We start from the raw sequence: 71,530 nt of genomic DNA on the forward strand, positions 1-71,530 counted from the left end.
TTCTTGGAGCACAAAGGGACACAGTCCACAGTGGGACAGAGACCCAAGTCCTGTGGGAAAATCTTGTGGAGAACCAAGCTCCCATGTGTGGGGCTGCATTTGTGAGTGTGTCCTATTTAGATCAGAAAGCACGAGGAGATGGCTCAGCAGGGTTTCCTGAGGAGAAATGGCTTTGGACATCTCAGAGGACTGCTGGTAATGAAAACACTTTGCCAGTCCCCCTCTGATCCATGGAATGGACGAAAGAGCAGAGCCAAGGGGAAATAAACCCTCAGCATCACCAGCTGGGGGACAAGGAATGTGAGCTGCTCGCTCTCCCAGCATCACATTCTTGCCCATTGCATCTGGCTCCATCTGAGCACAGGGAGAGGCAGCAGATAGGACTGGGGATTGGAGAAGTGTGGGATGGGTGCTGGTGGAGCTGGCACTTTGCAAAGCTTCTGTTGGGAGAACTTGGCATGAGAACTGCTTCCAACACGTGGAAACTATGATGGGATACAGTCAACCTGGCTCCACAGGATGGCTGAAGTGGTCAGAAGTTGATGGTGGCAGGGATATCCTGAGGTGGGTATTGGACCAGTCTAAAGGAAGGTGGGAATGGAAACCCCAATGCCAAGCTCTCCCAAACCTTGGAGAGGTCCCGTTGCCTCCAGACTCCAAGTTCATGGCTCAGAGCCATCACTCGTTTAGTCCCAGTGAATTACTGAACCCCAGGAAGCCAACCTTACTGAGGCTTTTGTAGAAGTCAAAGGCTCAAATTGAGCAGGAGCTTGGGGAAACCATTTCCCTTGTTAAAATAAATGTATTAGTTTAATATGTACCAGGAGAGGATAGGGAGTTCTCCTTGTTAAATATTTACCAGTCAAACCCTGCTGAGGACTTACTTGGAGCAATTCAGCTTTAGTGATTTCCTTCTATTGTGGTCTAAGTCTCCAGCATTGCTGGGAAATCGCCCAGCAGGGCAAGGATGGCTGGTGATAGACCCGAGCCCCAGGCAGAGAAATTGCAGCTGGGATGGCCACCCCCCTCTCTGGGGACACTGCGGCACCTTTGTCGGGTCCAGCCTTGTTCCCAAAGGGGAGCAGAGCACAGGACAGATGCCCAACAATTAGACAAAAGAAAATAAACCTTAAAAAATGTGAGTAGAGACACAAAAAGACACTCAGTGCCTTACCTGTCTGTCATTCCTGAGAGCATCTCGACATCCCAGGCTCATTACAGTCCATTTTAACAAGGAGCATTATTTCTTTGGGGACTTATCATCTCAGGAATGGGAATAACTAAACAACACAAACTGTGAATTGTCTTAATTTCCCTAAAATGCCCCTTCTGCTACCTGGTGGTAGAGTTAAGCCGTGATAGCTCAAGATTTCCTGACACAGTTTTTTGATTTATTGTACCAATTTTATATTTATGTGATTTACATGTATATATACTAACCTGACACACATTTACATAAGCAATTTGTCATTTACAAGATTATATTCCAGCAATTTCTACTGTTCTGAAAACTGGAAACATATTTTTTTTTTGTAATCAAGTTAAATTTGGATAATTTCTATTGTTGGTGACTCCACATTGTTTTGTAACACTGTTTCTTTCCCTAAACTCCTTAGAATAAAATGTAAAAATAAAGGGCATGAGGCATCTCTATGGAAATGCTCCTGCCTTGTTGGTTCCCTGCTCTCCTGAAGGCAGCAATTGCAGATTGTCAAGGATTGCATCGTAGTGTGTTTTTTAAAGAATGACTCTATTAATAATCTTAAGAGAAAACAGATGAGTGAGATTTGCAACTAGAACTGTGGATATTCCAGGAGACATCAATTGTTGGAAGTAAACAACAGTCCTGATTCAACAAAGCTCTTAAGCAGACGCTTAACTTTGAGCATGCACTTAGCCCAGGCTTCAGCGAGGTGTTAACATATGTTCTGCTATATAAGGAGGGACTTAAGTACGTACTTACAGTTAAGCTTGTGCTTAAGTGCCTTGTTGAATTGGGGCCAACAATTCAGCTCTCCCTCTGTCTCCCTGACACTAACTGTGCCTGACATCCAGGAAATTCAAACAGGGGCTGCTGTAGTCACCTACCAGCAGAACTTTTCCCTTCAGACTGGGGCTGCATCTATTTTGCAGCACAGCCAAAGTGCTCTGGGTGGCAGGGTCAGGTCAATCCAAGGACCTCTGTGCCCCTATCACTCCCCATCCCTTGGGATCCCCATGGCACTATCTGTAGAGACAAAAAAAACCCATTATATTTGTAAGTCTCTATGAAGACCCAACCTCGAAATCTATTGTCTTTTTTATTGCTTTTTAAAAATCCATAAATTTTCCCATAATGTTCTGCTGCATGTTCATTAAAGATGTCTGCTTTCTTTGTGCTTATTTTCAAGTGGTTCGGGATTTTTAAAGTCCTGAGTAGCAAGAATTACACTGTGCAATGATTTAGCCTCCATTGTCAACCTTTATGAATGAGAAGTTAATTTTTGCAATTTTTTGCCTTTGTAGTTTTTTTCTCCTGTTGCATCTCCCATGAGTTGTACATAGCAGGTGAATATGGATGAAAAAGGCCTCAGTATCTTCACAGCTTACTGATGACCTCCTGGACCAGCCTGGATGCTCTGGATACCCTTCCAATTACCTTGAGAACCTACTCTTGGCTGTAGGGTCATCATTTCAGACCCAAATCACTGAAGATGAAGGTCTCTGCTCACTGCAATGGCACTTTGAATCAGCATCACCAAAAAATTCAAAACCCAGCTCACAGCTGTGCCTTGGGATCAATTCATCATCACTTGCTGGATTTTATTTGCAGTAAACCATATTTCTCTGAAACTGAACAGATATTGTTTCATGAGCCAGGGAGAACTCACTGAAAGCAGCTAACAGAGTTGATACGTCCAGCTTCAAATCCCACAAGGCAAATCCTGAACCAAACATCTCCAGAGGTTTCCTGATCTCCTGATCTGAAGTTCTGCCCTTCTTGTAATCAAAGGTAACTTTTAAACTTGTTTCAGTGGTGCCAGAGCTGCTTTCTCCCCAGGATTTTATTTATGCAAAATTTTTAAACTGTGGGTATAGCAGCTGCCTTTCCAGCCCCATGCTCACTGCCAAAAAAGGAGTTTGCTTTACCTGCCAAAGCCAGATGTGATGGACATGTAGCCCTCAGTTAAAAGTGTCTCAGGGAACGTCATCCAGATACAACACCAAACTTTCTTGAATAAAAAAATATAATAAAGACCTCAAGGACCAGCTCTTCCCTGCTTATTTCCTTTGCAGATGGCAACATCCAAGTTCCAGTTATTTCTGTCCTGGAAGATAAAAAAATCTACTGGAGGAAAAGGAATGTGGGTTTGCAGCAGAGTTTGATACCTGGAAGACTCCAGGCTGGAGTGCACACTCCTGATTTATGGTGTACTTGTTTAAACCACTTGTTCTTGTCATAACAAAACAGATTGAAGTGAAGCTGGGTAGAAGGTCCCCTTCTAGCTGGCACTTCATCATGGCTTCTTACTCTGTCTTAGGTTCTGGGGGTTTACAGTTATATAAAACTTAATGAATCAGTATACTTTAGATTTCCTTCCTAATGCATATGGGTTCAATTAACTGCACTGTTTGCTTATTTAAGTGTTTTCATTAAATTGCTTTACTATATTTTCCCGCAATTGAAAGGGAACATGGTGGGGCTGATGCCATCTGCCTCCATCAGTTTAGCAGAACCTTTTTCTTTGTTCAGGTCCATTCTTTTTTTATTAGAAGAGACCCTCCTACCCCCAGTTCCCTGTGTGCCACACACTTATTGAATTCTCCTCTTCTGACTGCAGACTGATAAATAAAAAGCTTGGGCAAGGACCTTCATGTATGGTACTTTTTAAGGGTCTCTTTTACAAGATCAGTTGTGTTTTGCCCCCCACCCCCTTCTCTCCCCCTGCTTGCAGATCCCTTTTCTGGTCTAGCTTGTGAATAAGGAATTGTTGCTATTACAATGGCTCTCAGCTCTTGCTGCCTGGCTCTGCGGGATGGAGAATTGCTGTGGCCCAAAACACCCAGCCAGGCTGCAGGCTCAGCCCAGGACATCAAGAAGGCAGGAGAGGCTTTTTCCTCATTTTTAAGGAATAGTTGATCATGGGCATCTCACCAAACCTTCTCATGGCAGGGGATGGTGTCCCTGCCTTCACCAACAGCTTATTTTCTGGATTGGGTACTCTTAGGGCTTCACACCCTGCACAGAGCAGGTGTTCTATTACATTCCTCCTTGGTGTTTTGATCCATCCTTTTGAGCTGCATCTTGCAATGTAAGTGCTCAGTGTGAGTGGCCCTGTGTGTCCCAAAGAGCTGGTGGTCAAAAGAGGGCTCCTGCCCATGTCCCTCCAAAACACCCCATACTGCCCAGGGATGGGCAGGGATGGACAGTGCCTACCCCTGTTTTACATACTAAACTGAATAAACTCACCCATCTGATTTGGACTGCAGTCTGTACCCTGTTACACAAAGCAATTACTTTATATGCATCACTAATAGAAAAAACCTCCTAGAGAATATAACAGAAGTAGGAAAAATATTCATCCTGAAGGACTCTTGTCCAAAGGTTGCATTTTTTGATTTGGAAATGCAGCATTTGATATTGCATTGTTTATCTGCAGTCTCTGGGTTAGGCAACAGAAAAGGCACTTGTGCTCCTGGACCAAAGTGAGATTTTGCAATACAGTGTGAAGTGGAAAGTGCCCCAGCATTTATCATTTTCTGTTCTCTGCTACAAGCATTTTATGTAAGAGAAGGTGCCAAGACAATAAATAACTTGCCCTCAAGGCATACAATTTATCTATGGCAAGGCCAGCAAGAGACAGGTTTTTAACCATTGATTGCAAAAGCTCTTGTCCTCCCCAAAGTCTAAGGGAGCTGCTGTGTTTGTGGAGGGCCAGAGGGTGCTGTGAGACCCTCACCCAGCCTGTACCCCCTTCTGTAGAAGGGTTTCAGTTTGTGAAGCAATGTACCAGACCAAAGAACTACAAGAATGGGAAGGAGGGAAGGAAGGAGGGAAGGAAGGAGGGAAGGAAGGAGGGAAGGAAGGAGGGAAGGAAGGAGGGAAGGAAGGAAGGAAGGAAGGAAGGAAGGAAGGAAGGAAGGAAGGAAGGAAGGAAGGAAGGAAGGAAGGAAGGAAGGAAGGAAGGAAGGAAGGAAGGAAACACCCTTCAAACTCTTTTGTTTACAGTAAAGTGAAATTAAGAAAAAATACAAAATGTGGAAAAATGCATTTAAACTGAAAGGAAAAGTCTAACTCCCAGGTGGTAAGACCTTTTCTTCCTTTTATTTTCAAGATAGTTTTTTTCAATGAAAAATGAAACCAAGGCACCAAAGAGGTTGCAAAACACCTCTGAGTTGTCAAATTAACCTTGGAGGGGTAGTGGGGGGTGGGGATTACCTGGAGAAAGATCAGTTTGTACCCTCGAATGTATCCCGGTCCCACCCCCCACTCAAATCTCCTGGGCACAGGAGCGCACCCCAACCTCTGCTAAGATCCCTAGAGGCTGCAGGGACCCACATGCAACTGCTGAGATCTGCCAAAATCATAAGAAATCGCCCAAAAAACACCCAAACTTATGCAGAGTCTGGGAGACTTTTTGAGAGAGTGGTTTGACAGCCCTGCCAGCCCCAACCTCTCTCTCTGGTGCCCTTTCTTCTGTAAGTGATGAATAAAATAAATTTAAGCTGCTGGCTGTGGTAAACATTCCCTCCAAACATGCCTGTTCTTGATGCCCCAAAAGCAGATATTCAATTGTGGAAGAAAGTGGAGAAAGAAAAAAAAAATAAATGAAAAGGATAGAGAGAAAACCTCCAACGCTTCCAAGACACTAAAAATAGACTCTGATCACTTACCAAATGGTAAAATGAAAATGATTTGCTTTGAATAGTCTCCAGAAAGGCTCAGATACAATGTCTTGTGGAGCAAAATTGAATCAGTTGAAAGTGCAGACGCCAGCTCAGCCTAATCCCTCCCAGCTGCTTTGCTTTCCTTTTTTTCCAACAAGCAGCCCCTAAAAGTCATCTCCCTAATCCTGCAAACTGAAATTCAATCTTGTATTTTTTTTTTTTTAAATAAAGTTTCAAGCCTGGGGCTTGCAGGGTGGGGGAAGAGGAGGAGGGAGGGCTTTGGGGTTGCCTCCTTCGCCTCGCCCTGACTGCAGTAAACACAGCCTTGAATTCAAGGAAAAGCTTTAGACTACAATTCACTTGGCTTCAGCCAAACACACAAATCTGATGCCTTTAAAGCCCCTCCAGCAGACGGTAGATAGCTTTGAGATGTTCACTAAATGGCTGTCTGGTTGCTGTCTTTTTTGTTGCTGATTGGGGGCCCAAGGAGACCTTGTCTCTAGGTTGGTTGTTGTTGTTGTTGTTTTGGTTTCTTTTCTTTTCTTTTCTTTTCTTTTCTTTTCTTTTCTTTTCTTTTCTTTTCTTTTCTTTTCTTTTCTTTTCTTTTCTTTTCTTTTCTTTTCTTTTCTTTTCTTTTCTTTTCTTTTCTTTTCTTTTCTTTTCGTCTGCTGTTATCAGTGATTTCGGGTTGGGCATTTACCTAATGCAAAGACCAAGACAAACAATTTCTCACGGAGGCTGGTGATTGCAACCAGCAGTGCATGTACCGGCTCTGCTATCTCAGGGAATACCGAGAGGTATTTATGACACTTTCCCAAGAGTTTTCTGACTCCTGCCTTCCACTCCTCCAGTTCCTGCCACGTGTGTGGCTTGCAGGGACTCAGGGAACCCTCCTGGGGCATCCCAGTCCTCAGCTCCCTCCATAGCACTTGGAAGCATAACTCCATGTGCTTCCAAATCTGGTTTGTCAGTTGTTGACACCTGATGGTTCACTGATCCCAAATAATTTCAGCAGCAAATTGTACTGGTTTGGTTTTGGAGAGTAATTGAGAATAGAGAAAACAACAACAAAATATTCAAAACCAAATCCTATAGCTCAGCATCCTGATAATTCTAATTCCTGGGTCTGAGCTCTTCCAAACTTCAGAGGTTTTCCCTGATTCAGCCATGCAGATTGGTCCTATGAGGCTTTTGTTTGAACTGAGGTCAGGGTCCAGAATCTGAGCAGGGGAAAAAAAAAGATATCTAAGAGTAAGAAGAGGACACCAATTTTACTGGATAGAAGCTCCTCCACAACAGCTGCAGGCAGGTTTAGATTCACCTCATCAGGGAAAGATTCTGAATGCCAAAGGAAAACAGGAAACAAGACTTGAAGAAAGAGTGGAGAGCTGAGGTGGGAGCCTTTGATACGACTTCTCTTACACTGGTAGGATGATGACAAAATCCCACACTGTGAAAATCACACTTTTCACTGATGCAGAGATGATTATTTTGTCTGTTCCCTACATGCACTTTTTTTCCTTTTGTTAGCATAATATTCTCGACCCCCCCCCCCCCCCCCCCCAACACATCAGAAGCAAACTTGTACTTGTTCATAACTGATTGTTATTTCTACTCTGACATTCGTGGGGTTATATGACATTTACTCAGACAATATCCATTCTTTCTTTCTGTATCCCTGTGCCCATCTGTCTGATACAAGGCTGGATCACTGAGAGTGCTGACATTATGTGGAACTGAATTACCTCTTGTCTAGTGAGGGAGAGTGCATTGGGCACCCAGATCAAATGGTCCCATGCACTGGATTTTATGGTGTATACTGATGGACAGTTGAAATAAACATGCATAATTAAATGGGTAGAGATGTACAGGTACATGGCAGATGGATAAATTAGAATAATTGGCATAATTAGCTAGATATACAGGGTCTGTGCAGAGGGAAGATAATATGGTATTAATGCAGAAGATGTGATGGTGGAGGGAAAGCCTGGGCACGTGACATGGACTAGGTGGTCTAGCCAGGGGTAAAGGCAGTCTTGATGTGTCAGGAATTGAAGTGGGATGTGTTGTGTTAGAGCAAGTCCTGCCTGGGCGAGCAGAAAGTTTATCCACCAGTTGGATGGATGGCTGAGTAGTGGAGCTGGGAATGAGGGGGCTCCATGGTGAACCCATGGAATGAATATGGGGACAGAAGAAGGGCTGGCTGGATTTACTATAAAACAGAAATATTTTAAAATTTAGAGCTAGGTAAGGCAGAAGGGAGGGAGGGAGGGAGGGAGGGAGGAAGGAAGGAAGGAAGGAAGGAAGGAAGGAAGGAAGGAAGGAAGGAAGGAAGGAAGGAAGGAAGGAAGGAAGGAAGGGAGGAAGGGAGGAAGGGAGGAAGGGAGGAAGGGAGGAAGGGAGGAAGGGAGGAAGGGAGGAAGGGAGGAAGGGAGGGAAGGAGGAAGGGAGGAAGGAAGGAAGGAAGGAAGGAAGGAAGGAAGGAAGGAAGGAAGGAAGGAAGTTTGACAGAGAAAAATGCATACCTGAGCCTGATGGCCATGCTAAAATGAGCAAATAGTTGTCTGTGTATCCGGTATTGGTTTGTTGTATGGGTGTGGAATACATAAATATGGAAGCAAGAAAGCTGGACTGGGTAGGTGAAGTAACTGCTGGATGGCTGGGAATTTAGGTGGAGTAAATGTAATATGGATAGATTGAAATATGGAAAGCAGGTATTGTCTGTAGCTGTAATAGGTAGCAAGGAGATAAGTACAGAAAGAGTAGAAAACAATGGAATGTAGGGAACAAATAAACACATGAACTGTGCTGTGCTGACCTGTTTAGGTATGTAAAAGAGATGTTTGGCAACATAAATTCAAGTGACATGAGCAGCAGTGGCACTAACACATCTAACAGAGGAAAACTGATGCAGCAAGGAAAAGGTGATCCACTGAAAATACTGGGAATATTCTGAAGCATGTTCAGCTGAGTGGAAATCTGATAGATGCATGGATGAAGAGATAGCATATATAGCAGCTGAATTATCAGATGAGCTCATATTAGCTAGACATATTGACTAGATAAAACTGTAAAAAACAAATTAATAAATTAAAGACCAAGAAAAAAAGAGATTAGATTGAGAGGGATAAATTCACAGCAGACAGAATACGTGTTGTCTGGGTAAAGGAATGGCAAGATAGCTGGAAGAATTGAATAAACATATGACAATAAAATGTTCTGTTAGGGTGAATGGGGCATTGATTATGGGGAATATAGATAGAGGGAGGAACAGATAAAAGAACAATAGTGGAGATGAGCAGTGAATAGAGTAATAGATGACTAGCACCCATAGAGGGGTATCTGGTGATAGAGACTCCCTGCAAACACACAGACAGAGAACTGTGAAAAAGGGGATGTACAAGACACAGGGGAATGGAGAAAGCATGCCGCCAATGCTCACAAAAAAAAAAAAAATAAAAAAGATAAAGTGCACAGACAGGAGAGGGAGTAGATACGGGAAAAGCAGAAAAGCACTTTAGTAGGAGTGAGGTAAAGTAGTAATGGACTAAATATATTACATACAAAATTCATGCAGAATAAAGGGATTATGCTGGAAAAAGCAAGCTTTGAACAATTAGCAAGCTAACAGGTTGGGTGAGGTATTGGGTAGATAAGGAGACAGAGGAGTATTCATGAGCTGGGAGTGTTGAGAAATTAGCTTGGTGGTACAAATTAGAAAGATGCTTAATGGAAGAGTAAATCCTGGACAGGATGATTGATGAAGGAGGATGTGGGTGCACATACAGATGAGTGGGTACCAGGAAGTTCATCAGAGTGGGTATGAGTGAGCAGAGAAATGAATATGGATGGAACAAGGAGGGAGATGAAAATATATAGTTTGGGATGTACTATGGAAATACAGAGGGATTAATTGAAATTTGCATCAGATTAATTAAGTAGGTAAGTAGTCACAAATGCTACCTTAATGAGTAAGAATAAAAGAAACTGAAAAAATATCATTAATTGTGGCAGTAGTTGCATTGATGTCTTGGGCATGACAGGCAAAGGGTGTCAGAAGGGGTGAACACATTAGTGCTGTAAGAAAGGATGAGATTGATTAGTACATGTGAGATTAGATACGTGAGACATGAATGTAGGCAAAATAGGCTAAGAGGTCAGGTAAATGAGAAAAGATGGGGGAAATGGATTATTAAATGTTATGAAACTCACCTATGAACACCTACAGGGGTATGTAGGAGGGAAAATTAGATGGACAGAAAGAGAACAGATCTGTTTGCATAAGAAAGGTAGAGAGATTACATGATCGAGGCTGACACGTGACTCTCAAATCAATCCTAAAACTAATACTAATTCTAAGTTCTGACACAAACACAACTCTTAGCTTAATGCTTATTCTAACATAACATTAAGGCAAATATAAACCAAAAGTATCTGACCACAGCACTAATCCAAATCCCTGGCCTCACCTAAAATTGCATCCACCACCTAATCCTAACACAAACTGAGATTTCCCACTGATCCTGATACCAATCCTATCCTACACCTCACCCATGCCTCACCCAAACCCAGCCATAAACCAAACATAATCCTAAATGCTGAACCAACCATATCCCAGCTCTAAACCAATCTCTACCCAATTCCAACAAACCTTGACCCTAACTCTAAGCCATAAGTCTTAACCCTGTCTCTGGCTTAATCTTAACTTTGCATCTTAGAGGAATGAACAGAAATATGTGATACATTTCTATTTAGCTGATACTAAAATGTATTAAACCATAAGAAAGAAGATTAGGTAAGTATATCAGAGCTGGAGTTGTCAGGTTTATGTATTCTAGAGTAATATGATTTTGTTGGCAATGGGAGAGCAGGGTTGGCTAAATGGGTGGATTCAAGGTAGAGATGAACAAGTGAAATATATCCATCTAGAGAAGTTATAGCAGAGAGCTCAAAGGGTCCATGGAGATAAGTAATTCATAGTTATGATTTCAGATTAGAGATCAGATAAATGAAGATATATAGAACAGAGTGAGGTGTGTAATCAATGGTTAAATCACCTCTCTGGGAAGACTTAAGGTAGACAGGTATTGGTATGCAATAGACAGGTGAAGAATGAGGTATATGGGGGAAAAATGTAAAACTGATCTGTAGACACAGCAGAGGGGAGCCTTGGAATGAATAGGTGTCAGTGATGGCAGAGCTTGCAAGTGTGTGAGGGTAGGACAAATAATGGGGTGGGTCCAGGTCGGAAACGTAGACAGGACCATGGATTGGCAGTTTCTGACTTTTTCAAATTATGATCCCTGCAAATGTGACCAGCAGAGGTGGCAGCCCCTGCCTGGTGAGGTTTAGTTCATGGTGTGTAGGTGGGTGGAGAGAGATTTTTGCAGGACATTCCAGCCCCAGGCTCCACTTCTGTACCCACTTCTGGAATGCTCCCAAAGCTGCTGCCTTCTACAGAGCAGGGAGGGGAGGCTGATGCCTGTGTTCCCCAGACCCTGGGAGGGGGAAGCAGGCTGGCCCCCATTCTTCTCCTCTGCCTTTCCAGGTTTTCCGTCAAAGGTTCAAAACCTGCCCCTGGTAAATGTTTAGAGTGGGGTCTTGCTTTGCGAGACCATTAGATTAAATTTGGGATCTGATTTAAAACGGAGAGAGTGAGAGCACAATTTTCCAAAATGCTTTCTGCACCTTGCCTAACTTTATGCTTAAATTTAAGCAGCTTTAATTTGCTGGCTTTAATAGCAGAGGAGCAGGGTGCTGTGGTTACCCATGGACCACAGCCCCACTGCTCTGCAGCCAGTGACAGATGTCCAGCTGGCCTCCATGAGATTCACCTCACGCCTAGAAGCATTTCACTGAGTAATTTCCTTGTGTGCTGAAGTACTTTCCTGAATTAGCTCTTAAAAGAGTGAACTCTCCTTCTAAACTTTCTGGGGGGGGGTAGGGGGGGGGAAGGAAGGGAGTGGAGGGAGAATGGGAATTTTTGAGGGCGCCCAAATGCCAAGAGCCAGACTTTGGAAGGGGTTTGGGTTCTCACGGTTTCACCCAGGCAGTTAGAGGAGCCTCAGAAGGAGCCAGAGCAGAAACCTCTGGTAGGCACTGGTACCCGGGTGCTTTCCCAGATCCCACTATGTACTTAGCTGTATCTTCAGACATCTAAATCCCTCTAAAAGTCTCACTCTTAGTGTCTAAATCCCAGGTGCCTAACTCGCTTCTAGGAAAATCTCACACCAGGACTGATTCAGTGAATCTTTTATTTCTTTTTTTTTTTAATCTGGTCCTTACTCACATAGGGCTTTTGAAAATCCCACTGCTAATCTCCTATACCCAGGTATGTACCATCACTTTGAACCCTGTAATATAAATTACTTTGTGCTTCTGGGGGACAGCCACTACTTTGTCCCTGCTCATGCTAGGTCAGATTTTTGGTTTTTGCATATTAACACTTAGGTTTTCTTGCGGGGGGAGGGTGGGGAAGGGGGTGTGATGGTGGAGGTCTGAAGCTGCTCTGCGGGGCTTGAATTAGCAACCCGGAGCGAGTGCTGTTTTACGTGTTATTCCAGGGAGGAATCGCAGGCTGCCGTGGATTGTAGGACTGCATCAGCAGAGGTGTTGGGAGGAGCTGGTTCTGGGCTCCTCATTTACATCGTTGGGGTTTGCCCCTGGGCACAAGCCTTCGCTCAGCTCCACTGATCTCCTGGGAAGATTTGTGAGCAAATTTGCTTGTCTCTAGCAGAGACTGAACATTGTTACCTGGCTTTCTGCAAGAAATTACTTGAGTGAAGAAGGGGAAAAATCAAATACATATGTTCTTTCATTTTTCTTCTTTTATTTCCTATGATAATTTTTTATTTGTTGGGAAGATATTTGGTAAATAAATTTTTGTGCATATGCTTTCTTTATTAACGAAATTGGAGATGGGGATAAACAAATTATTTTTTCCTGTAAAAAAGCCCATCATTCTACAAAAGAACAGGCTGGCTGCCACTGAAACATTTTTGATAGAAAATCTGCCTGCAGCCCTACTGCTTAATCAGTTTGGAACAGAGTGTAGCCTGTAGCTTGTTAATAAGAGCAGCTTGTCCAAGCACTTCACACAATGGTGAGCCGCAGAGGAGGCTTGCTGCATAGCTGTGGATTTTATTTTGGTGCTCTGTTAATTAAAATATATTTTACTTTGAAGGAGATTTTTACTGTTTTCTATGAAGCTGAGCAGAGAACTGTTCCCTTGGATAGATTAAGGGAGGGATATGAAGTATTTTCTTAGAAGTAACAGCTCAGCATTGTTTGAAGGGCAAGCTGAGGGAAAACAATGTGTAATTTTGTATTTTTGTTTGTTCTCAGTCTTTGTATATGAGCTGGTTTATAAGTTGGTATATTTTGGCTATTTTGATAGCATAAAACTAAATATTTCACATAGAAGTTGCCAGACAAACAGAAAAGTCACAGATTCTCATTTAATTGATAAAGCAATTTTTACTTATACAAGCATATACTAAAATAATAAGGCCTGAAACTGTGCCACTGAAGTTAATGACAAACCCTTCATAGGTTTCATATAAAACCTGTATTTTTATTATCCCAGTTCCACTGACTTTTGTTGCAAGATTGCGGCAAAATGTTAGGGCATTTCTAGGTGTTATTTTTATTATACAAAACCCCATTAAAATCGGTACTGAAGCATCCCATTAATTTAAATGGGACTTTGCATAGTTTGCTGAGTTCCAGGCCACAGATAAAGAGAAGTATGCGATTTAGAATTAAACTGACCACAGCTTTTTATTAGAAGGCATTTAATCTTGAATGAACTGCACAGTCTGAGGCATAAAGTATTTGTGAACTTCATCTGGGCTGGTGCAACCAGAGCCTCCACTGTGCAGCAACTCCTGAGTTGATCTGGGACCTCTCAGGGCCATACACTACTCCCAAGCAAACCCAAGCAAAGCTCTCCCCAGGCAGCTTTGCTTTGGAAATGCTAATAGGTAAGCCAGCACACCCAGAACAAATGGAAAACTTTTTTTCCTGGTATTTCTTTGGCTCCAAGGATCTGCTTGCCTTGACAAAGCCTGCAATCAGTAGGCAGGACTCTGCGGACTCTGTGCAGCACCCGCTGGAAGGTAGGGTCCCTTCGGGACGGAGCCACTCGAGACGGAAGCTTCAGGAATTCCAGCTTGAGCTTCACACACACTGGAAACCACCGGGAGGAATGTGCAGGGCGAGGGATGGGATGGAAAACCATCACCTCCGGCGTGTGGAAACACCCACCAGCCAGACTCCGGCAAGGGGAGTTCAAAACCCAAAGTGAAAAGGGTGGTGGTGGTGAGAGGTATTTTATACTGCTCCCCCCTCCCCCCCACCCGTGGGGATTTTGGGGACTAATGAACTATTAAATGACAGCCTTCTTCAGCTGCCCCCAGTGTGGGCGCACACCTGGGCTCCTCCAAAGACACATCGCTAAGGAAATTGTGCTTAGGCAAGGCAGTCCAAAGCCGTGCCTCAAACACTCCAAACCCCCAAATTATTCAAACTCGAACCATTGTGGGGGAAACCAAAAGGCTTCTGGAAGCAGGGCATCCGTAAAAGTGCACAAGGAAGGTGAGGGAACTGTTTTCTGCTCAGTGTCTCCTTTGAATTTTTCTTTCCCTGAGCCATAAGTGCATCAGGATGCCCAAACGTCGCCCAGCAGCAGCAGCAGAGCTTCCCGTGATGCAGTCACAGGGCGGGGGGACACTTGCGAGGGACACCAGCAGAGAAGGCTGTGTCTCCTGTCCCCCAGCTCTTTCCCGCAGACGGTTTCGGGAGGGGCTGGGTGGTTCAGGGCTACGACAACAACTGAAACCTGGGGCAGGTTTTGGCAAAAAGTGAACGCCGCTGCTCTGATTTAGGGCTGATGGTGCTACTTCCAGGAACGGGAAAAAAACGAGCACCTAAAATCCTGGCCAAAATCCCAGCGGAGGGCTGGCAGATCCCCTCCCGCCGGGAAACCGAGGGAAAATCAAGTCCTTGTGCTGCTCTGGTGACACTCCCGTGGCTGTAGCGAGGAATGGAGCAGCCGGGGAGGCTCGGATCTGCTCTGCTGAGCCCCCGTGTTGAGAACAAAGCCCTTGCGAAGATCCGCAGCGGCGGGACGGGCGCGGGAGCCCCCGGGGCACAGAGAACTGCGATCCTCGGGGAACGGGGCCATCCGCGGCCGCGCAAGCAGCGCGTTTGGGCCGGGGAAAGGGCCCCGGCGATGGCTGTTCCTGCCGCCGGCTCCGCGCATTTCTCTGATTCGTTTTATCAGTTACGGCATTTGGGGCAAAACATTAGTAGTAATCGCAACAGTTAATAAATAGTCATCAAATAGTAAATATGCAGCAATGAAGTCAGAGGGGTTTGTGCTTGCAAAAACTTAATGGAGAGGGAGAATTAATCGAACAATCTTTAAAATTCAGTGTTTGTAGAAGCAAGATAAAAACGCACCTTAGCCAAACGGGACGAGCGGCTGCGGGGGAAGGAGCAGTGTCAGGACTGAGACCCACCGGGGCTGCTCCAGGATGCGGGGATTAACTCTTTGGGGAGGAAAAAACCCGGTCCACGGCCAGAGCGTCGGGATTTGGTGGGATGCAGCAATGCAGCGGCAAGGAGGGCTGGATCCCCAGCTCCGGCAAAGAGCGCTAACAGTCTGCCATAAAACTGGACCTGGGGAGGGTTTCCAGTGCCAGGGCTGCCCCCGGGAGCGGGGGCAGGGAACGGGGCTCCTTCCCTGTCGGGATGTTTTGGGGGGGAAGCGGGGAGACGGCGCGACTACCGGGGAAAGCGGAGAGGGGCTCCCCAAAATGCCACCACGGGGAGGGGGAAAGAAAGTAGCTTTTCTTCTTGTTTAGTCGCTCTCTTAAATACAGCTAGAAAAGAACATTAAAGGCATTTCTAGATTTCGTTTCGGTTTAGTTTTTTTTTAAATTTTCTTTTTTATTCCCATGCTCTTAATTTCGAAAAAAAAATCACAAAACATAACTTATAAAACAATATATATACTGCATCCTTTTTCACAACAGCATAATTGAAACATCCAGCGTAACGTTTACCACAGGTGTGAAATACACTGGGAAAGAAGTACCGTGTGCATTTTATGTCTCTTTTTTCATCTACAGGTAATAAGTATCGACAAAAATAAGCAACAAATATGCCTGCAATTAAACTTCATATGCCTTTTGTATGCGTATTAATAAAAATCATATTTATAATTTCCATATTTTGTTTGTTTTTTTTTCTCAACAAGCACTTGTAAAAGTATCTATATTTACATAATAACACCTTAAGATAATAATACCTTAAGAATTTTTTTGGTTCCTTGTTTTTCCTTCACATTTAGAAAAGCATGGAACGCTTTCAGCTTTGCTAAGAGCCTTTCTGGACGCCGAAGCTTGCTGTTTCTCTAGCAGAGATGCAGTATGTGAAATCACTTCATAACAAACAATTTTTCGTCTTTTTTTGCTAGACTTTATAAACTGGGGTTGGTTTTCGGTTTTACTTTTCAAAGAGAAAAAACACCCCCTTACATTTAAATAAAGATGAACGATAATTTCATTATCAGGATAAGACTTTGGGTGGGGGAAAAGATTAACAGTTTTAGCACTGCTGAAGGGTTTCTGTGCCCTCTCACAACCGGAGATAGTGCAGTTTTTTGGAAAGGATGAAGAGGTAGGAACCTTGAGCTGCTTACTATCAGGAATGACTGGATTAGAGCTTCCAACTAAAGAAAAAACATCAAGAATCATGCATTTTAAAAACAGTTTATTCAACGGCCAAGGACAATGATCCGGCACAATGCAATAGTAGATATAAATATAACCTTATATAAGTGGTTGACCCTTGTCATTATTGTTTTAATAGTTTCATACCTAATATTTCAACCATTTTTCTTCCGCAGATTCTACTCTGCGATTTGGTTTTTGTACCACTTCCCTCTACCCCCAACCTTTTTTTTTTTTTTTTCCGAGTGTGATTCTGTTTCTCAGTGGTAAACATTAACCAAACTCTTCCCGTGCGACAAGCGGCCAAGAACCGTCCCACCAGCTCTTACCACCGAGGCGTCCCCTCCTGCCGCCCTCGCCGCGGGGCAGCGGCCGCCTTACCGACTCCTGTGCAAGTTCAAGTAAACACATACAACCCGCATAATCCAGAGAAAAAAAATTGCAACTCATCCATGTACCAGATTTCGGTGTCTCTTGCAAAAGTTTTCTGGTCCGTTTACGGTTTTAGATCTTTGTTGTTGTTGTTTTAATATTTTTAAAGCGCTGTTCTGTTGGTTGCATCCTTGTTTCGCTTTTTTTTTTTTCTTTTCCTTTTTTTTTCCTAGACAGTCGAAGTCCGCGAAGTTTTTTGGGGCTTTTTTTTTTTTTTGGGGGGGGGGTGCTTTATTTGTTTTATTTTATTTTATTTTATTTTTTTTCCCCACTCTCACTTGCTTGGGTTTTGCTTTTAATCATCATGGGGTTTAATTTTTTTTTTCTTTTCCATTAAACGTCGCTTTGCTTCTGCTTCACTTTGTCGGCGGTGTTTTGTCGGAGGTGGTTTGTGTCAAGTCCGTCAACTGTTGTACTGACAGGCGTTTAAACTAGAGCCGGGGCTTTGCAAACTGCTGTAGCCGAAACTGGAGTGCTGCTTTGATTTCAGTCTGAGGCTGGCTAAGCTGGAGTTGCAAGTGTCCCGGTAGACGCTGTAGGGCGAGCCCGGTGGCCCGTAGGGACAGGCCGGCGAGGACATGGCCGAGTTGAGCGAGGAGCCGCTGATGTTGTTGATGTTGTTGAGGCCGGAGTTGGCCATGCCCGGCACGCCCGAGTGGCCCATACTGGAGGGCATGTTCATGGAGGGGATGCTGCTGGGCGCCGAGAACATGGACTGCGAGGACAGGGGGCTCATGGAGTTGAAGAAGGTGAAGCTCTTGGTGGAGAGCGGCGCCGGGGTGAGGCTTTTGGTGGCCCAGTTGTTGTAGGGGTAGCCGGCGTACATGTCGTCGTAGGGCTGCATCAGCCCGCTGAACTGGGGCACGTAGCCGTTCTTGCACAGGTCCATCTGCTGGTTCCGCTCCCGCTTTCTCCACTTGGCTCGGCGGTTCTTGAACCAAACCTGCGTGGGGAGGGGGGAGCGACACATCTCGGTGAGCGCGGGGCCGCGGCAGGCCCCCACCTCACCGACGGTGCTCAGATGCGTGCAGGGGAGCGCAGGTATCCTCGGCTCAGCGCCTGCTGCCCCGGCCCGGCCTGCTCCTCCGGGACGCCAGAGCAGGCTCCGGGGCCCCGCACCGCCTGTCCCCACCGCCCCCCGCCCCTCGGGAAGGGGTCCCGCTCCGCGGGGCTCTGAGCGCATCCCTCTCTGTTCAGCGGGAAGCGCTCTCTGCCAAGGGTGCCTGCGCGGGTGTCCGCGTCCTCCCGGCCCCCGCCGCCCCTCTCCCGGAGCCAGACGGGGGGCGAAGAGACGGCCCGCTCTGATTAGGGCCGGCTCGCCCCGGCTCTGCCGCCTTTCTCAACGCTAATGCTACGTAATAAAAGTCCCTTGTTACAGATCATAAAAAAAGGGAATTGGATTAGTATGTTTAGGTTTAAAAAAAAAAAAAAAGGAAAGAAAAAATCAGTTCCCGCATCGCCCTTGGATAGATGCAACCTCTGCGTTCATATCTAATGAGAATTTACAGCCCTAACTAGGAAACGGAGAAGAGGGGCTGCTCTTGATTTCTGATGCAAAAAAACCTGTTCCAATCTCACTCTTATTCTCTTATATACATATATATATCCATTCATCTCTCGGAAAACATTTGAGTCCCCCGTGATGGAAGATGGACAGCTTCAAAAATCTTTGAAATTGGTTTAAAATCTGCATCGTGCTGTCTGCTGCCTGCGCCCAACCTGCGAACCTCCCTTGCAGCATCCTCCCCACTGCAGCCCGGCTTTCTCACACCAAGCCAGGGCCCCGAGCTCCCTGCGGACATCGGGGCCCCGGTCCCGCGCAGGCTGCGTTCCCTCCGGTGCCGGAGCGGGGGTGAGGGGGCGGCTCTTGGGGCCTCCCCTCCCGGCGCAGAAATGGCATAACTATTACTAAATACCGGGCTCAAGGATGGAAACTCCGTGGGGGAACGGATGGCAGAGTCTATTTTAAAAAATAACAGTAATAAAAAGAATCCCGTATAAATAGGAAACGAAGGCAAACATGTTCAAAACCTGTAATATACTCCTCGGAAGGTGCTTCCAGACAGGAATTTCCTGAAAATGAGGGTAATAGTTTTAATTATGGCTCCTAGACATTTTAAAGGAAGGCCCTTGTAGCAAATTAAGGTTAGATTTGCAATCTGCCATCTCAAAACATTAAACCCAAACATCTCCACACAGAAAGAGAACAAAATTGCGTTAATTGCAACTCATATTTTAGTTATATTTGCTCCCTGAAATATTTAACCAGTACTAATGCTCAGGCTTTGTTTTGTTTTAAACTCAATTAAGACAATGCTTTCAGACGCATTTATTTCAGATGGGTGTTTACTTTTTAAATGTTTAAAGCAGAATCTCTGTAATCCGATTTGGTCACTCAAGGTTTAATTGCCAAATTAAAAACAAAAAACGAAAAGGAAAAAAGAAAAAGTGGATTTTCTGTGCGGTGGGGCTTCGCTGTGCAGTTCCCGTTTCCTCCCGTGCTTAGCCCCTTAGCCCACGGTCCCGTGGTGTGTGACCACAGTCGAAACCACACGGGGAAAAGTCTCGGGTGGAAAAAAAGCACTTGGGAGGTGGACAAACAGAAGTACAGCGATAGATCGATAGAGACCGAGCCACTTCGGCCCGGTCGTTCTTTGCAAGATCTTTCACTCATAAATCTCTCTAAGGAGCTGCCGAAGCACACACACGCAGACATACACATATATATATATATACATGTATATATCTGTGTGTGTGTGTATGTGTGTGTGTATTTCTCACCATGAGCACCAACATTATCGAACCCCTCGAGTTTGGCTGAGGGGGCATATATATATATACACACACATATATATATACACACGCATATACATATGCATACTATACATATATATATATATATACACATATATATACTATACACATACTATATACATACTATATATATATATACACACTACATGCGTACATATACACTATATGCGTATATATACACCAGATATATATCTATATGGTGGCATAGGCTCCGAGGTGTGTAAAAATCGAGCGCCCTCGCGGTACAAGTTTGTGTCTTCAGCGCATATTGACTTTGCGACCGCTCCCCAGCCCCTGCCCTTCGCTTTCGCCCTCCACAAACAGCCCGCGGCCGGGAGGGGCCGGCACCGAGACCCGCGCCGTGGGAGTGGATCTCGCCATCCCACTGCCGCAATAGCGAGGGGCAGTGGTTTGTTGGGAGGTGGCCGTTGCGATTACTGGGAATAACCAGAGCAAGAGGAAATTGCTAGGATGGGATCTTGCTCCATTCCCGCGCCGCGTTTCGTCCAGTCCAGAGGGTTCTTCCCCCCGCAGCCAGACCCTTCCCCACCCCGGCCTTTAGCTGGTCCCTGCACCGCTCGCCGCCCGCTTTTCGAACCGGTCCCCAGTGCGAGTCCGACGGTCGGGACTCGCTCCGGGCGGCATCTCTCCGTGGCCGAGAGCTGAATTTCTCCTCTCCGGCCTTGAGATTTGGTCATTAAAATCCAGCCCAGAGCAAACCGTCGCAGCGCTCCCAGAAGGGGCAGCTTCCCCCAGCCCCCCACGCTCCGGCTGCCCCAGAGCAGAGTTCGTACTCGGCGGGGCTGCAGCCCCTCTTACCCGGACTCGGGGCTCGGTGAGGTTGGTCCAGACGGCGATTTCCTCCCGCATGCTCATGTCGGGGTAGCGGTTCCTCTGGAAGGTGGCCTCCAGCTCCTGCAGCTGCTGGCTGGTGAAGTGGGTCCGCTGCCGCCGCTGCTTCTTCTTCTTCGCCGGGTCGTCGGCGGCCGCGTCCTCGTTTTTCTGCTCGCCGCTACGCTCTTTTTCTGCGAGAGGTTCGGGTTGGGGATAGTTGGTTTATTTGTATTCCCTTTTTTTTTTTGTTTTGTTTTGTGGGGCTTTTTTTGCCTTCGTTTTTTTTCCCCAGTACGGGCACACAAAGGCAGATACCCCTGCCCCGCACCCAGTGCTGCCCACCCCACCGGGGGCACGCGTGGGGCACACGCTCGTGTCCCGCTGGGCCCTGCACCCAGCGCCCGGCAGCCCAACCCGGCCTTTCCCGGGGAGGCTGTGGAAGGAGCACGGAGCCCTGCCGGGCCCAGGGCACCCAGGGACGCAGCGAGGGGACCCTCAAAGCCCTCGAAGCGGGTCCGCATTCGTGGGGAGCGGGGTCCGGTATCACCGGCCGCTCCGCCTTTCTACGGCACCTCCTCGCTCCCTCCAAACCAAGGCGTGATCTTTGCTCCATTGTCTTTGTTGTGCTCGGCCGCGACAGGAAACTTTGAAGGGGCAAGGGTGGAAAACCCAGAGGCAATTAATTGCAAAAGGCCCCTCTCCGCTTGCCCACTTCATATCTTTCCATAATTATTTTATTATTCATCTTTTAGGATTTTGGTGTCTATTTTAACACAGGTCTGAGCGAAACCTCCCGCAAAAAAAATCATATGGGAAGAAGGAAAGGAAAAAAACCGCCCAGGAGGGTTTTCTCGGCCGAGATTTGCGCGGGCTGGGAGCAGGAATTGAACACCGGCCCTGCGAGACCCCTTTCCCCTTTCGTAGCGGGCTCTGCGGCTCTCCAAGCCCGGGTTCGGCCCTGTTTGTGCCGGCTGAAGCTCTCGGAGAGGGACTGGAGGCCCTGAACCAAAGTGCTCTGGGGCTGGGCCCGGCGGTGCGGGGAAGGTGCGGCAGGGCCGTGCAGGGCCGGGGGCCGCGGCCAACCCCCGGCCTCGGTCCTGCTGCTGCAGAAGGGAAAAACCGCGGCTAGTTTTCTCCTTTAGAGTTTTTTTTTTCCTCCTTCTTTAAAGAGGGTTTTGGGGTTTTTTGTTGTTGTTTTTTGTTTTTTTTAAACCCACTTTCAGGGGGTTTTCTCCAGCCGCCGTCGGCATTTATAGAGCCCCGACCTCTGCGAGGTAAACGGGGGTCTAAAAATAATCGCGTGCTGAATCCAGAGGCCGGGAGGACTCGTCCTTGGAAAGTCACCCTTGAATCGCACCTTGCTGGGAACCCCCTATAGGAAAAAGGGTGAGCCAACCTCAGGTGCTCAGTGGACCCCCAAAAGGGTCCGATGGCTCTGTGGGATCTGCAGTGCAACCAAGGCCTCTCAGCACAGACCCCATGGCCCCAGGCCCCCTGGTCCCCGGACAGGCAGAGCTGCGTGGCCCGGCGGCGGCGGCGAAACAGAAACAAAAATAACCCCCGCCAAAACAAATCCTCGCGCTTTCGGCTGCGAAGAGCTCGGATAAACCGGGCCGAGCGGGAGCGGGGGGCAACAGAGCAGCGGCAGTGGTCCCGATGGGACCCCTCGCCCAGCGCTGACTTCACCTCTCCCAGTCTTCCCTAAAAATCCCGCCTCAGAGCAGGGCTGTGATACAATTCCAAATCTTAAGGCAAGGCAAATCATCTTTTGTAACTATTTTTCCCATTTAAAAAATACTAAAATCTAGAGGTATTGTGCAGCTCCTCGGAGAAGAAAAACAGGCAGCTCCTCAGCCCTCCGGCAGCACCGAGGGGTCACACACAGGGGTAGGGCAAAATGGAGCAAATCTCCCTCTCTAATCTCCAATAATCCCCTCTAATCTCAGAGTCCCTTCCAGACGCCGGTCTCTAACTTTGTTTGCGAATCAGGCCGGGAGGCACAACCCCAATCCTCTTTATCACCGAGTGCCACTTCGGGACCGACTCTTACCCCAGCTTCTCTCTAGGTTAAAACTCCGAAGAGCAACAATAGCTAGTAGAAAATTAAAATTATATAAAGCATAAACTCCCTCTGAAACAGTCTTGCTGGAGAAGGAATATCTCGCTCCTTCCTGAAGCTTTTGTTTCTCTCTTCTACCTTTCCCTTGTCATTCTGAAAATGTCGTTCTTTTGATTAAATGCAATCTGAGAGAGCACAGAGTTCCCTGTAGCCCTCGCACGCCAAACCTCTCCGCGGCCGCGCACATCCCCTCCACAGCGGCCCGCTCTGCCTGCCTTGGCCCCACGCTGCCTCTCGGGCTCTGCCTGCCCTTTCCTTCTTTTTAATTTTTTTTTTTTTTTTCGCTGACAGAGAGATCTTTTTCCACCTCTGCACCACTCGAGCTGGAAAATAAACCCGGGCAAAAGCTGACATTATTTCAGAAACATTCGGTAAAACCGCACTCCCCGAAGAGCCCCCCCTTCCTCCCGACCCCATCAATTAATAACTACAGTTTTTTTATTTAAAAATAAATAAAATAAATAAAAGCGAGCAGCTCCTGGGACGGGACCATGGAGCCATGTGTCCGTCCCGGAGGGCTGTCAGAGCAGGGCACGGTGGGGGAGGCAGCTCCAGGCGGGCCCCTGCCCCCCGCTCCGATTCCCGGGCCTCGGTCGGGATGGAGCCGCCGCGATCACCGGCAGCTCTTGTTCTCCCTTGTCCCTCCATCGCCTCCTCTTGCGCGGGGGGTGCAGGCACAGCACCCCCGGGCGCCCCGCGGAGAGAAGGCGCGGTGGGGAGGGGGAGGCAGCGCGGGGGGAGCGGGACGGGTCCGCGGGGGGAGCGGGGAGGGGGAGGGTTACCTGGCACCTCCGTGTCGGAGGATTCACTGGCTGAGTTGTCGATCGGGTCTCTGGGTTCCGAGGATCTTTGCAAATGGAAGCTGGAAGCCATGTCATGGGAGGGTTGGGGTCTCAAGCTCTCAGGCAGTCTCTCCAAATTCATTCCACCTTTAAAGGAATCCATGGCAGGGGCGCCGGGCTGCCTGGGGGAGTTTGCAGGTGTTTATTCCACACAGAAGGGAACAAGGAGCTTTTTTTTTTTTTTAAGAAGAAAAAAAAATCAACAAAACCCAAAAGCAAATCCACTTATTACTAACAGTATTATTTTAAGGGTGTCGGAAGCAATCTGAGCAGTGCCTGAAAGGCGGTTGTCTCTGCTGGGGAGAGGCACAGCGCTCCGGCCGCATAGGCAGGGAAGTAGTAAAGATCCCTTATAGAGAAACGCGAGTTGCGAGTTGGACAGTTTAAAGCTAAGGAGATTAAAGTGACCTGCCCTAGAACAAATGCCTGTAGTTAAACGGGGCTCCTCCCCCTGAAGGTTAAAACCTCCCCGTCTCGCTCATGCATCACTCCATCTAGCGCTGGCCCAGCCCGGCCGCTCGGGACCTGCCTCCGCACTCCCCGCCATCCGCGCCCCTTGCGCACCCGCGGCCCCCGCAGCCCCTGCTCGGCCCCCGCCGCCTGGCCGCGGCTCCTTCGCGGGTGCCTTCCCTCCTCCTCCTCTTCACCCGCCTCCTCCCCCAAACTCGGTGATGTATTAAAAATATTTCACAAACGAATGGAAAGGGGAGCAATACTCTGGGGACGCCAGCCCGCCGCTAGCACCCCGTCAGTTCTCCCCCCTCCGTAATCTCCTACCAGCCGGCAGCGCGCAGGTTGCGCCCCCGCGCAGCACGGAATCCCCACGGGAATCCCCGCACGCTTCGAGGCTGGGCCTCACGATCCGAGGAACCTCTGCATCCAGCAGTGGATACGCACCCGCGCACTCTTGGGCGTCTATGCGAGGGGCTGAACGACCCCACCGCGTGTTTCAGTCCCACGGGGAATATGTTCCTGGAGGGGTGCTTGGGCTGTGGGCTCTGTCTGAACTGGTTTAAACCTTTTTTAAACATTATTTTCCAGGCTGCGGGGTTATAGCAACGCTGCCCGGGCCCTGCCTGGAAGCCGGGGGAGTACAGCCCAGGGAGCAGCGGCAGTGCCATCTCTCCCATCACATCATCTTTCAACACATGATTAATAACAAATAATTTTCCTGCTGCAGCCGAACTCGCGGTGACCCTCGGTGGAGAGGGCCTCTACGACTGTGCCAGTCCAGGGCAGTCGGCGAGGAGGAGGTGGGAGCCCCTCACCCCTCTTTGGCAGAACCCCTCTCCTGCATCGGTCCCCGGTGCACCCTGTCCCGAGGCAGGGGCGTGTGGAGCAGGGCCGGTGCTGCCCACGTAGGCCGGGATACGGCTTTAGCCCTCCTGGATAACACCTCGGTGTTTTGGCGAAGTGGAAAAGCCCACGGGGGAAGGAAGGTGGCAACAGTGCGCACTGAGGGTGAGGGGAAAGGGGAGAAGGGAAACGGGAGGAAGGCCCTGGATGTGGCTGCCGAGGGAAAAGGACCCTCTCTTCTCTCTAATTTCTAGGCTCGCTTTAACTGATCTATCCTGACACTCTATTTTGCTTTCAAATCAAGTAAAGATGTGGGAGAGAACTTTCGAACTGTTTTATCGAAAAGTGGACTGAAGCAGTGTTCCAGCTGCGCAGGCTTTTTCCGACCCCACAGGGGTGATGGAATCTGGCCAGCCCTGCACTCCCGGCAGCACCCCACAAGGCCCGGGGACCCCAAGGCGTGGGGAGCCCAAAGCTCCGAACCTGTGGTCTTAAGCACCGTTCAGGGGATGTACATGTAGATGCTGTCAGGGTCAGCTTTCCCGAGCTCTCTTTCTTTTTCTGTTGATTTTTTAAATTTTAGTGACATTTTGAAGTCCTTCTGCCTGTTCACTGCTCCCGACTGAACTTCGCTCGGGAGTCTGTAAACGACTGGGAATTTCCAGCACCCGAGGTGCACCAGACAACTTCGGGGCTGTTTAAATGGACGTGGTTTAAAATGCAAATATTTACCAGGGTCTCTGAACCTCGAGGGGCTCAGCTGATGCAGGAGGCACGGGAAGGATGGAGGAGACCTCCATCCATGTGAGAAGCAAGAGGTGGGAGCGGCCTTTCTCCCAGGGAGGGAGGTGCAAACGTGCACCGGGTCTGAGACCCTTCACCGTCCCCTTTTTTCCCTTTATTTCCGTGGGCGGCACCCCGGGGTCGGCCTGCGGGGGCTCCCCCGCCCTCGGCGGAAGGGGGACGGAGCCCAGCGGCCGTGCTGGAGGGAGGCGTTGACCTCAGGGGTCTTTTTCAACCTTGATAGTTCTACGGTTCCACTAGTCTGCCAACAGCCTGGGTCCTCCGAACCGGAGGAGGCACTTTTTCGTTCCTTTAATTTTTTTAAAAATAATGCACCTAATTACAGTTTTTATTCTGTTCTATAAAATCCAGTTTTAAAATATGCGTTCTAGGTTCAGTTCCTCCCGCCTGGGCGCAAATAGAGGCTCTGCCCGGGCACCGGAGTGATTCTGCCGAGGCGGCGACTGCGGTAATGCCGAGTCCGGTTGTCTTCCCGGGCGATCGCAGCCCTCGGTTCCTCCTGGGGTGTCCCGGGGCAGACGTCCCCCGATACCCCCCTTAAACAGAGAGTAAGGGGCTGGCCCTCGGGAGCCGGAGCAGCTCCTGGTTCTCTCCTGACAGTCTCCATGACTGTCCGTGCCCGGGCCGTGGTGTGGACGGGCATTTACTGCACACTTGCGCACGGGTAGGGAGCTGTAAAATGTATTTGTATCATAGATCTATCTAATCTGTATCTTATATCTACCTAATCCATACCATGTATCTGTCTTCTGTGTGTGTTTCATACGTCTTTCGTGGTTTTAAGGGCACCCTCTCACTCCGCTCTCTGTGGAGCGGGCGCAGTCCTACAGCACAGAGCCGAATCCTCCCGGTTATTCCCGTTGCTGCTCGCGACACTTATGTCACGACAACAGAGCGCACCTCCAGGGCGGTCACCCCCAGATCTGCTTCCTCCTTTTTCCGCCCATCCAAGCGCGCTCTGATTCGAGATGGCGAGGACACCCCTCCGCGGCAGCTCCTTCCACTAGGCACTACGTCACCGGTCCATTCGCGTGACGTCATTTGTTGCCTCCCTGACTTCACATCTCACCTTTCAGCCAGGCAAGGTGACCCAAAGCAAGCCTTGATGTCCCACTCGGAGCTGGCTGCTCTTTCCGAGACTTGAAAGCGGCCCAGCGGCCCCACTGGTTGGGTAGGACGGGGACACCGGGCTCGGGTTCTCCTTTCTCCCACCACCTCGCGGGGGGCTCAGGAGCTGCGGGAAGCAGTGGGGGCCGCAACCGCCCGCCAGCACGTCCCTGGGGAGCCGCGACCTGCGTGGAGAGGGCAGAGGCGGAGAGAGGGTGGGGCCGGACCGAGAGGGACCCGCGGAGCTCCGGCGGGGACCCGGGGTGGTTGGACAACTTTCCGTGGGAGCGCTCCGCGTGGAGCGGGCGGAGAGCACCGCTGCACCGCTCCCGCGCAGCCACCGCGCTCCCGGCACCCCCGGCTGGGGCTGCGTCAGGGATCTGTAAAAGGCTGGAAACCTGCAAATAAAACCGCACCACTTCCTCCTGCTATAAATAACCCCAGAACTAAGGATGGCGCTTAGAAATAAATCAGCGCTGGCCACGCCAGTGATAGCCCCATGAAGAAGAGACGCGTCTGTCCGAGAGTGGGACTCTCACTGCCTCCGAAGGGACAGGGCCGTTTGACCCCCAGGTGTCTGGAGGGGGTTCCTACTTCCAGAGAGGGGCTCCCATCCCCGGCTGGTTGTGGTGGTTTCAACCAATGCCAAGACACCTGAGCCGTATATCAGGTGGTGAAGTTCAGTCTCTGCCAGCTTTTCCTTTTGAGATTTATTACCGTTGTATAGACTCAGATTCAGTCTATAAATTATAGGGAATTGTTACAAAAAATGAAGATACCTCCTCCCAAGCGCACGTCTATCCGAGAAGAGAGGGAAGTCTTCTGAAAAACAGAGCTGCAGTGAGTCAAGAGGAGGGAGAAGCCCTCCGAGGCAAACCCAACCAAATTCAGCTCAACTAAACTCAGCAAAAAACAGTCCAAACAACTCCAAATCAAACAATCTCAGGCCAACCAAAACCAATCCAGCTCAACCAAACTCAAGTCCACTCAGTCAAACCACACTAAAGCAAAACACACTAAAGTAAACCACACTAAAGGAAAGCAAAGTAACCAAACCAAACCAAACCAAACCAAACCAAACCAAACCAAACCAAACCAAAATCAGACCATGCCAAGCTAAACCCAAACAATGCAGTCCCGACCAAACCAAGCCCAAACCAAGAGCGCCAACCTCCCCCGGCTCCCCCTTCGCTGAAACCGGTAGACCGGACCTGCTGCAGGAAAACAACTTTTAATAATGGAACCATCCAAAAAGTGCCTCGCGGGCACTCTTTGCTGATGCGTAGTTCTGACCCACGGGATGACCACGAATGTCGGAAGAAGCAGAGTCCGGCGATGCACGCTCCAGTGTGCGCAGGACTGCGCGATGCCCCGCGGAGCACGGAGCCCTGCGGGGAGGGGGTGTTGCTGTTGCACTGTACCGTGGGGGTGGTGTCCATCGTGGAAGTGTTCCGGGGGTGTCCTGCCCCAAAACAGCATCACCCCAAATGAAAAGCATGACCTTACGCCCAAGGTGGAGATCCGCGCTTATGCGCCCACGCAACGCAAAGCTCTGCTCTCCCCGCGCGACCGTGGCCCCGACCTGAAGGGAAAAGGAAACAAAACCCCAAAAGGCCGAAAGGAGCCTCAGAATCCCCCGACCTCCGCCGGAGCTAGAGCCGGGTCCCCCACGGGTGGGGTGAAGAGGGAAGCAGAGAGAGGGAAGAAATCCAGCCCGAAGTGCGTGTTAAATCGCTCAGGAGGGGAAGGTGGAAAATTACGCTGGCTCCCGGCCGGCCTGTCGTCCTCTGCGCAGCCAGGACAGCAATTTTCCTAAGATGTAGAGCAAAACGAAATCAGCCCCTTTTGGACCCGTAGCCTTCGTCCCTCCGTATGTCGGCCAAGCCTCCGCCTTCTGCGGGAGCTCAGGGCCCCTCCGCACCGCGGATGCTCTGCGGGAGGGTTTCCAGCGGCCGGTCTCGGTCCCGCTGGCCTCCGACTGCCTCCCTGCCCCATTCTGCTCCCCTCGGTCCGGCCGACCCTGCCCCACCACCTCGGCTCTCCCCGCCGCTTAAAGACGATGGGGGAAACACACGAGGAGATGTCTGGTCCGGGACACTTCCCGGGGCACCTGGGATACCTGGGGCTGCCTCCCCTCCCCGCTATCCGCATCTCGCTCCGGGGCTCTCCCGGGCGCGGCGGCCAGCGGCAGCGCTTGAAAAAACTCGGGATGAAAAAGTTAAAGGCTTAATGTTTTCTGACAGATACAAATGATACCCCAAGGCTTTCTTGAAATGCAGCGACTGACGGCTGGAGAAACGGTTTTCTTATTCGGGTTTCTGCAGCTGGAAGCAGCCGGGGGTGGAGTGGGATGGTGCTTGGCTCACTTCGGCCGTCATTCTATCAGAACCCCGAAAATAAAACTATTTCGTAGTTGTCTGACCTGGGACAACTTCTTTTGCCCCTAACCCCCTCGGCACAGTCTCACCTTTGCCAGGAGCTGCCTTCCAGCCTTTCTTACATCTGTCAGACCGCCGGCACTGAACTCTGCTCCAAGAAAATATGAATTTGCTGCTAGCAGCGGTTTGGATTTATCTCTGATAAACCTGATGTAAGTGGGAGAGTGTCAGTGCACTGCAATGACAGCGTCGGAGGGTGGACAGCTCTGGAATATGTTTTTTTTTTCCCTAGGTGGGGGAAAAAGAGGGGGAAATCACAATATAGCCACACAAATCCCTCTCTGGGCAGAGCGAACATGCTTTTCTGATTAATTGACCGAGGAAGGGGAACCGGAGTTTGTTAGGCAGCCTGCTCATATTACTCTGTGCATCTTTAGATCCCGAAATGTGGCTCTTTTGTGGGCTCAAAAAGTTGCCTCTGAAACAGGATAATCAGAGGCCCAAGCACTCCGTTGGCATTTGTTGAAGGCTCATCTTCAGGAGAAAAAAAGAATCTATATTTAGAATGAACGACATCAGGTTTCCTTGTGGGTTTCCCCCACCTTGTTTTGGGCGAGCAACCTCTTAATTGCTCCAGCATTAGGATGGGAGAAACACATTTCCCTTCAAGAGGACATTTCCTGAAGGGCTGAAATATTCTAATAATGCACTGGACTCTTTAATGCGCTTAGAACAGCAGCAAATCTCTGGAAGACCTACACACTTCCTGCCTTAAAATGCAAAATCAGAGAAATAATTAACCTTTGAGCACATTCAGCTCTCTTCTACATTATTTTGTTTATTTTCCCTCCTTTTATACTTTTTTTCTTTTAAGTTTTTATCTTATTTTCTTTCCTTCTTCCCTCCACCCCTCCCAATACATATATTTTTCTCTCTCCTTTCAATTATTTCTTCTGACTTGTTTCTTATTTCCCCCGAAAGGGTTGATCTCGCCCCGCTGCTCGGCAGCACTGCGCTATTCCCGGTGCAGCTACGCTCGTCTCCACTGCCCCAGGAGTAAGCACCGCCGAGATAAAGGCACGGGACATTTTTCTTTTCAGTTTCATTGTGGGAACGGGCGTATCTTAACGGGCACATCTCGGGGAGAGATAGGGAACACACCGCCTTCCAGAGGGCTTTGCTAATCAGCGCGCCGGGTTAGATATAAAAGTTCAGGGCAAATAAAACGAATTAGTTTTATTAGCACGTTTAGGAGGCGGTCTAACGAAGGAATTCGTCTTTACTAGAGAATGTTTTCTCCTCCCCTTTTGTTGTTTAGAAGCAATACATATCCGAGCGGTTCATCACGGGAGGGAAAAAATGAATTGTTTCATATGCTGTCATTTTCTGGGAGAAATGCGCTCCCTTCTATAAACCCGATAAAAATGAGGTGTGTATATATATATATATATATATATATATATATATATTTGGAAATAGACATTTTTCATAAAAACACATGCATGAACAATAAAACGCGCTGTAAAGGAGAGGTGGCAGAGCCACCAGGTTATTGTTCGGCAGTGGGTTTCGGTAGGAAAAATTTGCCTCTGTCTCAGGCGCCTCTAACTCGTTCGAAACTTTTTCAGGGAAATGCGGCCACGGCTCCATCGCGGGATTTCCAAGAACTTTGTTCATATTTCAGGCAAATGAAGGATTTTTGGGGAAGTTCTGTCAGTGAAGTAGACCTCAGGAAATGTTCAGAAGTTAGTTTTTATATAGGCGGCTGGAGCTGGTGCAGAGAATAACCCAGGGAACACGGACTTTGGATTGTTAAGTGGAAAATATATATATTTAAATTGTTATTTTAAAAAAGCAAACAGCATTTAGGTTCTCAATTCAAGCACTACGTATCATTTTTGTTCAATTCGTGACTCGAGCTTTGTCTTTGTCTGCAGTGTGGTTGGCAAAATTTGGGGAAAGAGGGCAAAATAGCAGAAAATAATAGAAAATAAATAATAGAAATAATAGAAAACTCGCTTAGTGGCAAGGTCTTCAACGAGAGACTAAAAATGAAATCCCCGAAAGACAACATCGATGGGCATTCCTCATGTCCATTTAAGCGAGGTTAACACGCGGAGAAAAAACATTTTTCCCCCAGTTCCAGGATTTTACTCCGCTACAGGAGCTGCGTGGAACCCGCGATTCATGTACTTCCCAAAGGTGGTGCCTATTTCAAAAATTAAAATAAAAAAAACAAAACCAAAACAACCCAAATCAAAAAGAGGAAAGCAGAGGGGCTGTAGAGTATTATTTTCCTGAAAAGGAAGATTCATCGACGGCCTAGGGTCCCTCCGCCCGCCCGCCCTGCTCATCCCCGGCAGTAGCCGATCTTCAGCGGCAGCGCAGCTCCTCTGAGACACCGCGCAGCCCCGGTCCACATCACCCACATCACCCACATCACCCACATCACCCACATCACCCACATCACCCACATCACCCACATCCCACATCCCCGGCTCGTCCCGGGGGGCCCCAGCCCCGCCGGGATCGCCCGAGGCTCCTGGCATCGGTGCAGCAGCCGGCGCTCCCCGCTGAGCGCACGGGGACGAGCCGAGGAGCGCCCTGAGCAGCAGCGCTGGGGGCTAGAAAAGTTACGGTGCGTTTGGTAAAAAAAACATAAATAAAAAAAAAAAATATATATATGTATATTCACACACATTAAAAAAATTATAAAATGAGGTAACCCCTCTGGAATTGCCCTTCCCAGCGCATTTGTCAGAGCTGACGAAGCGCAGAGGCCCCGAAAGAATTTATACACGGTATAAAGATGTCAAGGACTGCGCGGAGAGCGGAGCGGGGAGCGCGGGGCGGGAGGCAAGGCGAGGCCGCGGTGAGGGGCGCTCCCCGCGCTCCGCTTTGTGTTGCTGCCCCGGAACGCGGCCGCAGCCCCGCGGCCTGCCGGAGAGAGAGCCCCGAGGAGGCGAGCGGGGCTCGGGGGCAGGACGGCTCGGCGGGACGGGCGCGGGCACTCGCGGCGCGGGGCGGGGACGCGCGTGGGGCGGGGACGCGCGTGGGGAACTCACCGGCGGGCGCGCGCGGCGGCGGTTGGGGTGCCGGGCCCGGCGGGCGCTGTGCGCGCCCCGGCCGCCGCTCCAGGGTTTTCTTGGGAGATTTCCCCGTCTTCTCCTGACGTCAGCCCCGTCCCAGGGCGCCGCACAGACGGGGGAGGGCCGGGGCCAGCGCCGCCCGCACCGGGAGACCGGTGGCGCCGGCCGCCCCGCACCTCTGTCCTGCTGCCGAAGGCATCCCCCAGCCCGACCCCCCGCCTCCGGCGGCTCCCGCCCGGCCGAGCCTCTCTCGGGGGGCGGCTTCGTGGTCCTGGCTACGCGGCCCCTGCCCTCTTAATTTCCTCCCGGTTGGGGCTTTTGTCCGAGGGGACAAGGACTGGCCTCTTTTTTGTACTTCTTCTTCCACCCCCTGAAATACTCTCTTGTTTCAGGACCTCGGTGTGGAACTGGGAGCGCAGCGCTGAGCACCCGGGGAAAGGTTGCAGTCAGCAGCCGGGGCTGCCCCGGGCTGGAGGATGCAGGGCTTTAGGAGGTGCTTGCCTGGGTGATACCGGCGCACTGATCTCACTGCTCATCCCCAGGCCCTTGGTTTGCTTTAATTTTCCAGGGATGCTTTTGGAGTTACAGACACTGCACTTCTGATACCTAGCCCCTGGAAGTTTCTCTCTCAAGAGAAAAACAAAAAGTCATGCAGTGACCAAGCAAACACGACAGCAGGGGTGTGACTAGGGCTTTCCTAAGTAGAGTAGGTCACACGCTCATACACACACAGGCTATAACTGTAGCTGAAAACGAAGGATAACTTATATGGAATGGATCAGAATGATAAATAGCATAAAATCAGGAACAGTCCAGTCCCACACTTGCCATTTGTTATAGAGAGAAGAGGTAAATGGGATTCACATGTCAAGCATTCGGTGGTTGTTAGTCTGTAAGATAATATTAACTTCAGTGCTTACTGGTTTACTCCAGTTTTCCAAAGGCAGTTCCAGAAAGAACCCAGCTTGTAATTTAGGATGGCACATACTGTGTGAAAGAGGCTTTGGCACTGGGGCCTACCAGCACATCAAGGTGATATTAACATAATAAAACTTTTGGAGAGGGAGTAGGAGCTCATAAATTAATGCATTCTACTGTTTTAATGCTGGGAGCTAACAATGTGTTTCCTGTTCAGCTGATCATCCCCTCTGCAGCCTAACAGCTGTTTTAAAGGTGCTGTGAAACTGAAAAGAGGGAAGATGATTGTCTTTAAATCAATGTTTAATGATGTGTTATTAGGAGAAAAGTCTTCCTCCAGCAGATGTTTACATGTTGATGACAGAGGCTAGGTTCCCAGGCTGCCTGCCTGCCTGCCTGACTGGGAAGCTGAGGTGACACCCCGTGTCCTACCAGTCTTGCAGATGGCCCAGCACTGGGCCACAGCTCACTCAGCACCCGGAGAGGCTTTGCCCAGGTCTATAGGTAGGTGCTGAGGAAATTCTTCAGGGAGGTTGGACTAGAACACCTCCAGTGGTCCACTCCTAGTGTACCCAGCCTGCGATTCTGATTCTGTGAAGGTTCACAAGTAATTTGAATCATCACTAGGAGCAGGTGAACAGGGCAAATACTGACAGCATCCTGCCCATGCTCAGTCTGGTTGTGTCTGTTAAAATCCTTCCCCCGTAAAGATCAGATATGGATGCTGGAATACTCCCCAGCTCAGGAGCTTCCTTCTGGAGGGACAAGTCCCTTTTAGAGGAGATCAAAGGTTTGTTCTGTGGAGAGGCAAACAACTGGTCAGAGACCCCCCAGCAGGGCAGTGGGGCTGGCTTGTGTCCTCTGGGCTGCAAGGGCAGATTACATACAGATTCCACCCCTTCTAGTCTGGGAGACAGTCCTTGCTGAATGTGTATTATAGGTTGGAAGCCTGACTGAGCTCCTCAGCCACATAGGTCAGTTGGACTGAAGCATTTCTGAACACTAACAACACTAACAGCAAGCTTCAGGTAGTAGAAAAACAAATGTAGCTTTGAGGCAAGATGTAGGAGTCAACTGAGGTAAGGTGAAATAGAAGTTTTGAATATAAGCAGATGCCTAAATCATGTTATTTCTTTCATGCTCGGTTCAGAGGTGGATTAATTAGTCTCGGTGCCTGCTTTTCTCAGCTTCTAGAATAAAAGATGGCCATTGCAAAGCTTCTCCCCCAGAGAAGACATTGCATGAATTGAGGGGTGTCAATAACACACCAGAGCTTATGCCCCAAAGACAGTGAGGAGTATTCAGTGCTGCAGGGGGTTGGGAGGGAAGGGCACTTCATAACCAGATGAACCTTCTGATGCCAACCAAACCAGCATCAAATCATCTCCAAGCCAAGCCAGTTTCCAAAAGTGTTTCCACAGCCAAGGTGGTATTCTGTGTGAAGGTGACACAGATTGATCCTACACAAACAAAAGAACCCTTTGCAATTTCTTTTTTAAACCATCACAAACATTCATTAAAAGAATGTCTCTCCATATTTCCAAATATAGTGAAGAAATGACTCTTCAAACTCACCCATTCCTTTTTTTGCAGCCTTCCCTGTTAGTCCATCCTTGGAATAGTGTCTAAAAGGCCACATCGCTTCTCTGGGAGAAACTGGGATGTTTGGAACGTGACTGGATTGTAACATTTCTAAGTTTCCCAGAAGAGGGAAATTGTAAAGAAATAAGCTTCTTTCTGCGCACACACATTTCTTTTGGAGCCAAATGGAAAGGAGAGCTAAGAAAAAGAAATGACAAATTGTTTGGAAAATACTGTCCTTCCCAAGACAGACCTAACCATAAGGGGGGAAGGGAGTCAATAACGAAATTTTCCCTCTATGTATGAGTCCAGCAGCCCTCCCATTCACTCCACTGGGAGCTTGGCGTGAGTCAGTCCTGCAAGATCATCCATTCAGGGCAGTGTTTCCAGAGCTTCAGTCCCCTCCCTGCTTCACTCCTATTCCCCAATGGAAGAAGTCTATGTCTCAGATTTGTGGGAAGAACAGTGGGTTGAGACACAGTGCTGTCCCCATTTCCCCCTAACCTCATCCACAGCCTGACATCGCTGATGGAAAAGGCATCCATCATGAAGGAGAAGCACAGCAGCTCTGTCACTTAAAAAAACCTATCCATGAGTTTATGCAGGGAAAATTAAGTATGAGAACTGGGAGAAATCCTTTTTCCAGCCCTGCCCAGTCTCCTGGTGTGATTCCAGCACGTTGTATGAGGTTTATGTGCCTGCAACCAACTGTGCTGACCTCCTGCCAGGATGTGGGCAGGTTAAGGCAGGAAAAGGTGTTGGACAAACAGAAGAAGCTATACAAGAGCAGAGTTTACTGGCATTTTGATCATGAAAGGCTCTTGCAGCTGCACTGGATCAATAATGATAGACCCAAATCCTTTGTGGAAAAAATGATGTGTGCATCACTTCCTTGTGGTTAGATGGAAACAGAGTAAACACTTGTTGTGGCAGGGGAATCTCTTCACTCCTTTTAAGTCACTGAATTTATCATCATTGTCATCTTTGAGTAATAAACACATGTGATATTTATGTGTCCCCAACTACTAATAGTGACAGTTATGCAACAACAACAAAAAAAACCTGCAGCAACTGTGTGCTTCAGCAATTAGCAGCAGCTGGAGCCTTGAAAGATGTTGGGAAAGAAGTTTCTTTTGTATGTATGGTTGTGTTTATTCCCTGGTGACATGCTGCTAACAAGCTGCAAACCAAGGATCACCCACAACAAACAGAAACAAACAAACAAAGTTTTGTAGATGGCGGTAATACTTTAATACTCTTTAAAAATAATTATAGCCCTGTTTGTGACAACTGGAAAGGCTACATTTACTCCAATAAAAGTGCTTGTTGTTCTTCAGGATGACATTTGGAGATGTTTTCTTATACAATGTAGATGTTAATGGGAGTAGATCTCCATCAATGAAATATTGATATATTTCTCATCTTTGCACTTTCGATTCTGCAGCTTGTGGTCAGTTGTTTACTTGCCAGTGAAATCACAACACATTTAATGATGTTCCAGAGGTCTGTCAGATGACTGACTGCCAAGAAACAGAGTTTTAGGAATCTGGGCATTAGGGAAAAATTACTTAATTCTAGACATCGATCCAAATATCTCTACTTCAGTCTATTCCATGCATTATGGACTTTGGGAAAGATGGTAAATGGTCCATACACCTTCAAATTAACCGAGATGCCTCCTGTGCTCTCACAAGGTAGTTGTTACCTTGCTCCAAATACTGTGTTGTGCTCATTGACCTATGACAGCACAGCAGTATCTCAGCTCATTCACTGTCTGAATGTGCCCTGTATTAGATCCTGGCATCTACTCAAATAAGCTTCTTAGACCTTGTCAGGAAAAAAAAACAAACCAAACAACCATATAGGTGTAATATAGATACTCAAGCCTACCTTTAGTTGAGATTAATTTAACTTTGGTAGTAGCAGGGACCGAACTTGTACCCATGGGTAAATTTTGCTCATTCCTGAGGAGATGCTGAGGGCAGAGATGTGCAGTACACATATCTGTCACTGGGTATGTACTTTATTCCTCTTTCTACTCCAGAGATTAGCTTTGGGCCAAGGTGAGAGGAAGGAGAGGGGACTTTGAACCAGCCAGTCTTCATTCCTGAAGTTAAATAGTGGAACAAGACTTTCTGAGAGCCAGGACCACCTCCTCCCCTGCCCCATGGGACCTTCTCTGTCTTACATTATTATTGTTGTATCTATTAAGATTAATGACTTCCAAGGCCATTCTAAAACTATTTAAGTGCCTGATGATCCATCTGAAACTCATCTCCAGTCTGTGCACAGATCCCAGACATTAATCTTTATAGGTGACCATGCTGGCTGGTGGGTGGAAATGAGGTGAATGCACATTATTTGGCAGGAGCTATATATGGGCTAGAGCTCTCTGGCAGCAGACACAGGGCCTCATATGAATGAAAACTGATGGTTTAATATTTTGTTACATTCCCCCCCCCCCCCCCCCCCCCCCCTCTTAAGAGTTATTGCCTCTCATTGCAGGGATGGATTGAACTGTAGAGTGTTCTTGTTCTGGGAGAGGCTGCTGTGTGTTAGCCTTGAGCTGTCACCTGGGGAGCAGGGGCCCTTCTATTCCCACTTCTTGCCCTGACTGTGCTCAGCACCAGCACATCCTACTATCAGAGTCTGAAGATGGGGTTAAACACAGGCTGGAGTTGCACTAGGGGAAGCATTTCTGAGGAAATTTGCACTTCCTGTGTGGTTCCAGGGAGGATGCAACCAACTCTACATTAATTTCTAAATATGCATCTCATTAATCATGGACCTACCATATATAGCTGTATTTAGATGATTTTTAATTGTCAAACCTATCGTCAAGGTCTCCTAAATGCAGTGAGCAGAAAGGAGAGATGACTTTCAGAGGGAGCCTGAGAGTGTTCAGTGGAGCTGATGTGGATAAACATAATTTTTTATGTCTTCATGTATTTTACAGCAGAACAAGGCACTGAGGTGAGGATGCTCAAGGTGGATTTGGTAGTTGCACATGAAAAGACCTGTTGGATCTTGTTACACCCAAAAGCTTTGCATGTCAGGAGCTTACTCAAAGAACTCCCCTGTGCACTCATGGTGCTACTCCTTCCATCCCATCTTGGCTGTCCTCATGCTCCAGAGAACATCATCCTGACAAATATCACAGAATTATGGAACTGTAGAATGATTTGTGCTGGAAGGGACCTTAAAGCCCATCTGATTTCAAGTTTGGGTGCAAATATTTGCTGCTTCGAAAGCAGATGAATCATCCATATCTGTAGGTTAAAAACACATGTGGTATTTTTGCTCTCCTGAGGGGAGCATTTACAGAAGAAGACTAACCTGGAGCCCTCCCAGTGACAGGGCTGACCGCAGCATAATCACCAAAACTAGGTGTAAGGTTAAAATGAAACACCTGCATGGAAAATGTTTGCAGAAGAGAAGTCCTTGTTTGCCTGGGAGCAAGAGAACCAAAGGCATTCATTCAGCTCAGTGAAATATTGTGAGATCAAAGGGTGGGCAGTGTTACGTATTGCAATTATTATTTACTATATGTTGATATTTGTTATTCAGGAGGATTTGTGTGTAGAAGGAACTCAGAAGATCTGGTCTGGCTCTGTGTGTGCTGGGGCTCTCGAGGGAATTTTTAGTGTCCACCACAATTATAGATGAGGACTGAATGAAACCTTGTGGTTTTGCTCTACAAAACATTAAATTCAGTAACTGCTCATATTTTCAGGGAAAAAAATAAAAAAGAAAAAAACCTTTCAGAATGTATTTGAATGATATTTCAGTGCTGTGGCAGGATTGAAATATATTTTGGAAAAGATCAACACATGGCTACTGGGGAGAAGTATAGGCTTAGGCTCCTGGTCATAAGAATCAAGCACTATAGATGGGGGTGTCAGGTACTTTAACCCTACCCTAACCCCAACCTGCAGAGAAAATCCACCTGCGTGTTCTGTTTGCAGAGGTGTTTTTGCCTCTGTGTTGCTCACAGTAGTTGGCATTTTGTGTGAAAGTGTACCTGGCTGCAGATTTTCTTGCTTCACCTTTTTGTTACCTGCAAAAGAGGAAAGCAGAACACTTCCCTGTGGACTTGGGGAAGCTGGATTTTCATGTTTTGAAAGACAACACATCTTTCTGGGTGAACTGCAAAAATTGCCAAGAAACATTTAAGGTGTGTTTGTACAGTTGCTTACTGTACCTCTTCAGATTAGTGAGTACATTTCGATGTTTAGCTTTAAAACACAGAGTTTATTCCTCTTCATTCTTAAGTAAACACTGGAAGTTCAGATCCTCCAGACCGGATAAGACCTCTGGTTCATCAGGTCTGGCATAGTGCCTCTGGCAGTGACTCACATCTGATAGTGGCAGAAGCTGCTGCCTGAGTGCAGCGGGGCAGTGGGATGGGGGATGAGGGGTGTATATGGGTTGGGATGCAGGGACCAGCTGGCTACTGCATCCTCCAATCCTGCCCCTCCAGGCCAACAAACCCTTTGGTTTCACATTGTTACATCTTCATTAGTTTTAAAACACTATGAAATATTAGATATGCTTCTTCATGAGATCCTCATTGCCTTCATCAACAGTGCCTGCAGAACTGCTGCTGTCTTTTGGCCTTGGCTGTACCAGCACTCTGCCATGAGACATCTCCAGTTGTTTCTGTTCTTGCTTCCCCTGATGTGTTGAGGTCATGGCTCACTCACACAGAAATTGTTGTTGTTAAAATCTGCAGGTGGGAAAAGCATTCTGCAGGTTCACTTCAGCGTTTCTAAGTGCTCCTCCCAACACTATGGTGTGTCTAAGCTCAGATGTGGTTTAGTATCTTTAAACTTCAACCTGCATGTGACATATAGTAACTCTAAACTGCATTACAAGCCAAGATTACAAGGTATAATGTGAGGTGAAACAGTATATGGCAAATAAGAATGCATGAAAGATTTTGTACAAAGGAAGTAACCCACTGTACATAAAGTTGTAGTTGGTTAGGGTAAACCTTGAAGATTTGATGGATTATTATCACTGAGATCCAGTGTTAAAGAGTGTTTGTTTATTTATTATAGCTCCCTAGTCCTCCTCCTCCCACCATGTCCCAGCCTTGGGGCTCTTAAAAACGTGGAAACCCTACTTCTCCCTGACTGCCTCATGACCGATGCTCAGCATCTGGGATCTCCATTCAATGCTGGAGCTCAGACCTGTGTTGCTCTCCTGCTGCTCACTGTAAATAAAAAGAAGAAATATGGTATGACTGAAGCCTTAGCACACCTGTCCTCAGAAAACTTGTACCTGTCCCCTTGTTCCATGTCCAAGCCCTGTTACCCCACTGGTATTGCTGAGGCTGAGGAATTGCACCTGAAGCTTTTCTCAACAGCTATGAAAGGTGATATTGTTCTAGTTCTGTCACCAAATGTTGCTGCTGAGCATTTCCAGCCCCCTAATTACAAATGTAAATGCAGTGAGTCAGATCTCGATTGATGGCTTTTCTGTGCTGCCTTCCTCTTGTTTGGGAGACTGACTCTTTCCCCTTAAGGTCTGAATGGAAGCCCTCCCGTGAAAATGACAGGAAATCCTGATATCTGGGCAGGTACAGATTTTGTGGGGTACAAGAGCTTTCTAGATTTGACTGAAGGAGTAGTTTGATGCTGTCAGTCCAAATCTGTCTCATGACAAATAAGGCAGAACAAGGAAATTTGCTACAAACTTGCAATGTTTCTATTCCCAGTTTTCCAGCACTTCATTCGGGTGATTTGATTCATTGTTATACATTTCATGTTATCTAACTGCAAATTGAAAATCAGTGCAAAACAAACCAGCTCCACTTTTAAAATTTATTTTTAAACTTTAAATTTATTTATTTATTTATTTATTTATTTTTTGTGCAGGTTGTATTTGTTTTGGTTGGAATTCGGGAGAAGCGACCGTGCCCTAGAAGTAAGAGGTGTGACCAGCAGAGCAGGGTGCATCCCTAATCCGCTGACTGCAGTGACACTCCTGGCAGGGCTGGGAATTGGGAGCCTCTTTGTCTCTGTCAAAAGGAGCATCACGTTCAAAGCATGTATTACTCGATAAGGTATTCCTCCTGTAGAGATGGAAAGGAAATAGCCTTGGAGGCCAGAGACAAAAATTACCTTATCCATTATGCCTGGCAGCACATAGCCCAGCCTTTAGTCATGGGTAGTCATAACCATCTAAATTGCTGTGCTCCCATGTCTTCCCTGGAAGGATTATTCAGCAGCCTAATACATTTCATCATTGGGAAATATTTCCTGATATTTAGCTTAAACCCTTCCTTTCCTAATCTCACTCCATTACTCTTAATTATGCCCTCTATACAACTGCAGATAATTTCTCTCCCTCCTTGATGATTACAACCTCCAGATACTTTTAGGCTCCTATTATGTCCCCTTTGCTATCCCCCAGCTGAGCGAGATGTATTTGGCTCTGCTTTCCTCTCTTTCGAGTTCAGACTGTGCTCTCTGTCCCAGCTGCCTTACCATGGTCCTCTGCTTTCCTCCAAACCTCTTTCCAGTCTCTTCCCTGCCAGTTTTCTGCCGTGAGGGATTCTGGTTTGGGGTCTCCTCACAGAGCTGGATCAGAAGGGCTGTCCCTATGGGGTGTCCTTGTGTCCTACAGGGCACACACCGGTCCCCATGACCTGGCTGGGCTGTCATTGGAGCTTTTTTCCCATCTCCTGCATCTTCTTGGACCCAGCAATGTTTCCGACCTTCTTTGCCTTTCTTCTTTCAGAACTTTTCTCAGCTCCTCTCCATCCCAGGGAAAAGAGAGACTGGAACCGCTTCTTCCCTCTTCCCTGGGCAGCAGGACTTGCTGAGCTGCTGCAGAGATACCACCATGCTATTTCATTTTCTTAGCCTTTTTATCACCCAGAGAAGTTAAAGCCCAGTGGCTATTTGCGGGATTATTGATGTTAAAGCTGGTGTCTGGGAGAGAGTCCCGGGGTGTCTGCAGCTGGAGAAGCAGTGCTGCCCCGGGAGCCCTCCCGCAGTTTGCGGGATGCTGCGATGCTCGGTGTCCCCCTTTGCAACACTGGGCTCCCATCATCCATCGGCAGCCATGAAACCCGAAACGCCTCCTCGCAGCCCCAGGGCGGGCTGTTAATTCCTCCCAGTGTAAATTCCCACTCGGAGCTGTTTCCTGACAGCGGGCGGAGGGTGGGCCGGTGTGGCATGCCCAGCCCATAGAAATTAGAGCGCTGAGTGGCGGCTGTGGCAGAGACAGCGCTCGCTTCTCCTGACAGGCTGGGCTGCCTCAGGCTGCAGGCTCTTGATCATCGTGGCAAGTTCCCCTCGGTGTCCCACAGTTAATAATTTCTGTGTTGGGCTGCAGCCATCATCTTCCCCTGAGCAGCAGCGCCTGCAGCAACGACAAGAGCAAGAGCAAGAGCAAGCAGGTGACTGGGAGCCCTGGGTGATGGCAGTGGGGCAGCTGGCTCCATGCAAGCCCTTTCCCTCCAGGACTGCTGTGCCAGTGCTGGACTGGAAGTCTCAGCAGCAGGAGTTCTGCCTTCTTCAGCATGTGAGGAGGATCCAGATGCGCCTTATCAGTGACAGGAGAGATATGCTGGAGCAAGCAAATGCCCAAGTGAGAGGTCACATCTTGTGTAGCCCATGGATGATGATCCCCATCCTCCAGAAAGTGTCTCTGGAGGTCAGATTCTTGTGTGTCGCATGAAGGCAGTGGGGAGCTGGGCTAGGAGGAGAGATTGAGCCCTGGCTCAGGGCAGCAGTAGAATCACTCTGGTCATGATGGCAGGGCATGACCTTCCTCCTGAAGGCACAAACCCAGTAGGATCAGATCAGGTTGGAGCCCTCTGGTCCAGTCAAACCAGCCTGGGAGGACTCTATGGAAACCACCACTTGCACATGCTTAGGGATGGCTAATGCCTGTGGTCACTGTGCTGGAGAGGAGCTCCCTAAGGCAGAATCCATTCCTGGCAGGACCTCCTCTTGAAGTGGGTGGTTACAAACACATGGCTTCTCTGAAGTGGAGCAGCCAACATCCCATCCATCAGAGCTGCTGCCTCTTGTTTTGGTGGTTGTGACACTGCTCCTTGCATTTCACATCTGTGTGAACCCCAGAAAAGGTGTGTCCTTGGAAAGCCCCATCTCACACCTTTCCATTGCTAACCCCTCCAGTGAGGGCAGGAGCTCCCTGCAAGCCTATTCATGCTGAAACATCCACCACGGGCTGTGCATCACCAGCTCTCACTGTCACACACAGACAGGGCAGTGCCAGGGGCACCAGGCAGGCACAGATCCAGAGGCTTGCTCTTGCATGGTGTGGAAGAGGGGGCTCACACCTCACACCTTCCTGTCACACAGCCAGCAGAATGGCTAAGCTCTGTGGAGACAGCTCTCCACATGCTGCCCACTACTGCAGGCAGGTCTGCTGTCAGGCCACAAAACATTTACCCTTCAAAATATGCTTTGAATAGCATGAAACTGGCACCTCCTTTTTATTATGAAGTTGTGGAATTATACTGACAGTGAGTCACGCTGGCCTGTGGTTTGGGAAGGCCGTTGCCCGTGTTACACACACACAGGCAAACACAGGTGGGAAGGACAGCTGTCATGCTCTCCTTTTCCTGATTTTAGCAAATCAACCTTATTAGGAATACAGACAAGTTAACTGTGAGTGGCTTGGGAAGTGTAACTTTGTACACATCTATCTGAATTTGCTATAAGCCTGTGTATTTTAACAACCATAATGCTGTCACTTTTCTGTTTGCTTATTTCAGCTTTATGGTTTGCAAATCAGCAGCTATTGACAGCTCTTAATTCTCTCTGTTTTATGTATCTGGACCTGACTAAATTTGAGACTTAATTTGTGCTTTCGTCTTTGTTGGGGAAATATTTCTATGTATTGTGGGTAATTTTATTGACATCAGGCAGTTTTGTACAGAAATTATTCAATGTTGCATGTGTCTGATTTTTTTCCAAAGGTTTTGCTTAGCTGCATGTTTGTACAGCAGAATACTTTCTGCTGTTCTTCCTTGTTCCTATTCTTTCAATGAATACCATTTCACTGTGATCTGACAAGCTCATACTGTTCCAGTGCAACAACTTGCCCACACATATCGTGGTGTTGTATTAAAGGGCTCCCTCATTATTTTGGTGCAAAGTGTATCTCCAGCATTTGTCAAGGCTTGTTTGATTCAAACGTGTTTGTCTTATCAGAAGGGAAAAAAAATCCAACCAACCCTTTAGAACTGTCAATGGGGACAATTAATAATGTTAAAAAAACAAAAAGAAGAATAGCACACCGTGAGGAAAGCCTTACTGTTATGGCACCAATGAGGAAGTAAGGTACTGGAGCCAGTTTGGAAATGAACTCTGTGTTTGTTCCAGGATGACTGCACACCCCGAACTGGAAGACTCACGTAAGAAGATGGGCAATGGCTAGAAGCACCAGGGATGTGCAAGTTCCTGGGTGCCCTCCCTTGGGCACAAGCACTGGTCCGGGCAGGACTAAGATCACCCGTGTCCAAGCATGTGGATGGCTGAGACGTGTGTGCTTTTCCTTAGTGGAATTTCTATATAATGGAATTATTTCATGAAAGTTTGAGTCATTTGTCAGAAAAACTTAAAGTCCCAGTGAAAAATCTCAAGTGGTATTAAAAAATCATCAAGTGGCACCATCTGTGTGACTACTTGGAAGACCTACATTAATAATTTCATAGTTGTAGTGTTCCTTATTATAAATTCACGTTTTTAGCCAAAAGTAGCTAAAAAGCTGAATTTCATGCTTGTTGACCATTTTGTTTTTCATGCTGACAGGTGGATCAGAGACAATAATTTCAAGGCTTTACCTATGTGGCTTGACTCCTATCTCTTGTACTAATTTTATACTGATGTAGTCTCATTCCCAGCACAGATGCTGTACAAATTACACAGGTGTCAGTTTTGCTCCAGAAAACTTGCACGGAGTTCTGGTAAGTTGAGGAGGATGTGTCAAACTTCTGTGGTGTTTTTACACCTGCAAAGCCCCCAGATTCAGTTGCTCTCCAGGGTGAGTGTGTGGACTGTCACTTCTTGCCTTTTATTTTGCCTCAGGAGCTCATCAGTAAAATGGGTGTCACCAAATCCCACTTCAAAATGCTCTGTGGTAGCTGTTGTTGGTGGTGTTAGTAGCTGTCAAGAGTATTTCCAGGCATCTCTTATACTAGATTCATGTTGTTGTCAGATAATAAAAGGATACAGTTTTTATTTCTCAGGATACACTTTAATTTCTTTTATTTGAACCCCTTCCATGACCCAAATCTGAGCTGTCCTAGTAAACAGGACTAGTTCTCACATCAGAGGAATTAAATGTGTTTACATTGCAATCTGAACAGCAGAAGTGAGATGACTTTGCCACTGGAAAAATGCTAGTGTCTTTTGTTTAACACTTGCTTTGTTCTTGCCCTCATGCAGTCCAAAACCAGGAGCTCCCCTTCCATGTGAATTCGAGGCTACTCAGTGTAACCCCTGGTGTTTTGACTCTACCCTGAGGAACAAAAAACTGAACTTTGCTTAAATCGGAAGACTGATGAAAATGAAGACCCATAATAGCTGAGCTTTATAATTTTTAATTGACTTTCAATCTCTCTTGGACTTTCAGCTTGTGGACTTCCATGGAATTCTCATTTACACAGCTCTGTGCTCTGTGAAGGCTCATGGAGTCCCTCTGGAGACAATGGGTCCCTTTGTTTTCAAGGAAACAAGTCCCCAAGAAGAAAAGGAAGATCAGCCTGTGAATACTAGGCTTTCTATTTCATGAAAAAATTCAAGCATCTTGAAGCAGATATTGCCAAAGCATGGAGTGTAAGCATGTGCATGGCTTCTTTTGAGCCTCTCTTTTTTTTCCCTTCCTTGGCCAGCAGAGATTCCTGGCAGTGGGATGCAGGGCTGTTTGTACGCCTGATGTGGTGCTCTTCTACTCTTACTAAATGGACCAGAGCAATTCCCAGTGCTCTCAGCCTGGATTGTTTTGCCAGCACTCAGTTCACTTGGAAAGCTTTCGCCTTATTGCATGCATTCGGCACACACTCTTTTAAGTGATTTTCAGTACTCTCCATAGAAAGAGGGGGAGAAGAGTGGCCCTGTGGAAATTTTGGAAAGAACTTAATATAACCTTGGTGTTTAGCTGACGTTCAAGATATTCAAGGCTATGTTTTGCTGTTCTTTACTGCAGCTCCAAGATGGTGGACCAAGGCAAAGATTGTCTAAGGTAGTTAGATTAGAATCCCTGTTTCCAAGTGCACCTTCACATCCAGGTCCATCTTTTAATCTGTATTTTGCTCATTGCCCTCAATACACACAGAGACCTGTGTGAAAGCAGCACCTGCTTTAATTCCTTTTCTAATATTTCATCCCATTAAATGTATTCTTTCCGGGAATATTCCATGATGACATGATTCCAAACCTTGACACATATGGGTTTCACTGGTTTCTTTGCATATGTTCTTGGCAATGATTTCCAATCCCTAATTATGACTGTTAGCAGGGGTTTAGTACAACCAAACTCAAAACTTGAGCCCCAGGTCTTTCTCCCTGAAACCGTGATTTCATGACATTTCATTTCAGTAGTAGGCACGACTGCCAAGGGTTTGTGTTTCTTCAAGATGAGATTTGTCCCCACTTCCCCATGACCACCCCCTTGGTGGAGTCATTAGGTCCACAAGACCCAGCCTAGGTCAAATGAAGCATGAGAAAAAATTGAGAGTTCCATGACATTTTTCGTCAGTCTTGGACATGACCTGGAAAAAAGGTGCCCCAGGGAGGTTGAGCATCTCCCTTGCAGTGAGGTGGCATTGCCTGGGGCACCTTGACTGGGATCAACTCCCACTCAGCAGCATGAGGTGCCAGTGCTGGATTACCCAACCCTCCCTTTACATAACAAGCCAGAAAATTTTCCACTATGCCCCATGTGTGCTTCAGTCCTAGGAGGGAGCATGGTGATAGTGACTATTGTATCAGAGCTCACTGAATCTTGCAAGAGTTCTGAGTATTTGGACAGATGCCCTGAGGAGCATTCCCATACCTATTGCTTCTTTTTGGTCCTGCAGTGGTTTCGGTGTATCCTTTTCCAGTTCAGGTCTTTGTTTCCCTGGGAAGTAAGTTGCAATTATTCCTTGCTTCCTCCTAAGTCTCCCTGTGTGAGGTTTGAATTTTATGGGAAACATGAGCAGCTGCTGTAAAATCTCCATCTCCTTTGTCCCTGAATAACATAATGCATGCAGTAAATTGCACATCCCAGGTTTTGGATCTTTGATGCTGTAAGATGATTTGTGCCTTATCTTCACCGACATCTAGATTAGCCTCACCTTCCTTGGGAGGTTTAAATAGCTGAGGCTGATGGGCTCCTGTGGAGGATGGCCCAAGTTTGGAAGGGGCTGTTCTCAAGTTCAACAGAGCCTCAGGCCAGGCTCTGCTTAGGAGGCTTGATTCCCTTTCCCACTAATCAACCATCTGATTACAAATAACCATGGTTGAATAAATGTATGTCAAAATCCATAATTCCTTGCAAATTGTATAATGTCTTGTCCATTGAACTGCAGACCTTTATCAGACAACAATTTGTGGGATTCCATGTCTGGCAAATGCAAATATAATGTGTGCAGGGACATATTTTGGCATCATATTCTCTATATTATTGGATAATACATAGTTTCAGGCTCATGTGAGTAATAACCCCAATTAAAATATGATTTTTCCAAAAAGTATGAATAAATCTGTTTTAGACAGCTCACACATTTCTTTGTCAAGCTATTTTATTTTTAAGACCCCATTTTTATTTTGCAAGTTGCTCTTCTTAACATTAATCCATGAAGAGCACATTGAACATCATGGGCTCTCCTTTCTTTTTCATCTGAGAGGTAAATGGGAAATAACATTTCCATTTCCAAAAATCCTTGTGTTGGATGATGTGAATGAAAAAAAATGTAAAGTTGCACCATGTTGTGAAAGAGATTTAGAGATTTTCCAATATTTTTCAGTTTTTGCTGAGGTTAACTTTATTGTGTTGGTAAAGATATTTATCTAGGAAAGACATCTGATCTGGACAGAGGTTTGTGGTGCAGATACCCTCAAAGTAGACCTACACAAGCATGCCAAAGACAGCAAAATGGACAGTGTGTTGCTCCTCCAAATGAGTTATCCTGGGCTCAGAGCTGCATTAACAGAGACATTATGCTTTTGGTACCCAAGCAATGGGCTTTGGGCAGTGTGACATGTTTTATAGAGGCATCAGTCTGCTTAGAGCAGACTCACAGATCCCAAAGTTTTTTTTTTTTTTTTTTTTTTTTTTTTACAACGGAGACATGCTGACATGCTTAAAATAATGTTTGCAGCCATTAGGCTGTACTCACAAGTAGTGCAGAGCTTGGGGTTTGCTTGGAAAGGAATTGTGCTAAGTATAAGGATTTATTGCCTGCCTCACATTTGAATGCTATGTTGTATTCTACTGGTAAATAACGAGGGCAGCAGAATTGCAATTTAAATTCTTAGAGAAATTTGGTTCTTAACCTCTTACTGGATGGCTGGACTTGAAAAACAACTTACTCCCTTGCACCTAAAAAGTGTTCAATAAATGAATTTTTCTAGTAATTTCAGCTTGAAGCGGTGGCTCACATGAGCATTTCCATTAACTTTATTCTTATCTGGAGAAAAATGCAACTAGAAGGTGAAAACAAAAAAGGAAAACATGGTCAAACATGCTGCGAATATAAACCCAAGTAGTGCTGTAATAAGACTTAGATTGGTTGAATGTGAGAGAACTGGAGTGAGTCAAAATGACTGATGTGGTAGGGAGTTTGCCTTGGGGGAAAATGAGAAATCCTACAGAATCATACCTCTACAGGGAAATATCCCTGGAGGGAAATCCCACCTCTGTAGGGCTGGTATCACTTTTCTCTCTTTGTTCCCCAAAACCATTCTGATCCTTCAGGACCTAGCTATGAAGTTTTTTTGCCTTGCTGTGGACTCAAGTGATTTTTAGCTCTTCACTAGGGTTCCTGCTGGCTGGGGAGGATATATTTTGAAATGGTGTTAGTGGAAATTTTGATTCAGGGCTTTCTGAACTCCCTGGAACTGAAAACCTGAAGTTCAGGCTGTTGTATGGTTTCCCTGGACATATCTTTTTTTTTTTTTTGTCTGTGTTTTAGATTGCAATGCAAGATGTAACCAGCAGTATGTGTTCTATCACCATCTATTGAAAACAGGTGGAGCCAGGTTTATCTCTTCCATGACCCATCTCTTGTAACTCTGGAGGCACATCCTCTGGCAATGAGCCAGCTGTTAAAAACAGGTGGGGTGGTTTTCTTTATCTCTTCCAAGACCTACCCTTTGTCCAGGGAGATATCTTCTGTTAATGGGCCATTGGGTCTCACTACATGACTGATAAAATTACATCATTCCACTGTGAGATGCTGCACCCAGCGGGAGGAGCCAAGCATTTCCTACCTAGATAAAAGCTGAGATTTGGATCACCAAGGCAGCCTTTTTCCATTGGATTCCATATGAAAACCAGCCCCATCTACAACACCACTGGACCTTCAGAGGAAAACTGCACTTTCTACAGGACCACTGCTTCAACTGAACCACATCTGTCACTCCAGCAGGACTGCAGCCACCATTGAACCAGATTGCTACACACATTCTGACTCATGGGGTGTCAGAGTATAATAATTTGGAGGGAAGGGGTTTACATTTTCTCTTTCAAGAGTCTTCTGCCTTCCTTAACAGACACCTGTCTTTTCGAACTAAGACAGCCTGGAGAATTTATAGCAGTGGAATCAGGGGACTTGACAGATTTATCCAGGATTTCCAGCATCTGGTGCTTGGCTGGAGCAGCAGCTCTGCCTTCCTGTCACAGACAGGGAGCCCCGGGGCATCCCAGTCCCATCGCTGTGTAGGATCTGTGTGTGTTCAGCAGGGCAGCCTGAGCCTCACCCAGAGCCTGCTGAGAGCTACAAAGCACACAGTTCACTTCAGGCAGCCCCACAGAGCTAAAACAATCTGCTGTGGGATCACAGCTTGAGCTGAGCTGTCCCGGTGGAAATCAGGAAGGATGCTGCTCTGAGGGGTGTAGTTAACCCGAGGGAAAGACGAGCATCAGCCTTGGGGCTGTGTCACACAGCAGAGCAACCTAGAGAGTTAATGACCTGGGGATGGTTGGTTCTTTCGTCCTCCAACTCGTGTGTTGTGTGTTTGAACAGTTCAGGAAGTGCTTTATCTTCAGGTAAATTCTCCACAAGAAATCGTTTCCTCTTTAGTCTCTGAACAGTAGCTACGTCTGAGGGAGCTAAACCAAATCAATCAATTAGGAATAAGAACACCAGTTTTTAGAGAGCTGATGATAAATTTTCATGGGACTTGGCAGAAGCCTGTGTAATGAATCCAAACAAAAATTGGCTCTATGGGTGCCAAGACATGGAGTTTTTTGGCTCTTTGGCTCTGTCCTCACAAACTGATCTCAGCTTCAGCCTGAGACGTTGAAAGATCTTTCCAGTACCTCCCTCACCTCTGCTCGTTCCAGTGTCCGTCCCTTAGTCCTGCTAGCACTTCATGGCACATGATAGAAGTGGTGTAAGCCCTGGTATCCTGGAAAAGCCAAACCTTCTGTTTGTGTAAAGTATGACCTTATGTTTTCCATGTCTGAACTATTTTAATTTTTCCCCTGTTTGCTGGATTTCTTTCATAATTTTTTTTACGCATTTCTAAGTTCTCTGCAGAAGCATGAGGAAAATGTTATTTAAATGGATTTAGATATTTTTGTCAAAACTCTGTTCATTCTGTGAATTTGACAACCATTTCAATAAAGTTTTCATAAAACTGGGTAGTTTTTAATACAACATATCTAATACAATTAGCATATTTTCTTTACAGGGTGTTCTGTTGCTTAATAAGAAGTGTTTTCTTTTTCTTTCCCCTAGACTTGTCTGGTTGTCTGTTCTGTGGAGGATGGTGTAAATGGATGGCTTTTCTAATTCATAACCAAGGAGTAATAGAAAGGAGTCAAAATCCGCCCACCAGCTTTGTAAATGTGACATCTTACTGTCTTTTCTTTTAAAGCAAATCAGGCTGCGCTTTCAGAACTGAATACCACTGGTTCATTGATATAATTTTTTATTTGGAGCTCTGTCTCACATTTTAGGCTCTTCCTCACTGAGGAGCTGTCTAAAGCAGGTGGTTAAAAGCAGAAATCCCTGTTGAAAGCCCTCCATTTCTGTTTAATTTTCCTCCAAACCCAGCATGAGTGCTCTGATTTGTATCTTACGTTTGAAAATTTGAACAAACTGGAAAAACTGCAGTTTATCCTTTCTTCTTTACTCAAAGTAGTGCTGAAAATGTTTTGAAGGGACAGTAAAAATTGTGATTTAAGTTTATTTCTGCATTGGGCTAAGAAAAAGTAGAAGTAAGGCAGTTTTCATGCAATTTCAACTTCCAGGAGATCTTTCTGTGTAAAAAATGTATTCAATTCCCATGGTTCCACAAAAGACCATTCATTAAACTTTTTTGGGAGACGAACAAAATCCAGAGAGCTTTTCTAAATATGGATACCAAAAACTAACACACTGTTAAGAGAGACAATAGAAATCAATTTAACGAGGTAAATCTGACCAGAGACTAACTTTGTTCAGGATATTTTCTAGTAGGAAAGAAGCAGTGGGGTCATCCAGATCCCTCTCAAAGTTTATTGCTGTGCTCAGGAATTCCTTGTACATCCCAGGACTGGGAATCTGAGCAGCAGGCTGTTGTAGCAAGTAAAAAAATAAATGGTGTTATCTTGGTAGCCAGATAACACAGTATCTGCTCAATAAAGTCATTTGGAGAATATTGTTTGTGAAAACCTCTTTGCTTTGGATCCATTTCTTCTTCTTTCCGTTTTCTGATAAAAAATCCTAAACACCAAGCAGTTAAAGGCTGCCATAAAACTGAGAAGAAACACTGACACTGGTGCTTTATCATGCTCCATCTGGGAGGCGAGCCAGCTCTTCCTACTTCAAGTTTATTTCTCTACTCTGCTTTACCTCAGATAATGTCTCATAAAGAGTTAAGAGGGTCATTTGTAAATGTCTTGGAATGGTTATTGCTCTCATATAGGCTTTGGATCTTCGTACTTAAAGTGAATGAACGTTAAGGTAAAAATCAAAACGAATTCCAAAGCCTGGAGCAAAGACCATTTGGGAATGCCTCCTGTTCCTAGGACAGAAAAGTTGCTATTTTTCTCCACCTTATTTTTTAAATAGTAAGCATCATCTTTCAGATTAAGTGAGACTTGCTTGCTTGCTAAGCGTGGTGCATCACTGAACGACTTTTAAACCAAGGAACAGAACACCTAAAGAGAGCTCAGCTGGAGCATTTTAACAGAATGTGGTCCCAAACAAGTGGATAACTGAACAGCAAGTCTCCGGGGCAAACTGGTAATTTCAACCAGGATTATTGTTAAATGAACTAAATCCACTGCTAGCCAGCAACAGCAGCATCTTTGGGAGGGCATGGAGGCTCGTTTTCTCCCTCTCATCATTTGTGCCTTATTCATAGGTGCTCCTTATTTGGGAAAAGAAAGACCCCGGCCTGCAGGTACTGCCTGGCTGCCTGTAGAACCCAAGCACCTGTTCCAAGAGCAGAGGATACATGGTTTATCTTAATATATCACTACACATTTAACTCCTGACCCTGTCCATCAGTACATCATCCCCACAGATGTGAATACCTGCGGTGCCCTATGAGCCAAGCTGTGGTGCCTGAGCCATGGGATGCGGGGTAGGGGCAAGGAGCTAGTACAGCACAACCCCCTCGAGCTTTTGATGTGCTAGAATAGCATCCCTGAGGCCTGCTCTGAGCAGAGAGAGCAATAAGGGCTCCATCCCTACACTGCTGTGTGTGTCAGACCATGTGGTGAAAAATGGGCCTTTGGCTAATTTCTTGTGACTGTGTTTGAAGAGGCAGCTGCTTAAAAAGACATTTACAATAATCTTTCATGTTCTCCAAAGGAAAAGAATCCACCTGTGTAATCTTTCAAGTTAAGCTTCCCTCAGGCCTTGCTTAACATGAATATGGCCACTCATATAATTTTATTATCTGAACTAAATATTATTCCTTCTCTGTCTTCCTGCTATTTCTCCTAATCCTTATCAATAAAACTACTGGGGTATAAAGATTTTATAGGCTGTTGCTTCTTTGTCTTCTTCATTTTATTACTTCAACTGTATTCTCTTCAAATAAATGAATTAACACCTCAATCAGAAATGCAAAGCAACATTACGCAACCCACAGAGCTATATCAGTCATGAACACAGAAACAGAGATGACAAGATATTTACTTGTAATATCATAGCTCTGAAAGCATTCCTTGGAAAACAGCAAAGAGAAGAATGTGTTGAACTGGGAGAGGAAACTGTAATCTACTCTCCTAAGTTTCATTAGAATTATTTGAAGATGGGCTATTTGGAGATGTTCTGCTCTGAGAATGTCTGCTGCTTCTTTGGCTGCAGAAGGGAAGATAATAAATTCCCTGGATTTATTGTGTATGGACAGGGTGGTGGGGTGGTGGTCTGAAGCTCTGGAGAAGACTGCATCCAGTTGGAGAAATCAAACTGCAGTAAGTGCAACAAATCAGAAATTTTTATTTACTGTCAATGCAAGGAATTCTGAATTGCTTTGAATAATGAGATGTGAGGCTGGGGCTTGCAGACTTAAACTTCATCTCTTTGCCTTCAGCAAAAGGGGTATTTCTGTGCCTTGACCCTCCATAAGAGAGGAGTGATGAGATATACCTACTTTAGGCGACATTAGAGATTTCAGCTGATGATTTTAGTGCACCCTGCAGCAATCACTATGTAATTATTATGCACTAATTTTTTTTAGCTCAAGCCTGTAGTTTCTGCTCACTCAGGGGTAATTTTTGACTGCTGCACTTAGTGCGGTATCACTGCTAAAGTTGGCAGCAGTGGATGAATCCAGGTCTGAGTTTTAGTGAAGCAAAAATCCCTTCTTGTGCAATACAATATATGTAATTGTAGGCAGGGTGTATTAGTTATCCTCTCATACATGGAAAAGAAATGACCGTAAAGCTCGCTAAGTCACACTGTCTGTATTGATTGTCTGTGTCTGCAGAGATTCCAATACTGGATCTCAGTGATTTAAAAACAAAATTAAATGCTCCAGCTAATTATATTTCTCTGCACGTTTAGTTGCCTCTGAGTATTTGCAGCTGTCATGTTCAAATATTTTTAATAACCGTGGCTGTGACATTTGTTCAACAGATGAGGTAAGAATAAAAGATAAAGGGGCAACAGCCCAGTTTGAGGAATGGAAAGGAGATCAGATACAGAACTCAATGCCATGCAGCATTATAGCAGGTTTGAAGGTGGACTTGAATGCACCAGATTTTACAACTAAAACTGAATAGCAGGTGGTGTGGTAGGAACACTGAGAACAACAGGGACAAAACACCTTGTGAAGGAAATGCTGAGAAATATGTGTTACTCCAAGCCCAGACCTGAGAAGGCTGAATGTTAAGGTTCTTCTCAGGAGAGGTTCTTGAGCAGCTTGTGTCATTTCTTTCATGTTTTCCCATGAAGGAGGGCAGCAGTGTACAGGTGGATGTCTTACTCTAATATTCATAAGCACCAAATCATCTGTGCCTTCACCTCATTCATCCCTGGGCTTCCCTGCAGCACAACCTGGTGTTTGAGCCCACTTCACCCTTTACCATTCCTTCATTTCTGTTCCTTTTTCTGCAGCGCTCTTCAGTATTTCCAAACTGTGCTTGGAGGTTTCAGACTTGGAACACCCTACCTGTATCTTGCATAGCTGATTTTTCTGTTTTTTCCCCATTGCAAACTATTTTTTACACATTTCTCTCCTCAATTTCTGCAATATGCTGTGTGTGAGACATGAGATACCAACAGCAATCTAGTTTTTCAAAGGTTTCCCTTTAATAATTCCCATCATAACATTTTTGACAGGAGATACCTTAAAGAGAAAACACCACAAGGGAAAACACATGTTTGGGTTTGTGTTTTTTCTTTGGCGGGGGGTGGGGGGTGGGACTGGAGGGAGGAAAGATTAGTAGACAATTCTCAATGCGTATGTCTCTGATCTGTGATCTTTGCTGCAGAATCCAACTGTGCAGATCTATCAAGTTCAGCCATGCTGGGGTATGCCACACAGGTGGATGGTTTAATCTTGAAAGTTGAGCTTCCAACTGAAAGGAGACAGAAAAAATGAGATGAAAAAACATGCTAAAACCTGTTCAGCTCCTAGCTAGGCTTTGGAGCTGTGCTGCTGGATAACATTGCTCATGGAAAAAAGGCACAGTGATGGGTGGCTCTTTCTGTCACAGGTACTGTATTGGTTTTCCTAAAGCAATTGTGAAATAGCAAGGACCCTCTTAGCTCACAAAATAAAGGCAGTGGGCTGCAGTTCTGCTTTGATGAGGAAAAAGCAGTGGATATAGTCCAACACAGACATGCTCTTGGAATGTAGCTGAGATCCTTGAGCAGAGTGTGTGTTTCACAGGGGGATGATGATACTCCAAATATGTACATTCAGGGCTGGATCTTTAAAACTGCACATCATGCATGCACAGAATTTTCATTTCATTTAAATAGGAGAAAACATCCTGTTCTCAGGAGAACTGTTCCAGAGCTGCCTTGCTCACCCACTGGTTTCACACTGTGCTGCCTCTGAAAAGCAGCACGTTTGGGTACAAGTTGCATTTCTGCTGCAAGCTCCAGATGCATGTGTAGAGTTAGCATGGCTTGGGTTAACATTAAAAAGAGAAATGTTAATGAAATGCTTAAGCACATACCTATGACACAATCTGAAACAGGTGGATATGGAGCCATTGAAGGACTCCTGTTTCACTCAAACCATATGTGAAACTCCTATTGCCATCCTAGGAGCAATGATCAAGAGTAGGAGATGACTGTTAGTGAGCATGATTTAAAACTGACTTTAGAAAGAGTAATTTATGTTTTGAAGCCTCCTCAAATGTGTGCCCAGTAGGAAATTCTGTAGCTACACCTGTTTACACATCTTTCAGCTCGCTGAGATGCTAATGAGAAACCCAGCCATCACAGGCACAGGGAGAGACTGTAACAATTACTGAGCACCAGAAAGAAAATTTGTTCCAGTGACTGATTTATCAGCAGGCTTTCCTGAAAGACAGATAATTCACACCAGGAGTTTTAAGGGGCCACTGGGCTGCACTCAGATTTTGTGGGACAAGGCTAGAGGCTGCATCCAACAGGGCTGGTAAATACACAGTGCTCTGGAGCCAGGGATTGCCCAAGACAAAGATCCCTTTTGCCTCTCTTCCCTTTTGCTCCCACCCCCATTTTTAAATCTTGATGTGCCCTTCATGTTTGTGAAGACTTTTAGACATGATGGGGCTTCAGATCATATCACTCCATCTGTTGAGATGTGTTCTTCATCCATTCTTTCTTGGCACCATGTGCATTTGAAGGGCTTCACTCTGCACCAAGGTTCACTGGGGACTCAGCATCTGTTTAACATCTCCCTGCCCTGATTCTGGCCATTGGTTCTGACTGATAATTTAAGTAGAAAGAAATCAGTGTCCTTATCTTGGGATGCATGTGAGAGTGGCCTTCCTTTGGCAGAGGTGAGACGTGCTGCATGCACCCTCTAGGAAACCAGAGAGACGTGGCAACTACTTCTTTGCAGGACAGAAAAAAGGCTCAGTGTTAGATGACCTTTGTCCTCTTCCAAACATCCCCATGGTGTTTTTCCTTCAAAATATTTATCCTTCAAAATCTCACCATCTCCTAAAAACGCTTCCTCAGGGAAGTGCAAGGGGTGTGTGTGTGGGCAGGTGGGATGCAGAGTAACACTTTGAAGATCTGGTGAAAACCTGTAGATTGGGGCTGGATCACAGGGTGGCTCGAGCACTCCTCTGCAGAGCAGCAGATGCTGCACCTCTTCATGTCTCAGAAGTCTGGGCTGGGGGTGGTGGGAGTGAGGAAAATACTCGGGGAGGTTGCAGGATCAAATGGGTTGCTTAAATACTAGTCATTATAATTTTTTGTTTGTGAAGCATCATTTTACTTCCTAAAGATAAATACAAACATGGTGAAAGATGAGGAAGGCTCAGTGTAAATGGCCTTGGAGGTTTAAGAAGCTGTTCCTGCAGTTTTGGGATGTGATTATGTGATGCGAATGTGCTCCCATCAAATCCCCTTGGAGACTCCAAACACAATCTCAGCACTCCCCTTCCTAAAATCAGATTGCAAACCAGCAACAAGGCTTCTGTTTAGTTATAGCCTGAAGAGTGATGTTTGGGCTGTGAATCAGATTAGTGTGTTAGATTTCACACTGATAGATGAGGAGTACAAGTGCTGATGCCATCTGCAGATTGGGCACGGTTCACACCCCATGGTGAGAAGCCATCCCACTATGCTGTGTCCCTGGCAGGCCCCTGGTGTCAGTGGGACCCACGATGGGACCAGAGAACACATTTATTTTCTGTGCCAAGTGCAGCTTTCCTACTGTGCAACCTTGTGCTCGCCTCTCCTTTCGTCTTTGAAGGCGTTGGGAACTGGAAGACTCCTTTTTCTCTTTGCATATGCAAGACATAAATTCAAAGGGTTCTGCTGAATATTTGTTAAGATACATATTTATGTGCAAAACCCTCCCGACCCCTCAGAAACCATTTAGTTAAAAGAGGATAAAGATGATTAACTTATGCCTTAGGGCTGTTGCTATTTAAATACTGTACATTTATGTCTATTTACTCTGGTATTTACTAGAAAAGCATAGTTAAATTAGCAGTCACTGCCTCTCCTAGATAATTTCTGAAGGATCTTACAACACTTCTTTAAGGGAACAAACTCAGGGATGAACAAACCATGTCATTCTGGCTGCAGGACAGTGAATACAAGCACCCTTTTCCAGTGGCTATAGGGAAATAAAAGGATGTCTACGGATTCCTCAGTGTGGCAAACTACTAATTTTGATGAAAAACCCAGCTTTGCAAACTGTGTTGTCACCACATACTGCAAGAAGCATCAGTGGGGTGATTTGCTCTGTCACCCAGGTTTGCACCTGACATCCCATGAACTCCATAAATACAGGAGGGGCAAAATCCCCAGGATTCTCCCCCTTTGAGCTGGACAGGGTTCTTTTCTCTGCTGAGGGGTACTGGCAGTAATGGCAGTGGTGCAGTCGATTACTGGCTAGCTGTGCTTAATGACCCGAGGCACTGACAGCTCCTCTCAGCTGGCTCCCAATCCCCAGGAAATGCACCCCAGCGTGATTACTGTCGCCTAGAGTCACACGTACTCTGCCAACCTTCTTTTCATTAACTTAACCTGTGACCAAAGAGCTGCTAAAGAAACAGATTTTTTCAATCAGATAGCTCTTTTTCGACTAAGTTACTTGCTTTCTACACATTTTCTCTTCCTTTCCTGCTGTACAGGAGCTATCTGTGTTTAATACTATAATGGGATCTTACCATAAACTTGTCTTTGTTCTTCTGAAGTCACGGTGCTGATAATTAAGATGTGTTATGGTTTTCCACTAGGTATATTTGTACCATATGGATATTCAACATTTGTCAGAGCAAAGGCTGCTTCTGAAAATTGAGGAGAAGGTGCAGCAGATGGGAATTCAGAATAAAAATACTGTAGAATTCTAGACAAGCAGGAAGCTCTATATTCACGTACCCGCCTGCCTGGAGTTCCCCTGCAGATGACTTTGGCAGTGGTTTAAGAAATGAGCACGCAGGGCTGTTTTAAGTGCAGTGAATGATGTTTGCAAAGCAGCTGAGAAAAGTGCTGCTGGGGCAGGGCTTGGGTTCTCAGCCTGCAGTAGCTGCACTGCAGAGTGAGACCTGGAGACCATGTGGCTTTGGGGGAGTGATGGCAAAGTTGAAATAAGCATGAATCAGAAGTATTTTCTGAATAATGAGGTAAGACGTAGGGATTTATTTCTATTCCAGAAACAACCTTTTTCTCCCTCTTAATGAATGTTTTGCAGCGCTGTTGAACCATGGGATCAAGGCCTAGGCTCTGGTGGTGGCTGGGAAATTGCAAGTACCCCTTGCTCCAGAATCAAGAACAAGAACAAATCTGCTCTTTCCCAGACAGAAAATAGCCACCAGCACCCAGAAACAGTTCCTGATGGCCCCAAGGACCAAGCTCCCTCCTGTGCAGTTCTGCTGGGAAGCAAGGGAAGGTGGTGCTCCTGCCCCACTCCAGGTGTCGTTTCCTGGATTGTTGGTGAGGCAGGAATGACATTTTGCAGGTGAGGCAACATTCCTTTGGCAAAAAATTATCCCTCAGTCTTGGTACCAACTGCATTCGGTGAAACTATTACTGGTTTTCATCTCTCCAAACCCTGTCCCGAACTTTTCAGCTTGTGACCTTTGGCACTGCAATATAAGAATGACTCACCAAGCCTAAATATATATGGAAATGATAGATTCAGGATGGGCTTAAAAAAAAAAAAAAGTAAAGAAGCTTTATTTATTAATTTACTTATTTTTCTCCTGGGCAGGCATTAGCTCTCCAGGGCTGCAGAGTGCTTTGTGTGGAAATTCTGGTGCTCAATTTTTTTTTCTCTGTGGTTGAAGTACAGAAAGTGGGTAAATAAATGAGATGCTCTTCTAGCAGAGAGTTGTGGGCTGAATTCTGAGGGCTCATGTACAAGTTCTTTGTTCATATGTAGTATAAGGGAAAGGATATAGGTCAATTTATTAATTTTTCTTTTTATCGTTCAAGAGTTAGAAAAGATACATCATTCCTTAAGTGTTCTTTGCTTTGCTAAAATAGCCTCCTGAAGAAAGTGATAAAAAAGAAATAAAGTCTGAAGTAGTTCCTGTGTATAGCAGGTTAAACAGCATTGAAATGAAATGTGAAGTAAATGACTTTGAAGCATAGTTATTATTTTTTCTTGGTGAATTCTTAGATCTTGCATGACATGGAGATCTTATATTCAGGAAAAACACATAAAACCCCCATATCCTTTGGCATGTTTAATGGAAATAATTCTGAATTGAAATTTCAACTATTAGTAAATCAATGCCATCCCCATGCTCTCTGTGAATACTTGCCTGTTTCTTAAAGATCATGTTTATACTTATTTAAAATAAGGCTGCACAGTGTTTGGCACACAGTGAACTACACACTGGAGGTGCTTTATAGCTATCACAAAGGATTGTAGGAGCCCCTAGATCCCATCTTTGGAGAACAACCATGGGTTATGTGAGCCTGCTTGTCACCTCCCTTGACAAGATCGTGCTGCGTGATGCACTCGTGTCCCTGCTGATGGTTGCTTTGAGCAGGGGCACAGCTGAAGCTCTCCATACATCTTGCATTTCCCAGAAAGTGCTTTTCCAGTGGCCTCAGACTGCTGAAATCAAACTGCCTGTGAGTGGTCCCCACTGTGCAATGCAGCTGCACCTCTTTAGCAGTGGAGCTTGGCAGACTGGGCTGTTTGCCACGAGCTCTCTGTCCTGGGAGGTTGTCACTCATCCCTGGCAGCAGCCATTCATCACCGTGTCAGCAGCAAGCCCTCGCTTGTTCCTTTCTATGGATCACAATCAAATGAAAGAGACATCCAGGGAAGGGAGGAACAGGTCTATGTATTTCGGTGTCGTTCTCTCAAAAGTGTTTTTTTCAGGCATCTTTTTCCCTGGTGAAGACCAACCCCACAGATGCTGTGAGGGGGCAGGGGTGGCACAGCACCAGGCAGTTGCACAGACAGGTCTCTCCAGCTGATTGTACCTTACCTGGATGCCACTGGCCCATGCCAGGTTGAGGAAATGTTATACATTAAATTTGCTAGAAGTTACCTCCTGGTTTGTATGCTTAGGTTACCTGTCTCATTTATTGCTTTTATATTAATTGGTTTTCCACCTTCCACAGTGTCACAGCTCTTTTCTTAGATCTGTGTTTGGGACAGATTTCCAGGCTGTATGACATAGGTGCCAACCCAGGGAATTAGGAATATGAATGTCCTTGAAGATACCAGCTTTTTCCCAGTCCCACATGACTTGGAGGATTAGCCAGAGACTTCTTAAAAGTGCCGTGGGAAGAGTGCTGTGGGATCCAGTGTCAATGCCCTCCTTGAGGATTTTTCCTGCTGGAAACATGCGAGGAAAGGATATTTCTGGACTATTTGTGCAGATATTTGTGGGTCCAGTGCATACCTCTGTGCTTGCACTGCATGCATTTACCTTGTTGACTGGCGCATGCAATTTTTTTCCCCGTGGCAGCCTTCCTGTCCCTACAGACAGCACAAACTTGGGGAGGCTGCAGGAATAAATAATTTTTCTTGTATCTCCACTGCTGCAGGAGCTGCACAAGGGCTGCCTGTGTGGCGAACGCTTGCATTGTCTGCCCCATATGCAGCCATCTGGTTCTGCTGAAGGTTTTGATCTCTCAGACGGATTTGATTTATGTGGCAAGAGCAGCAGCATTCCCATTGGAGAAGCCAAGCACTATGGTTAACATTGCCACTGCTTAAGGGTGAAGTTGGATCCCACCAGGGCTGAGTTTTAGGTTGCCCCTTATTGGAGACATCTGGTAAAGGAGAGGCTCTCTCCTTGCCCCTGGCCCACTCTGGCTGAGTTTGGACCAGGCAACATGAAACCCCTTTGCATTTTCTGTGCCTCATGTCTTGGTTTGCAGGAATGCTGCCTTCCTCATCGAAGTCTGGGAAAACGATACTGAAGGGTATTTCTGTGCTACAAAAAAAACCCTAACGCAAGGGTTTTAAACTTGGTATGAAGAAGTTTTTTCTCCTTTTGTGAAGATGGGAGCATCAGGTGGAGTATCTATGTGATGAGAAGACTCAGTGAAATGTCTTGCAAGGGCAGTGCTCCTGGGGACTTAGTGGCCTTCAGTTTGCATGTGGGGATGTCACAATGCCACATTACTCATCTGATGTCCTGAGTCATCTTCATGGACACTGATGGTTTTTCTCCTTTTCCTTCATTTCATAGAGGCTGTGGAAGACCATGTTCAATGCTTGTGTACTTGAAACTCTTGTGTGTGTTTGTTTTTTTACAGATAATACGACTTATCATGGTGCATTGCCATAACTATTTATTATTTCCTTTATTACACGATATTTTGCAAAGCTCATGAATGGTCGTTAGTTCCAGCTAAGGAATGTGGTTGTTGGAGATATTGTTCCTGCCTAGGAGATTCCCAGAGAAAAATCAAAATATTAATTTAGACTGACCCAAAGCTTTCTTACATTAATTTCCTAGTGAAATCCAGCTGATGTGGGTGGGATGCATTGATTTAAGTTGAAAGAGCATTGTACTGGCACAAACTGTTTTGGGATGGGAACTGAGGGAACTCCAATTGAAATGTCATAAGGAAGTTGGGGAGAAAAAAGATCTACTGACCTAACCTGGAATGAGCACAGCCCTTTGCAGCAGGCAGGGATGGTAAGCCCTGCAAAAAGTGATTTGTTAAGGTTTGGGTTTGTTTCTGTGATACAGATACTGGAAGGAATTTTTATGGGATCTGGCCCAGGAATTCAGAGGATTAAATAGCAAAGGAAAAACCAATGTGCTATTTGCAACTGATAGCGCACAGAAATGATAGTTCTGGTAGGAACTGGAATTTGAATCCCAGTTGCTGTAGTCAGCCATTTCTAACCATCTGTGAACAGCAACTGCCTGGGAGTCAGGGCTGGAGAAATAAGCTGCAGCAGTCCTGCATTTCTTCATGGCTTCAGGAAGGATGTGCCACGGTGGGAAAAGGGGACACAGCCCCCTGAGTTGTGTTTTTTTTTTTTGTTTTTGAACCCATCAGTCCACGTGTCAGAATTAATCCACGCGTGTTGAATTGGAGGTGCCGAAGGGAAGGTCCAGAGTGCAGTGTCAAGTCCAGCTGGAAAGTGCCTGAGACAGGAAACAAATCACCAAAGCTCTGTGCAACACTGCAGCCCACGCTGCTGCCAGGGCGCAGCAACACACTGTGCATCATGTGCTGCCATGGAGTGCTGATCTGTGTTCCATCAGCAGGCTTTGTGCTTTTTCTCTATTGGATTTAACCCAAAATACAGCAATGCTGTGATCAGGCCTGCAGGAGAGAATCAAGAAGATATTTTGGTCTGGGGGTTTAAGCACAGAACTGGAAGTTAGTTCAAAGTCCAGCCCTGTGTCCTGGTAATTCAACGTATTTTCTGGGCTCAATCCCCAGCCTGGCTGTGCTCTTTTTCTGTCCTGTGCATCATGATCTTGGAGAGTGATGGGACTCAGTTAGTTTACAAGTGTTTGGAGAAGCACTTGTAGCCCAAAATGGAAAGTGATGCAGGACAATCATCTCTTGCATTTTGTGTGTGTCCTAACTGTGAGCTTGAATTTTGCTTCCAAAATGGACCCTTCAACTGTTTTTTGGCGCTGTCTCCAGGTCCCACCTACATAAAGAAGTCAGAGTGTCCGAGAGAAAGAGAGAGAGAGAGAGAAAATCAGGGACCAGTTCCACCGCATTCCCCTGGGCACTGGGAATCCCAAATGCTGGGATTTGTAAAGCCTGCTTCCAAGCATCTGGGAATTGTAAAGGTGCTTCCAAGGTTTTCTGACTTGTCTAAGGATCTTAATTAAGTGACTCAACAAGTGACACACAGGTTCCTAGAACAAGGAGAGCCATTTGTCCAAGACCACAGGGTGGGACCAGCAGTCCGTGCCTGTGGACCTGCTTGGGAGGAGTGATGCTGCAGCTGATGTGACTAAGGGGTGCAGAGATGGCAGTTCTGGTCCTTGCTGAGTCTGCGTTTTTCTTCTCTCCCAGACCTATGGCAGCTCCAGGCAGGGAGCAGCAATCCTGCAGGATGCCTTTCCTGTTGATATCTTGCATTTTGAGTCTGGCCATTGCCCTGCTGCAGGAGATGGTGGGAGGAGGGAAGGGACTCCAGACCTGCAAATCAGCATCAAAGCCTTGGTGCGAGGTTTATGGGGGACATTTACTAGTGTAGTTTTCATTATTTACACCAGTCTTGGTTCTAGGAGTTCTCATTAAAAGCGTAATAAATGTAAAAATATTTTACAGGCCAATAAAAGCTCCAAAGCAAAAATAGCTTTATATAGTGTGATTTTTTTTTTTTTTTTTTGCAAAATACTGTGTGGTATCATCTCGAATCTGCTAATTGCTGATGGGATGAGAGAAGCCCCTCCATTCCTATGCATTATAAGGGGACAAGATGGGGATCAGGATTACTTTCCAGACAATTAGCTTGTCAGGTAATGGGTAACTCTCAGTCACTGATTTTGATGAGAACACATTAACCCAAATATAAATATTTTCCTTTTTTTTTTCCCCATGGAAAAGACAGAAAACCAGATAATTCATAATTTTGTTTAAAAAAACAACATGAAATATATCCAGAAAAGCACCAGAATGGGACTGACAAAGTGAAAAGACGTTAATGTTTTCAAGTTCCTCTATAAAATACGTTTGCATAAACATGCTGTATCTAGTGAGATCTAAGCCTACAGTTTCTGTAAGTATGTTAAACAAGGAGAATGAATTTTGCCAAATCCTCTGTTGGGTTTGGGAAATGCAATCCTCTGCAGAAGGACAGACCTAAAATGAGGGAACACTTTGGAATGAACTCAACTTGGAGGCAATCCAAAAATCTTGTGGAATGGGTGGAGACGAAAAAAAAAATAATTTAAGCATTAAATCTTCCAGCAACTTGGTATCTGTGACATTTATCTTGTCTCAAAAACAATAATGTTATAAAGTCTTAATGACATCTAAACATCTTTGATCACAGAGCAGACAAATTGATCCAAAAATGATAGATTTGTCTGTCTCACCCAGGTTATCCCAATAAATACTGAGTCAGCTTTGCAAAAGGAGTGGTTGTCAGAAGTGTGGAATGAACATAGATGTGCTTGACCTAAAAGAAGCTGGAGGTCAGTTGCAGCAGCCTGTGGACCTCCTTGCTAGAGAGCCAATTTATGATTCCTGGTTTTTAGGCTCCGGCATCTGCAAATGCTGTAAATATTTCCTCTTATTTTTCAGATGGACTATAAAAGTTGTTCTCCTAATTTTGCATGAACAGTGATTTTTGCTCATGCAGGGTTTTGGTCCCATTTTTTTTTTTGCATGCCAAAAAACTAACCCTGTACTTGGAGAGAGGGAATGAGGAGGAAACTCCTTTCTCCTAGAAAAGGCCTCTTGCCTTTTCCCCTGCCTTTTCCCCTGCTGACTGAGCTGACCTGTGGGCAGCATTAGGAGGGCATTATCTCACGTGCACCAGATCACCACAGAGACCAACAATGGCATGACTAGCTCAATGCCATTTTTGAAATCCAGTTCGAGAACTGGATGCCAGGCAAAAACACTAAATTGTTTACATCCCATCAGGCAGGTATAAGCAGAAAGCTCAGGAAGACAGTGGAATTACAACACAGATTAATTTGGGCTTTCAACCTGAATATTCCACTGCTGGTTTTTTTGTGTTATGTCTGTGACCAGAATTGAGTTTCTCTGCGAGGCTACTTCAAGGGAAAGCACAAACCAGCCAAAAGTCACACAACATTTTCTTAGCAGGGAACAAATTTAGATCCTTGCACTTTCTTTTTCTTACTTAAATATTGGAAAGAAAAGTGGGGCTTGAAATGGTATGATCATTGCAAGAAAACATGGCTGGTTTTACTGCCCTTGCTATTGAGCCCCAAGGCCACAATTAGGTCTGGAATCCCATTGTGCCAGGCATTGTCCAAACACAGAGGAAAGAACAATCCTCAGCTCCAAGGCCTTCAGTATTGATCAACCTTTATTTGCTTGTGCAATTACTAGTTTATTATTAAGAGCAGTTGTTTGCTTTAGAAGGGAAATGTTCTCAATTCAAAAATAATGAGGTATCAGTCGTAGCATAAAGGATTGCATATAGGAAACATGGAAATATTTTTCTCATTTTCATGTGTGCCTTATTGAAGTTTCAGGTTTTCAGGTGATCTTGGGGAGTTATACTCATGGCCCACGAAAGTCCATGTAATCAGGACACAGAATTCCTGGCACTGTCTTGGGAACCTGCATCCTAAAATAATATGCACTAAGGCCATGTGAGATGACAGCAGAGCTGGGACTAATAACATCCCAAATTCAAAGTTGGTTCCCTTGCGGTAATATCTCTTGTTTCTGCAAAAAATGGATATTCTGTTAATACAGCTTTATAAACCACTGCTTGCAAAATACACTTGATTTAACTTCATTATTTGGGCAATCTGTATGTCTCTATATTGGCTGCTGGCTAAAATACCATTTTCTTGTCCACACAGTGATCTTGGCTTTCCTATTGCACTGCCGTTATCTCTTTTGCTACCTTGTAATTTACAGGAAATTCAGAACTGGATGAAATCACAACTCATAATTTGAAATGCTAATCTTTGACCTGTCACTCCAGCTGTATTCACATACAGTCTATTCTATTAAACTTTAATGTCTACCCTAATAACCGTTTAGGGATTAGCTTCGATTACAGTTTAACTACTGATAGGTACTTGTAGTGTAGTAAAGGACTCTTTCTCTTCTGACGAGTGCCTAGCATCTTTGCTTTGGTTTGTTTATAAGCTGCTGAAAGTTGGTCTATCACAGTTTTTCTCCAAATAGGACTACTATAAATTTGATTCCATTTAGCTGAAGAATGGTGCACTCAGAGCATCTGTGACTCTATTTCTCACTTTATGTGTACTGCAGCCTGCCTGCTGTAAATATGCCAGACATTGGGATGACAAGAAAAGAAGTGAATGTTCTTTGATTCAGGAACCCCTGGGTGCTCTAAGTGGGTGGAAGACTGGTATGAAGCAACTGGATTGTGTAGAAGATGGGTAAAAACATGGCTCTGTTGAAACTAAGGATAACATTTCCACTGACTTCATTAGAGCCAAGATTATCCACGATGTCTTGCTTTGGGCTAATGGCATTTGCATGGTCCAATTAGATGCTGGCAAGGGAGGTAATTACTATTTTTACTTGTGTCTCTCAGTCATGTGAGTGCTCTCTCCATGTTGTGTGGATAGGAAGGTATAAGATCAGAAATCTGGTGGCAGATTTCACTTGTGTTGAAAGTGGGTAAAATTCATAGGCATATGGTCTGCACAGTAAATGCTCCTGAGCTACATGCTGGAAGTCATAGAGTCATTTAGTTTGGAAATCATTAAGATCATTGAGTCCAAATGTAAACCTAAAGCTGCCAAGTCCACCATGAAACCATGTCCTCATGCACCACATCTACAAGTAGGAGGCTTCCATAATTGTAAGTGCCTGAGGACACAGGAAGACCTGTTTGGATTGAAGACTGGAAACTCTCTTGGCAAAAATGTCTTATTTCTTTTTTATAGGAAGGTCTGGCCACTGCCCCAAAGAATGGGGTTGAGCACAGAGATCCCCATGGTGCAGGCCTGTGGTTACCCTGCCTGTGGTTACCCCAGGGTGTACTATTGCACTCCTGCCACCCAGGCAGCTCCTCTCAAAGGCTGAAGGACAAGAGAAGTCAGAGAAAGTACTCCTGCTGGTACATTCAAGGATATTGGTGAGCAGAAAAAAACTACGGAGGCTCAGGAGTTCCCCACTGTGGCCAGAGGTCCATCTGTGGAAGGCACTTGCAGAGGTTACATTTCTGTATATGGTCTGCAAAACCTCTCCAGCTGGTGTGGGAGTGGGGTTTTATAAGGATGTTAAGGATGTTTTAAAATTTGAAACACAGCAATGAATTGAATCAGGAAGTTTTTGGTTTTTTTTAAGAAATGTATTATTTTTTTAATGTAGCTTGCACTGGGACAGGTCTCTTGGGATAGAGTAGCATCTCTTCTAAGGCATACAAAGGCCAGAAAGCTAAACACTCTGACGGGGGCTGCACTTGTCTGCCAAACCTCCTCATTCATCCTCCTCACTTGCTCTGTGTGGCCTATTAGGAAACACAAGTATTCCCTGGTGTAGCTGTGAGCTGAAGATCCTCTGTATGAGACAGAGTTTCCCCAGCACATCAGACTTTCCTCAGAGTTGTTCAGAGAAAGATTTTAGTTTTGCGTCAGTTTGGAACAGGACTCATTACTGAAGCTTGGGTTTTGGCTTTTCCTTTTTTTTTTTCAAAACTGAATTCTTGTTCCTCAGCCAGTCCTTGCTCCCTCAAGCCTATGGAACCCCTAGGCAGCTCTGGGACTTCATTTTCATTCAGGATCTACCTTTTAGCATCTGGGTACTCTTCTCTGGGGGAACACCTTGTCCCTTGTATTCCAAGGCAGATAGTGAGTTCAGACGGAATTTTTTGGGATACCTCACCAATTTGTTCCAATCCCTGATAGATTTTGAAGGATACCTTTGGCTGTGAAAAATGCTCACCCCTCTGAATCTAGGCTTATTGGCTTCCTAAGTATTTTGTATGGACTCACTGTGAATTTTTCCAGTCTCTTTTGAATGAGTACCTGAGTTGCTGGTATGGATAGGCGGAAAATTTTAATGACTCCTGTGTGTGGTTTATAGCTATTTTTGTGCTTATTTTCAACAGCTACAATGGCTATGCCCATAAACTGAACAAAAAAAAAAAAATCTCTTTCCCATCTGCTGGCTTTTCTTGCGCCTTGTGTATATTCTTGTTTATTCTGCTGGGCTTCCAAGATGGAAGTTTGTACAAACATTTTAGAGTTTTGAAAAACAACAACCACAGGCAAAATAAGAAAAAAAGAAAACAAGAAACAGGGTGATCAGCTCTCAAGTGGGTCTGTGCATCCTTTGCTTTACCATCTGGATCTTCAAGCTGGCATTAATTTTTACAAAGTTTGGGACATGAAGAACCTCCTGTTTTCTGATCTGTAAATGAGAGTGACATGCTGTTTCTTTCATGTGTAGTCTTTGGAATTCATCTGCTGGCTTTGTAGTTCCATACTTCCTGAAGATTATGTACATATGAAGGAAATAATCACAGCAGAAGCCACCCAAATACCTGTGGGTGATCAGATAACCCAACCCGCTCTACAGCTTTTGGAAATCCTGAGTCAGGTGTTTGCTATCCAAAGAAGTTTCCTGAGAAAAATAATTTCTGGGGTTCATGCACACAAAATCATTTTATCTTCTGTTTTTTTTTTTTTTTTTTTTTTTTTTTTTTTTTTTTTTTTGCTGCAGAGGGGTGAGCGATCTGCAGACACACAAGGAGGAGAGGTTGAGGGAAATGGGTGAGTGAAAAGATTCTTCAGCTGGCACCAGTGGCTGGGAGGCTTCTTGTGAAAAAAATGGATTTTTTATGTAAAAGAAAAGCAAGTGCAGCTTGTTCATCTGGTTTGCCACTTGTGGTTGATGTAGCAGTATTTTCAATGTTCATTGTAAGTATAGTTAATGCTATTTTGTATAATTAATTGATTTCCATACAAACTCTGTTGGCCATACTTCCTATGCAGAGACTCAAGCATACCAACTGCTTTCTGATATTAACTGTAAGTTGAAAACATAAAGAGTGTCTGATTTCCTGAACATTGGTTCTCCCCAACCAAAAGTAGAGGTTGGCATTAGCCAAGGATGCTGGTTTGGTTACTGTCCAGAGAAGCTCACGCGTGTTTTAAGGGTCACTTCCCATCTTCCATTGGCTTCATGGAGAGGAAAGGATGACTCAGTCTGGCTGCAGCACTGTGGCTGCTGGACACAGAGGAGCAGCCACCATCTGTGTGCTGGTGACCAAGGCCACAGCTGGTGTTGAGGGCACCAACAGACCCAGGCGGCCACAATGGTGCAAACAAAATATCTGTGTGGAGGCGAGCCATGTCCGACGGGTTGCAGCTGTCCCTCTGTCTGCTGGCCACCCCCAACCTGCTCCAAATGTAAATCATCACCCTTTTCCCTTTTAACATAACAGTTGTGTCATTTAAAAGCTCAAAGAGCTGAGAAAAAAGTCTACTTGTTTAGAGAAACCATTAAAACAAATTATGAGCATTTAATAAATAAATGGGGAAAACTGTCTGTTTGTCATAACATAGAACTTTTCCTTTAAATAGCCAAACAACCACCCAAAAGGCTCCTCATAGATGGGTGTGTTGGGGGATATTTCCAGGGTCAATCTGCACTGGGGTACTTACTGGGAACCTTTGGCCCAAATCCCTGCACAGACGGGTGGAGTAAAAAGCTGTGCTGAGCTCCTTTTGGGACTGGTGGTGGAGCAGGAAAGTTTCCCTGGTTTTGTGGTACCCAGACAGGCTGGCACACATTGTCTCCACCCCGGCAGTGGAGGGATGGGAACACAATGCCCAGGTACCACATTGTACTTGGGTCCATGAACCACCCTTGGCTGGTCCTTGGGAGGAGGGTCTACCTTGCATGAAAATGGCATTTTTTGTAAAGCTTAGATGCTTATCTTGAAAAAACAGTAGCTTGGCCTTTGGAGGGCAGTTCAGTGTTCTTCTCACTGCTCATGTGATGTGTCTTTTTTTTTCAAACATTTCCTGATCCCGAGCTCCTTTCTCAGGTTGTGGGAACATTCAGGTTCAGATCTGCAGTGTGTGGGCTGGCCTCTCTCCAGCTGTTTAACAGATGATTGCTTTGGATAGGATTATCTTGGACAGGCAGAGAATCATCTCTGCAGTGCTGGGGCCGCCTTCGCCCTGGGAGGGGGGAGTCACCAGACCGAGCTGTGATGCTCGAGCTCTTGCTGGCAAGTGCCTCCTCCTGACAGGGTATTCAAGGCTCTGGACCTGCGATCCCATCTTTAACAGCCTCTAAGTCCTTGGTCCTTAAGAATGACTACTGGTTAAACCCCCTTGTAATTATCCTTTTTACCTTTAGAACCTTCCAAATTTTGGGAGAAAACCTGCTGTGCGTTTTGCTGTTTAAGTGCTCAGTTTTTAAGTGCACAACATCTCTATGGATTGCAGCTTCACTTGTGTGAAACTTGACTGCTGGTTCCCATCAACTGCAGTTGTGGAGAGCCACGGGGTGCCTGCAGTCATGTTGTGGACCAGTTCCTGGGGGCAGCAGACACTGTCTGAGCTAACCCCTCTACAAAGTAGGAGCTGCAGCATGGCAGGCTGCTCAGGGAAGGCAAGACCAGATAGGCTCTGACAAGCACAAAGCTGCTGCATCCCTGACACCGTTCATCCACTTCTGATGGGCCAAGGGGTGACTTGCTGAGCACTTGGAGCACTCCTGTCAGGTGCCCTGTGTGGTGGCTGGCCAGCCAGCTTGCTGGAGATACCTCAGCTTAGGGCTGGCACTCCTACAAGGTGTTTCCATATTTCTCTGGAAGTTCTTGGAGCTGGCAGTTTTTACAAGGTAGTTGGCCCAATGAGGGAAGCAAATTTGTTCTGCTGTCATGATGGAAATGGGTGAAAATGGAGGGTAAAGAAAAAGAAAATCTTTTTTGGTCAGTTCCCATTTTGGCTGTGGGTTCCAACAACATGGCAGGGTGGAAGCCGGTGTTTGTTGGAAAAGGGTGTGGAAGGTTTTGCTGAATCTTTGTAAGTATGTGAATTTGGAGATGGTGATTTTTAAGGGTTCAATTTAATTTTAGTTTCTCTGTTGGGCTCATGAGGAACAAGTCCTGTGAAGACGAAGATGTGAAAACAGCATTCAGCAGTGAAGGTGCTTCCATAAGGGGCAATGGCAGTGTCACCACTGGGAGCTGGTGCTGGTTAAGTGAATCAGTCAGGAAGAAGCACGTATGAGGAAGGCCAAATAAATTGGACTTTTAATAAGGAGGATGGCAAAAGTTATGTCCTGAACAGAAGTTTGGAGATG

At 46.0% G+C, this 71,530-nt stretch overlaps 1 protein-coding gene across 1 annotated transcript; it reads right to left on the minus strand.

Moving 5' to 3' along the window:
* Window positions 1-17,279: 17,279 nt before the first annotated feature.
* On the minus strand, window positions 17,280-23,748 carry PITX1 (paired like homeodomain 1). Its single transcript, XM_062502151.1, has 3 exons — window positions 23,586-23,748; window positions 20,670-20,875; window positions 17,280-17,979 (listed from the first exon to the last, which is right to left on the minus strand). Exons 1-3 carry the CDS (start codon window positions 23,746-23,748, stop codon window positions 17,440-17,442), a joined length of 909 nt encoding a protein of 302 aa, XP_062358135.1. The 3' UTR covers window positions 17,280-17,439.
* Between the last annotated feature and the right edge of the window lie 47,782 nt (window positions 23,749-71,530).

This window comes from Cinclus cinclus, chromosome 14 (assembly GCF_963662255.1).
Source record: "Cinclus cinclus chromosome 14, bCinCin1.1, whole genome shotgun sequence".
Taxonomy (NCBI): domain Eukaryota; kingdom Metazoa; phylum Chordata; class Aves; order Passeriformes; family Cinclidae; genus Cinclus; species Cinclus cinclus.

What these genes read in the sequence shown, in the direction of transcription:
- PITX1 (XM_062502151.1), bottom strand. Translation starts at nt 23,748, where the DNA reads ATGGATTCCTTTAAAGGTGGAATGAATTTGGAGAGACTGCCTGAGAGC. An exon ending in CTCCGACACGGAGGTGCCAG is followed by an intron (nt 20,876 to 23,585) that starts GTAACCCTCCCC and finishes AACCTCTCGCAG; the next exon opens with AAAAAGAGCGTAGCGGCGAG. An exon ending in TCACCGAGCCCCGAGTCCGG is followed by an intron (nt 17,980 to 20,669) that starts GTAAGAGGGGCT and finishes CTCCCCACGCAG; the next exon opens with GTTTGGTTCAAGAACCGCCG.